General features: G+C 37.1%; 1 protein-coding gene across 1 annotated transcript; it reads right to left on the bottom strand.

Annotated features, from left to right (window-relative positions):
* Positions 1-9,124: 9,124 nt before the first annotated feature.
* Positions 9,125-55,086, bottom strand: LOC107854085 (ATP-dependent DNA helicase RecQ). Its single transcript, XM_047396432.1, has 20 exons — positions 54,835-55,086; positions 54,517-54,629; positions 54,351-54,426; positions 54,128-54,270; positions 53,493-53,579; positions 44,899-44,982; positions 43,838-44,045; positions 42,979-43,064; positions 42,569-42,800; positions 42,350-42,473; positions 38,072-38,208; positions 37,151-37,259; positions 18,665-18,707; positions 18,342-18,513; positions 11,404-11,474; positions 11,146-11,239; positions 10,465-10,674; positions 10,193-10,399; positions 9,647-10,054; positions 9,125-9,560 (listed from the first exon to the last, which is right to left on the bottom strand). Exons 1-20 carry the CDS (start codon positions 54,862-54,864, stop codon positions 9,435-9,437), a joined length of 2,760 nt encoding a protein of 919 aa, XP_047252388.1. The 5' UTR covers positions 54,865-55,086; the 3' UTR covers positions 9,125-9,434.
* Positions 55,087-58,356: the final 3,270 nt, after the last annotated feature.

Raw genomic sequence — 58,356 nt, 5'->3', positions numbered from 1 at the left:
CGTTTTGCCGATTTATACCTCAAATATTCTTAACCAATTTTTCATGCTCATTTGCCTCTCAACTTTTTCTTTTTTTTTTCATTTTGTATTTTTTATTTTAATTTTTTTTCAATTTTTTCAACTTTTATTTTTCTCTTTTTTTTCAATCTTTACTTTTTTTCTTTTTCTCCTCTCAGCTTCTATTCTCTTTGCCTCTTTTTAATTTTTTTTTCTTTCTTTTCTCAACCTTTATTTTTCTTTAATTTTTTTCCTTCATCTTTTTCTTAATCTTAATTTTGTCGTTTATTTTTTTCCTTTACCTCTCAACTCTTATTTTTTTTATTCTATTTTTTTCAACCTTTATTTTTATTTTAGTTTTTCTTTATTTTATCTTTTTTGTCAACCATTATTTTTTTTATTTTTTACTTCTCTTTGATTCTATCCAAACAACAAGTTACACCGCATGAGCAAGAGTTGACACTACTTCATTATGTCTTGATTTATGAGATGATCTACAGATATTGCCTCTTAGCCCAAGGACTTTCAAATAAGTTATACCCTATGGACAAGAGTTGACACTACCACATTGTGTTTTCATTTATGTGATGTTCTATAACTCTTTTCTTAAAGGCAAGACTTAGCCCAAGGACTTTCAAACAACAAGTTATGTCCCATGGGCAAGAGTTTACATTACCACATTGTCTTGATTTATGAGATGTTCTATAACTCTTGCCTTAGAGGCAAGACTTAGCCTGCCAAAGAAAAAAGTCATGCCCCACGAGCAAGACTTGAGACTATGATACGGGTCAAATGGTCGCCTTAGATTTTGATGACATCATTCAAAGTCAGTACGTGGGGCATCAAGCTTTGGTCGCATTGAGGACACGGGATCCTACATGGAGGGGCCAATTTGAGTACACCAAAAAGCAATCCCGTCTGTGGAAGATTGCTTGGAGTATTGAAGATTGAGGACTCACGGTTTTGGACCCTTCATTAAGGGCATTTTGTTCACTTTGCCTTGTCCAAGTAACACTACATGGCTGCCCCACCTCGTTAAGGGTATTGGAGTCATTTTGTCTTTCATTAGGTAATAAGGCTATATATAGTCTCTTTTAGGTCTTTTCTCTTTAGTTTTTGAATGATGAATATGTGAAAGACTTCTTCTCTCTTTGAGAGTGTAACACCCTTAGTGTAAGGCTTGAAAAATCCATTAGTGTAGGGCTTGTAAAAGCCATTATTGATCTTTGCTTAAAAACGGTGGTTGTAAGGTGGAGTTGATTCCCTTAGCGATCACCATAAGAAGATTGGTGTTTGTTATTGCGAGTTTAAGGGTCTTATCGTTTAATACACGGTTTGATTCTTCTTTCTTCTTAACTTCTTATGTCATCTTATCTATCCCTTTATCTTATTGCATTTGTGTGTTTGTGTCTTATCTTCTTATTCTTAGATTCTTTGTGTTGTTGTCCGTACTTGTTTTGTATCTTATTCTTGGTTTTCTCTTGTCGTTCTTGGTTGTTTTATGTTTAGTGTCGTGTCCCTTATCATTTGGTATCAGAGAAAGTATTGATTTCATTCCTACAGAATCAATCTTGGGCTTGTTAACTCGAAAATCACAAAAAGAAAGTGTTGAAAAAACAAAAATCGAAAAAGAAACATTCTATCCCATTTTTTTATGTCTAGACCAAAATTTGTATCTTAGATTTAGGAGATTTTTATTTGTTTTGGTTGTTTCTAGTGTTAGCCTCTTCTTCACTAACACTAAAAGAGTCAAGATTCGAATTTTGAGCCATTTTCGAGTTATTCTTGAACTTTGATGATTCTTTTTTTTTTAGAACTGGTGGCTTAAAAGTGTGTTATTGAGGATGTGGGGTTGCAACGTGTTATTGTTGTTGTGGAGTTCAACGTGAGCTAAAGGAAATAAAAATCATTCAATTTGGAGCTCATTTGGGTTGGTTTTCATTCTCGAATGTTCTTGTTGTTCTTATGTATTGTTGAGCAAGAACATTCAAAAGGGAGTGGTTTGGTATAAAAGGGTGAAGAAAGGAGTGTGGTTTTGTGTTTGTCTTGAAAGACACAATCCCAAGACATCCAAAAAGGCAAGGGGACAAAAGGGCTTTCAAAAATCTTGTTCACCAAAAAGGAGTAAGAGCTTATTCCAAGACTAACAAAAGAGGAAAGAGCCAATAACCTTTCAAAAAGGTGTTTTGCCAAAAGGGTGCAAGAAAGTCAAACATTTTTGAAATTAAAAAAAAAAAAAAGCTCCAAGTTTTGTTGTTTCCATCCCAAAGCTGATTTTCACCATTCCAAATTAAAATTTGACCAAACCAAATTGCAAACTGCAACATCACCAAATTGCCACATCACCAAACTACCACATCATCAAAGTGCCACATCATCACCCTCTAAAAACAACCTTAGGCTCAAAATTTCAAATTTCTAAGTTTCTTTTCTTTGTTTCCTTAGTTTCATTTCTTGAGTCTAGTACTAATTAGCAATTAGTAATCACCTATTAGATTGTGAATTAATTGTTTGAGTTTTTTTTTTTTTTTTTTCGTGTTTTCGTTCTTTGTATGCTTTTTTCATTTTGATTCGTTGAACTTCTTTGTTTCAAGTTCGTAAGTAAAATTTTTTATTTTGTGTCTTGAGTTGATCAAACAAGAATTTATTCTGGCCGCTAAGTAGTGATTGACACCTTATTGACTACTGAAGTATAAACAATTTTCAATATTCGCCGCTCCCATTGTGAGAATCACAGAGGTGAGTGTATACGAGTGTTGGAGAAGAGCTTTAACTACTAATCTTGTTTGTTCTTTTTGTAGGTTTAAAAGGTAATATAAGGAGAACATGTCTTCGATAGACAGGGATTATTGTGACTACAACATGGGAGACTATGATTGTAGTGAGGGGTTTTGATGGATACGAAGTTGAGAGAGATTGTGGGGGCTATGAAAATAGCCATGATCAAAACTTGGGCAGATTTGAGGGTCACAGTTTTGGGGGAGAAAATAAGGAGAATGAAGTGCCTAGTGCTTGTGGGGAATATAGAGATAATGTAGGACCTCGTGATAGTTCTTGTGATGAAGTTGGGGAATGTGAGGAGTCTTACACTTCCTACTCTGAACCTAGATTTGGTGTTCGGTATAACCCTTTCATTCGCAAAGTTTACGAGAGCTATGATGAGAGTATATTTGAGGAGTGTGAAAATTCATTTTATTCACCTTGTAGTACTTCTTATCAAGATCGACATGGTGTAAATGGTTATCCTAGCTATAATAGAGGTTGTCCCACGAGAAGAAGACGATATGCATCTCCAAAACCAATGAGTAATCATGTGCCTTACAATGTTGATCCGAGAAGAAGTGTACACGCCGGAAAGGGGACCATTTGTGGGATACTGGGCGGCCTTGCTGTGTTAAATAATAGGTACTATAGAAACTACATCCTTCCATCCATGGTTAACTACTTGGGGTTGTTTCGAGAGCCTTTACTTGTTCCATACTTCTTGGATGGGTTTAAGGTTACCGAGAGGGTAAAAGTTGTCTTCTCCCAATTTGATTACCATGAGGAGGTATGGTGCGATCTTTTTCCTATAACCTGCAGTCATGTGAGCTTGGGTATTGATTGGTTTGCATAACATAAAGTCCCAAATGTGCAAAATTGGCCTAATGCTGTAAGAGACCGATGGGGAAATCACCTTGTGACGTACATTCTGCCCGGGCTGCAAAGGTAAGTGCTCACCTACTACAATCCAAGTGATGATAAGAGATAAAAAATTGAGAGGAGTAAGGGTGTGCAAGGTGGTAATTCGAGAGTGAAAAAAAAGAGGTTGTGTGGAGTAAAGTGAGGGAATTGCCACCAAACCGAGCTAATATTTTTTGTCCTTCTATTTCTAAGGACATTTGTGTAGGTACCGACATGAAAAGTGAAGAAGAGCAATGCCGAAGTGAAGTTGCTGTCCAAGCTTGTGGAGGACCTTCACAGCACAGCAAAGGAGAGTCTACTCAAGAACTTCAAGGTAAAATAGCTAACTCTTACACTTTTGTGCATGTGAATGATAATTGTGTGGCTAGTAGCCCATTGAGTGTGAGTAGTAGCTTACTTACTTGTGAGTCTAATGATTTTTTGCCTCTTGTTGATGATGTACATGTTGTGAGTGTGGATACACTAGTTTATCCTATTGATGACCAAATTGACTCTTCTTGTAAGATCAATTTATGTCCACCTAGTGTTGAAGCCTATATGTTGAACGAAAGTACATCGTCTTGTGTAATTGGTGTTGATCAACTTATTTGTGAAAATTGTCCACCACTTGAGTATGTGTGTGATGTGATTAATAGAACTCAAGTGAGTGAAGTACTTGAAAATATTGGTCAACAAAATGGGAGTGAACCCGAGAGCTATTCTTGGGATGATCTTGTACTTAAAACCTCTTTGAAACTTGATATTGATCTTTTAGAGAGTGAAGAACTTTCTTGTTCCAAATCTGCCCGTGAGATGGATCATGTTCTCTTTAGGTATAATGTCTTGTTTGAAGATGATATACACACTCCTAAGGAACCTAGTGGAGAAAATGATTGTATAGATTGTCTTAAAGTCTATAGCCGATATGCTAATCCACTATGGTGTGACAACATTCCTCCTAAAATTGGAAATCTCTTTTTGAAAGATAAGAGTACTCTTAAGGGTAAGGAATGTGTAGTCCTTCTTGAAAACCCAAGGGAAAAGGTGTCATTGACTCCTTGGGGTAATGTTTCTAAATGTGCATCCTTGCTTGACATACATGTGTTTGAGTTACGTGAATATCAACTTGTGGATACCGAGTTGTTTATTTGTTTGCAATAAGGAAAGTGTATGTGCTTAATTGGTTTTTCTTCATCCGTGTATGTGCTTGAAGAGGAGCCTTGGAGTAACTGGTAAAGTTGCTGCCATGTGATCAGGAGGTCACGGGTTCAAGCCTTGGAACCAGCCTCTGGCAGAAATGCAAGGTAAGGCTGCGTACAATACACCCTTGTGGTGGGGCCCTTCCCCGGATACCGCGCATAACGGTAGCTTTAGTGCACCGGGATGCCCTTCGTGTATGTCTCTACACTTGATTCCTTCCTATACTACCTCTTTGCCTATGATGACGTCCATACTAGTTTTGGATTTATTTTATGTAGAGGTAGGAAATTTGTTGGTAAGTCCACTTGTGTGAGTAATAGTGCTATATGGATCTCGTGGACTTTAGAACTAATTGAATCACCACCCTTGGTGTGGTCTCTTGAAGAGATAAAAAGGCAATTGTGTCTTGCGGCTCATAAGATCCTAATTCCACCTTTTGGACCGAGTGATGCCATTAAGACCCTTGTAGCTTCTTTATCTCTTGGTGATTTTCGTAACCAAATCCTTTGTGCATTTTTCATTGAGCATTTAATATTTAGTTCAAAGGATCCTTGGTTATATTTTAAATATGTGCAACCTTGGCATGTTGAGATGATTTGTTGTACTAACCCTAACCCTCATGCCATGAGGAGTTTGTATTTATTTGTCCTTTCTTCAGTTTTGCAATGTTTGGATTCGAAGTCGAATTCTTTTCAAAAAGGGGAGGATGATACGGGTCAAATGGTCGCCTTAGCTTTCGATGACATCATTCGAAGTCAGTACGTGGGGCATCAAGCTTTGGTCGCATTGAGGACACGGGATCCTACATGGAGGGGCCGATTTGAGTACACCAAAGAGCAATCCCGCGTGTGGAAGATTACTTGGAGTATTGAAGATTGAGGACTCACGGTTTTGGGCCCTTCATTAAGGGCATTTTGTTCACTTAACCTCGTCCAAGTAACACTCCATGGCTACCCCACCTCGTTAAGCGTATTGGAGTCATTTTATCTTCCATTATGTAATAAGGCTATATATAGTCTCTTTTGGGTCTTTTCTCTTTAGTTTTGAATGATGAATATGTGAAAAACTTCTTCTCTCTTTGAGAATGCAACACCCTTAGTGTAGGACTTGGAAAAGTCATTAGTCTAGGGCTTGGAAAAGCGATTATTGATCTTTGTTTAAAAACGGTGGTTGTAAGGTGAAGTTGATTGCCTTAGCAGTCACTGTAAGAAGATAGGTGTTTGTTGTTGCGAGTTTAAGGGCCTTATCGTTTAATACACAATTTGGTTCTTCTTTCTTCGTATCTTCTTACGTAATCTTATTTATCCCTTTATCTTATTGCATTTGTGTGTTTGTGTCTTATCTTCTTATTCTCAGATTCTTTGTGTTGTTGTCCATGCTTGTTTTGTATCTTGTTCTTGGTTTTCTCTTGTTGTTCTTGGCTGGTTTGTGTTTAGTATCGTGTTCCTTATCAGACTACCACATTGTGTCCTGATTTATTGGATGTTCTACAGCTCTTGCCTTAGAGGCAAGACTTAATACAAAGACTTACAAACAACATGTTACACCAAATGGGCAAAAGTTGACACTATCACATTGTGTTTTGATTTATGAGATGTTCTATAACTCTTGTCTTGGAGGAAACACTTAGCCCAATAAGTTTAAAACAAGAAGTTAAGCTCCATGGGCAAGAGTTGACACTACCACATTGTGTTTTGATTTATGAGATGTTCTATAACTCTTGTCTTAGAGGCAAAACTTAGACCAAGAACTTTCAAACAACACGTTATGCTCCCTGGGCAAGAGTTGAGACTACTACATTGTATGTAGATTTATAAGATGTTCTATAACTCTTGTCTTAGAGGCAAGAGTTAACCCAAGAACTTTCAAACAAAGACTTAAGAATTTTCAAACAACTTACGTCCTTAAGTTTACTTTGATGTCAAAAAAAGAATATTCTCTTTGTAAATTATTCATTTTTGTTCATCGGCAAAAAATAGCAGGAGTCGAGAAACGATAAAAAGAGAAGAAAAGAAAGAGAAACAAAAAAAATAAAAATTGAGAAAAAAAATAAAGGTTAGGGAAATATTTTTAAAAAAATGATAGAATGAGAAAAAAAGGTTGATACAAATGAATTTAAAAAGGGAGAGAAATGAAAAATAAATAATATTTGAGAAAAAAAAAAGAAGAAAAAATTAAAAAAAAAAACTAAAGGTTGAGAAAAATAAATTAAAATAAAAAAGTTAAAATTAAAATTAAAATAAGAAGAAAAAAAGAGAAGAAAAAATTAAAGTAAAGAAAAAAATAAAAAAGAAGAAGAGAAAACTTGAAGTTGAGAGACAAATAATTATGGAAAGTATAGAAATATTTGAGGTGTAGATGGCAAAAAAATATTTGTACTATACAAAAAAAATTAAAGAAAAACTAATCTTTAAAGATTTTTCCTACGAGAGACGAAAAAGCAAAGTCACCCACCAAGGGGTCATTCCATATATTTTCCTGAAAAAGAAAACTAATTTAAATTTTTATCCTTCTTTTACATAACTAATACTTCCTACGTTCGCGTTTACTTGTCACTTTGACATAGCACACCCATTAAGAAAATAATTATTAATATAATTGTTACCATACTATTTCTGTTAATTAATATTTAGAGTAATATATTTTAAATATGGTTTGAAGAATAGGCAATTAATGTTAAGAATAAAATTTTAAAAAAAAATTTAATATATCAAAAGTCACAAGTAAAAAGTTTTATCCCGAGATTATTATTTTATCCCAGAATTATTTGCAAACCAAACGGCCCCTTAGAGAGAAATTTTAATTACCCTTGAACTTGTAAGGTTTTGTTAGTGCACACCTAAACTATTGGCTGTCTAAACCTCACCCCCTCCCCCCTCCCCCCCCCCTCCAAACTTGTTATTTTAATAAGTCGAGTCCCTCCTCATGGTCCACCTGGCACAAAATTTGAGTACAAACTCAAAGGCGCGTGAGGACAAAAATATTTGTCACATCATCTTATTCCAACGATAAAAGACTGAAAATCACCATTTTTCTTTATTTTTTTCATAGTTTCAAAGCCCTCATCTCTCTTCTCTTTCTATTTATTCTCCCTTCTCCTCTATCACTTTTAAAATTTCTCAAAATAATTTTCTTTTAATTTGATTTCTATGCTTTAAATCAAATCCCTAATCGAAAAGTAATTAAAATCTAATATGAAACACTAACCGAAAAAACCACCTCATATTTCAACACAAAGAAAACAAACAAAAAACATACTTTTTTAGAAAATAGCTTACTTGATCAAAGAAAATTCAACCTGAAATTAAATATTCACTCAAAACTTCGACTTATCTCTATTTTGGAGTAGAGAAAAACTCAAAAATATCATCTTCTTCACTAGCTTACGCAAAAGCTTTTAGGGAATGCAAGTGAATGACTTTCAATATAGAGTAAATATGAAAAAGGATCAGATATTATTTATCCACGGGGATATACACATAGGCCATTATTCCACTGTGTACGCGCATGTTTTACACGAATGTGATCTTTGAACCACAAAGGGATACTTGATGTATTGAAATAACAAGTTCCAAAAGATTTTTAAAATAATCAGTAGTATAGGTGCTCACTAAATAAAACCTTACAAGTTCACGGAATTTTTAAAAACTTCTCTCTAATACTTATAATACATTTGTTTTAAAAATGTTTTAGTTATATATACTCACCAAAACATATTAAAAATATATCTTTAATACATATAATATATTGAATTCAAAATGTACTAAAATTATTTAATTATTCTCTTATTAATGTTGTTAAAACTGTGTTGAAAAATATAGTATATATTTATTTAACTATTTTTGTTTTTAAACAAAAAAGTTAAGCTATTAGTGGTAAGAATAAAAACGCACTACAACTGATAAATAACGTTATAAATTTAGTATACATGAACCAACTTTTATCGGAACACACCCAACATGCAACGATCAGATCACGATAAATCCAGCATTGTCACAGTGCACATATAAAATTAATTTCAAACAGTTGAAAGTAAACAGCTAATTAGGATTGGCTTACTCCAAATGGGCAAAGACAATTTGACAGAGTTGAAATTTCAAATACCCAGTAACTCTTCAAAGTTATAACCCAGCACCAAGAAAGCATCATGCACATGAAACTCTGAGCACAAACCATTGGAGAAATTTCAGATCAAGAGCATCATTCAGCATTTACACATCCCAATAGAACCAAGTTTTAATCACTAGTAATGCAGAGACTGATGTAAGTTGCAACAATCACACGTCTGCAATAGACAACTTGTTAATCAAACAATAACAAGTTAACAGGGTGGCTATGCTAGTGAATTCAATCATCCAGCCACTATATTGAAGTTAGTTGCTGCAAGATTCTCGCCGATTTACTAGGTGATGAAGAAACTATTCCACTGACGCTTGCTCCCAATTTAACAAACTCAAAGCTTTTGTGAGGATCATTGATCCTTACTATTTGAAGAAAATAACAGAGTAGAAATGGGTGGCAAATAACAGCGAAATTGATATGGATCCACTAAGTTCACAAATTACACAGAAAGATTACATAAGCTTGTATAGGTTGCTCTTCCTATATATCAAAAACTCACCTTCAAGACAACAAAGCAGATTGACTAAAGATTTCTCGTTGGACCCATTGAAGTGCTCCAAAAGATCAGAAAGGGTAACCTGCATATTTATACATTGTCCTCCCATCAACAAGGAATATGAAAACTTTAAAAAGATATGTGTGACTACAAAGGACAAGTACTTACCCCATCATCAAAGTTCTTGAGCCAGCTCAATATGGATTCTTCTGTGGCATCCAGAGTCCTAAAAATTTCTCCTTCTGCTGCTTCGACCCTCTGGCGTTTTGTAGGAATGAGCAAATCACCTTCACTGGATGCAGCTTCTTTCCTACTCCTCTCAGTCAGGAGATGAGATTCTGCTCCTTCAGTTTTCCCTGGAGAAGAAGCACCATTTATACCAGTGATGAGAGGTGCTTCAACTATGCCATCATCTCTTTGCACATCAGATGGAATAATAGAGTTCTGTACTATTTCTGATATTTCAGTCAAACATTCATCTCCATTGCAACTTTGCTCGGATGTGGATGAAAACAATTCAGCTGATACTCCTGCCTCTTGCATCGTCAAGTATGCCTTTATCTGACCATAACTTATCTGCTTGTTAAGAAGACTTATTTAGCTTTTAAAAATATAATTGGCATGCAACCCCACGTACGCCAGCTATAAAGAATGCACTACAATCACAAACAACTGAACAATCTATCATATGAGCGATTTCAACATAGACCGCACCTCTTCTGGTAACTCAGTTTTTATGGGCTTCAATTTTTCTGTACCAACTTTTGAGATGGCATTCTGGATGCTCAAGAATGTCTCTCTTGTCAACCCAGTCTCCTCACAAAACCTGGTCCAATTCATTTTGCATCCCTCTCGTGCAGCTTCGAGTATATACTCTAGCACAGTTTGTTCCTTTATTGCTGCTGCTCTACCAGGAAAATTCTACATGAAAAAGAATATGTAAGAATTGTAACAGGCAAGCTGGAGTAAATCCTAATATGACTCACAGCGATTTCTTTGAACGTAAGACCATCCTCATGCCACATCTTCCATGCTTCAAATTTTGCTGGTGTCAACTTTTTATTGCTTCGAACTGTGAGTGTCTTACTGGGAACAGAGGTTTGACTGGTTGGATTCCCATCCAAAGAGAGATTGCAAGCTTCTGATATTTGTTTAACACTTCGAAGAAAATTATCACCATACAGTTTAATGAAATGCTGCAACAGAATTGAGAAATTAACTCCAACAACACCAAAAGTTCGATAAAATAATGTGCACTACAAGAAACAGATGTAGAATCCGCTAAACATTCAGGAATCAAAGTAGAACCATGGTTTTTTCAGCAATAAAGATGGCAACAAAAGTAAAACAGAAAGGTGATTCATGGATGAACCTCCTGATAGGAGCAAAGGGGGAAGACAGCAAACAGGCATCTGAGCATTGAAAATAAAGATGCATGAAGACATCAAATTATAGAAAGGAGTTTACTCAGAGCTTGACAAGAGAATAAAATGAAAATGACAAGGTACATTCAACTTAAGGTGATTAAATTACCAGGGCTATCTCACACTTTGCAACGCTTCCCATTACACTGAGAATGCATGAGCCCTTAGAGTTTCTGATATGTGTCAACTAGTCGTGCAAGAGTTACAAGTATTTAGCTACCAGTATCCAACTACTAAGTATACCTGGTTTACACCATCTATATTTGCTAGTCTTGCTTTTGTAGAAGGCCTGGTCAAGCTTATCCTTTTCAATGTTTGGTCACCACAGACTGCATATCTGGAAGTGACAACTAGACATAAATTTGTATCTCACTTTTAGGCATCAAGGGAAAATACTGTCATAACATGCATGTAGCATCCCTTGTAATTCAAATATTATATGGATAGTTTATCAAACCAAAGTTCCACAAGAATGAGCTGAGTATTGTATTATGTACTTACGGAGCAGTTCCAGTAGCTCTGGCAAGCTTAATTCTCTCTTCTATAAGCATTTTGTACAGTTGAGTTTCAGCCTGAATAATCCATAAGGAAAAGAGACATATTAGTGTGGGCACCACTAAATTCAACCATAACGAAGACAAATAACGGAAGTTGAAATGTCTAAGCCAAACACTTGAGTAGCTAGTGAAATTACGGAAATGCATTTTTTATGTCAGATTACATTGTTTCAAGTTCTAGCACACATCTGATTTAAAGGAGTTCCAGACATTACGAAAGACTGCTAGCAGCTGAGATGTACATGAGGCATATCAGAACATCACAGCAACTACGGCTAGCTGAGGATGTCTGATACATGAGTTCTGCAATTTTGCATAAGCAAGAGAACTGAGGCAGAGAAGTTAGATTTATAGGGGTTTATTAAGGTCTTTGCTGCATACAGCAACATATGTAGGATTAAATAACCAGGTTCAGCCCAGTGTAAACAGAATAACAGTGCTAACTAGCAATGAGGGCGACGCAGACTTGAAAGGCAGAACAGCCCACAACTCTATTTTTTGGTTCATAGTGAGAGGCCACAATTCTTCTTAAATAATTGGACAAGACAATCTCATTTTGTGTCAACTTTTATTTTTAAAAAAAAAAAAAAAAAAAAAAAAAAAACAAACGGAGTACAAAATTAGAACGATTAAATTTTAAATCGAATTACTGATTTTGTCTCTTCAACGAAGCAAAGGCTTTGATTGATTGACTCTTTTTTCCAAGTTCAGTGCACTTCGAGAGTTCAAAACTTAATTTTGAAAGCTCGAACAATATTCTAAGAGAAATATTTCTTCAATAAGTTTTAAAAGTGAATACAAACTAAAATTCTAATAGGACAAACTCTAAATACAAAAATAATTAACAACGAATTCACTAACTTGACGAAAGATTTACTTAATAACTTAGCTATTTAATTTAAACCAAATTTACTGTAACATGTTACTTAAAAAACTTAGCATTTCATTGAATCGTAACGGATTTTACTTAAACCAAAAAAGGAAAAACTGTTTAGTCTATCTATTACTTATTTATACTCTTATGGTTCTATTTATTTACTAAACTCTAGCAAACTAAATAAACTTGAATACTTTTACCTTGTGTGAAAAAAAAACTTATTGTATTAAGACGGTCTTAAAAGAAATGAGACAAAAATCTATGTTTAATCACTTAGTCTAAAAGGATTACTCATTTAACTATCATGCCTTTACATTGGCAAAAATATTAGCATGCCTTTAGAAACTAATTAGAAATCCATCACACTGTTATCAAAGGTGAAAAGCGCAAAAAACTCTAAAAGCTCCATTGGGGCTTTAAGGGCAAATAAAAGGTGGGCTTTACATAAAAGGCAAAAATGGAGAAAAATTACAACTATGTTAGTCCAAGACAAATAATTATAATAAAAAATTAACAAATATATGGACAAAGAAATTGAAAATTAAATTATGATAAAGTGAAATGTCTTTTTTTTAGTGTTGCCTCTTCAGGATACACTCATTGGCAAGGAAAAATGTGAGATTGGTATCAAAAGTGTACATTTTATTCATCTGAGAGCTACAAATTTATAGTATAGGAAAGGAAACACATACAGAATCAGATCGCTTGATTCTAGCAGATATGAGAATCAAGATATGATCTTATTTGATCTAATTACCTAACATATCTATAGTAAATCAAATCTTATTTTATCAAATCAATTAAGATCCTACAAAATCAAATCTTAAATATTCACAAATCAACACTCCCCATCAAGTTGGCATGCAAATATCTGTAATGACTAACTTGCTTACAAGAATTTCAAATTTTGGTTTAAACAAGCCTTTTGTGAAAATATCTATAATTTGCTGATTGGTTGAAACGAGAGGCATACACACACTTCCTTCTTCAATCTTCTCTTTTATGAAGTGTCTATCCACTTCAACATGTTTTGTTTTATCAAGTTAAACTGGATTGTGAGTAATACTTACGGCCGCTTTATTGCCGCAGTTCAATTTCATTGGAAAATCAAACGGTTTTTTGAGTTCTTCCATCATCTTCTTGAGCCAAATCATTTCATAAATCCCATGGGCCATAGATCGATTTTCAGCTTCAGCACTACTGCGGACTAAAACATTATGCTTTTTACTCCGCCAGATCACAAGATTTCCCCAGATAAATGTACGATATCCAGATGTAGAGCTCCTGTCAGTAGTAGAACCTGCCCAGTCTACATCTGTAAAGCTTTCAATGCCCCTATGTTGGGTTAATTCTGAAAAACAATCCTTTCCCCAGAGAACTTTTAAGATATCTTAGGATCCTGTAGACCGTTTCTTGGTGCTCTTCCTTTGGAGAGTGCATAAATTCACTGACTAAGCTTATAGCAAAAGCTATATCAAGTCGAGTATGTGACAAGTAGATCAATTTCCCCACTAGTCTTTGATATTGACTGTAGTCAACTGAATTTCCTTCTTTATTTCCGAATTTTATATTCGGTAAATAGGTGTTTCAGCTGGACGACAACCACTCATCCCTTTCTCTTTTAGAAGATCTAGTACATACTTCCTTTGTGACACTATAATGTCTTCTTTTGATCTCGCTACTTCCATGTCTAGAAAATATTCAACTGGACCAAATCTTTAATCTCAAACTTCAAGGCCAACTATTTTTTAAAATTCTTCATTTCGGACAAGTCATCTCCTATAAGTATAATATCATCAGCATACACTATCAGAATAGTTGTCATTCCTTCAAGAGAATGTCGAACGAACATGGTATCATCTGCTTGCCCTTAAGTATGCCCTTATTTTTTCACAAACTGAGTAAACCTCTCAAACCCAGTTCTTGGAGATTGTTTAAGCCCATAGAGAGATTTTTTTAGCTTGCACGCTCTAGTTCCATACCTTTCTTCAAAACCTGGAGGAGGGTCCATGTAGACTTCTTCGAATTTTCCATTCAAGAATGCATTCTTCACGTCTAATTGTTGGAAGGACCAATCAAGGTTGGCATCAATGGTCAGAAGAACCCTTATTGAATTCAACTTGGCAACTAGAGCAAATGTTTCAAATAGTCAATCTGATAAGTCTGAGTGAATCCTTTTACTACCAAACGTGCCTTATACCTCTTTAGGGACCCATTTGCTTTAAATTTGATGGTGAACACCCACTTGCAGCCCATTGTTTTCTTTTCACGTGGTAGTTCCACTATTTTCCAAGTTTGATTTCTCTCCTGAGAGTTCATCTTCTCAAGAATTGCCTTCTTCCACTCGAGAACGTTCAAAGCATCCTGCACATTTCTCGATATCTCCATTTCAGATAATTGAGAAGAAAAGCTATATAGGAAGGGGACAAGTTTCCATATGACACAAAATTTGATATGGGTGGTTGGTGACTTTTATTAGCCCTATACATTTGGTAGTTGGAAGATCAAGGTCTAAACTAACAAGGGGTAAATCGGAAGTAGGTTCTAGAGAATTACCTTGTGTATCAGTGAGATCTTGCGGGGCGGACATTTGGTTCTGAAGAGAGTCCTTGATCTCTTTTTCTTGGTTCCAATTTCTTCTCATGTAAACCTGCAATTCCTTTGTTTGATCCCTGTTCTTCTCATTACTTGTATCATGAAAATGCTCTATTGTCTCAGTGTCCTTTTTCTCATTATTTAAGTAAACAAATAGACTACACCCAAAAACTCTCAAAGATAGATCAGTTGTCAATCTAGAAGTAGAGAAGTATGTCTTGAACATACTGAAAAGGGTTTTAAAACCTAGAACAAAGGAAAGTATCCTATTAATAAGATCGGTGGATGTCAAAAGAGCTTCTCCCCAAAGAAATTTAGGGACTCAATATTAAGGCTTTAGTTACTTCCATAAGATGTCTATTTTTTCCCTCCGCTACTCCATTTTATTGGGGTGTATCAGGATATGAACTTTGGTGCACTATTCTCTTAGAAGTGAAAAAATTGCTTAGTTGGTCATTAAAAAACTCAATCTCATTATCACTCAGAAATACTTGAATCTTCTCATGACATTGTGTCTCAACCATAACATAAATGGCCTCAAATATTTGTTTTACTTCCCCTTTGTCTTTCAATAGGTAAACCCAAGTTAGTTCAGTGTGATCATCTATGAAACTCACAAACCACCTTTTTCCATTTACAGGTGCTATCCTCGAAGGTCCCCAAACATCATAGGATCAGAGGATATTCATCAGGAAGATTACTTGGGTAAAACCAAGGAACATTGAAAGTATTTTAACGAGTTGGATCAGAGTGGAAATACTAATGAAAATGAGGGGAGATGGAAAATGTCCCAGTATGTATATGGTGGACAATATGGAAAGAAAGAAATCAAAGGTGTTTTGAGGGCAAACAGGACCAATTTATAGAATTTTAAGATGAATTGTTTAGCTCTTTATTATTTTTGGTGTGAATCGAAAGTGTAAAAGGGTTTTGTGGCATGGTAACTCTGCAATGAAAAAGATGAACGTATGTGTTTAGCCATTTCACAAAATTCACATTGAAAAAAGGATATAGTTTTATTCATAAACTTTGGTAACAAGCGTTTCAAATAATGACAACTAGGATGACCAAGTCCATAGTGCCATAACATTACTTTATTATTAGCTAGAACAGAGTTCAAACGAGTTGAACTAAAATTTATTGAATTGTCGCCATCTTCAAGAAAATAAAGACCTTCAGACTCTCAAGCATTGCCAATCATCCTCCCCGTGACCTTGTCCAGAAATACACATGAAATATTGTCAAAGATAGCACGACACTTAAGGTTTTGAGTCAATTTGCTGATGCACAAAAGATTATGAGACAATTTAGAACATGAAGGACAAAAAAATAGTCAAAAAAGGGGTTAGTTTGACTGTCCCTTTCCCAGCAATTGCTGAGAAGGAACCATCAGCAACTTTGACATTTTTATTTCCTGCTAAAGGAGTATAGGTCGAGAAAAAATGAGAGTTCCATGTCATGTGATCACTAACCCCTGAATCTATGATCCAAGAGCTTATACTAGTTGAATCTGTACTAAAAAATACATGGTACATTACCTATTTGGGTAAAAGAACAAGTAGGAGTAGAAGGATTAGGTTTAGTGGATTGGAGAAGTTAGTGCAATAGCTCTAGCTGTTCCTTGGTGAATGGTGGCATTTCTGAAGAAGATTTCAGCTCCGGTTCTTCATTGGTACACTGAAAGGCCTGGTTGCCATGGTTTTCTGCCATTTTTTTTGTTCCAGTTGGGCGGTTTTCCATGGATTTTCCAACAAGTCTCACGAGTGTGCAAGTATGTTTTGCAAAAATCACACCATGGCTTCTTCTTCTTCTTGTCATTCTCATTTTTTGCAGCAACTAACGTAGATGACTATATTTTTTGCTTCCAGATTGGAATCTATTTTTAGCATAACATTTCTCTTTGTTTCTTCACGCCAGATTTCAGAAAATGTTTCCCTCAAAGATACAAGTGGATTTTTTCCAAGAAGTTGAGAACAAAGTTCAACCCTGCCAAAAAATAGATATACTCTCCCACTTACTTCCTTTTCATTTTTTTTACGCTATCTTTCGAACACTCTCACTCATCACTATAGCATTATTCTAATTTTTGCTGCCACAGGGAAACCATCTCCTTATAGTAAAGAGTAATACTTCTCTCCCTTGCCTCGCTTTCCACAGTTTATTTTTTAATTCAAAAATGTGAGAGGCATTTTCTACATCAGAATAAGTCTCTCTAACAGCCTTCCAGACATCCGTAGCAGTGGGAAGAAATAAATATGGTTTACCTATGGCAGGTTCCATGGAGTTTAGTAGCCAAGCAATTACCATCGAGTTCTCTAAACTCCGAGTGTTTATTTTCGGGTCTCCTAGTTCAGGCTTTCTCGTTTCTCCAATCAAGTGCCCAAGTTTTCCGAGACCATCAATTGCCAAACGAACAGATTATGCTCATTCCAAATAATTCTTTCCATTCATCTTGTGATAAGTAAGATGAAACGAAAAATGAGAAGAATCGTCGTCTTGGTTCATTGTTGTCTCGATCGGAACTTTGTTAACAAAATCAGCTTCTGTTAATGCCGTTGGGTGACGTAGCCCAGTAAATGTTGTTTTAGTCATCAGCAACACAAGAATAAAGCTGCTCTGATGCCATGTGAGATGGGTACCAAAAGTGTACATTTTATTCATTTGAGAGCCTACAAATTTATAGTACAGGAAAGCAAGCACATACAAAATCATATCACTTGATTCTAGCAGAGATGATCTTATTTGATCTAATTACTTAACCTATCGATAGCAAATCAAATCTGATTTTATCAGATCAATTAAGATCCTACAAAGTCAAATCTTAAATATTCACAAATCAACAAAAAAATATGTCTTATACCCTTGATGACGACACTGAAACGCTCATGAAGAGAGGCAAAACTCACAAGATTTTTTGATAACACAAGCTCACCATCACTATTGTTTTACCCAGTTAAATCATTTTCATCTTTGATCAGCAAAAGCTCTTCAAAAGCTTTTAATCCAAACAAATTTACATTATATGAGATAGAGTAAGGAGGGTAAATTCATCATCTATTTCTAAATTGGCCTTAAAAGGAAAATTGGGGAATCTAGACTCTAACTCCTATCTCTCCTAGAGAATGAATCCCCTTAATCAGTAAGCCAGGTTCAGTTTATCCAACAAAAGTGCAAATTTGTCTTTACACCTATACACTCATTATGGCAAGGCAGGTTTGGATGAATCCTAACCCTCTTGCATCAAGGAGGTTCTGCCCCATATTGCACATTGGATAGAACTAGAATATAAGGCTTTCCAGGATGTGGAAGAAACTAATATGAAGAAAGGAAATAGTTATGATGCAACAATAAGGATAATATAAATCACACAACTGATGTTTGAAGATAAGGGAAATAGATAGACTACATACTTGTGAAAATCCTTCAAATTCCTTAGAAGTCAAACCATCGATCTCACTCGTTTCACTGGGTGTATCTTTGTTTTTCTCATCAAGATCCATTTCAGGAGTTTCCGTCAAAAACAGTGGAGGTTGATGATCAGGGCTACTGGATCTAAGAAACTGCAATCCCATTTCACTGATGCTGATGCATGAATTTTAACATTGTCATTCAATAGTAGGTATACAATAAGATGTCAAGAAGGATATAAAGAGAAGATCCATGGTTGACAGTCACATATATGGAAATGGTAAGCAAATCCTAGAAGAAGTAAAGACATTGGAGAAGTATCTACCTCACAGTTTTGTACATATCTTTGAAGGTTTCTGCCAAATAATCTGCAACAAGGCAAATTTTCTGTTTAAAAATCCTTGTAATTCGAAGTTGATGAAAAAACAGAAGGCCTTACACTTATACTCAAAATTATCTCACAAGGAGTACTCAGCATTATCTCATAAGGAAAAGGTGCAACTGCTTGAGAGGATATACCTACTGAAACTTATGACCCCCCATCCAGTATAGATAAGAGTGACCTTCACGTAGCTAAACTTCGACTGAGATTTGTTGATTTCAAAGACAATCGGTTTGCTTTATAAAGAACTTCTTAAAAGAAGGTTTAAGAAGTTGAAATTTGTCGCATAAATGGAAATACTAAAATTAAAATGTAATACGGAAGTGTAAATGCAAGTCTTCCGCATCGGACCAACGTAAGAATCTACAACTTAATGTGAGCCTATAAAATGATTCAGAATTGTCTGATGCATTCTCTCTTATTTCTCACATAGTGCCAGATCAAAGGTAGAAATAACCCTTATAATCATTGTGCAGTCACCAGCAACATCTGATACAGAATAAGAACATTACCGTGCAATTTTTTTGACAATCTCTGAATTCACCAAATGTCGATTTGCTTACCAGTGTTCTCAACATACCATTACCAATATATGGACTGGAAAACTAATGGAAAGGGAGAGAAGCAGCGTAATGTAATCCCTGGAGTTCCATCTAAACCAGGAAGATTTGACACCATGTGCATAGTACGCTGCCAGCACATGCAGCCTTCTCCAGTGAGCTTCACTTTCTCTTTGCGGCAACTTGGTTATCAACTTAAAATTCCAATCCGAACCATCCAAGACCCATAAGATTTACCGGAGCCCTAGTCTGACTACTCGATTCTTTCACTCCAAAATTTCTCAGGATAAGGGAGTCTTTGGTTGGTCTTTTCTTTCACTTTGGGAGTCAACCGAGCTTCTCTGCTTGCATAATTCTCTATCTGATTTCCAAAACTTTATGGCAAGGATTTAGCAGTTTTTCAGCAAATTAGTCATTTCCAGTCAACCAATCACTTTTCTGACCACTTAGTGGCGTACTGGTACCATTTACAATTTTGTTACAAAATGAATATAGACAACATTTAGTGTTATGCACGTAGTGTAGGAAATATGTAAACATTTTAGAATGTTTTTTTCTTTAATAAGAACCTAGTGTATATGTATATATACCTTTTGCATCATGTATATATGAAGAGTCCCACATTGATGCTTTAACCAATGGATGGTTCCTCACCTCTTGAACTAGCTTTTGGGGTTGAGTTACACCTCCTTACCTCAAAGAAGAATCATGGTAACACAACAGGACTCATCCCAATTATCGTTCCCCCATGTAGGGTCCGCACATTAAAATTTTCCTCACTTCAAGTGTACAATCCTGGGCGTGGAGTTGGGGTGGGGGTTGAAGAGCCTCAATTTGTACTTCAAGGGATGGATAATCTCTTTAACATGGCTTGGGCAACCCTCACCTCTTGAGCTAGCTTTAGGGGTTGAGTTAGGCCAAGATCCATTTCTTTATAATAAATAAGAAAATTCCTTCACATTCTTGTTACCTACATGGTATCAGGTTGGATCATTTGCTTTGCCGGAAGTGAGACTTAGTTTGGGACCAAATCTGGTACTTCAGAAGGTGATTGGGAATTGAAATTTTGATCTCACCAATTTAGGGTAGGTTGCCTACCCTCAATTTACAGAACCACAAAATCCAGCAGCCGACGGAGACGAGCATGAGGCTCACATGCTGATGAAAGATTTTCCAACTGTCTAAAGGGGCACTACATGCAGGAGTGTGTCACCCGAAATTGCATCTGTTTACCGTTTTGGCATCACCTTGACGTCTCTGAATGGAATCTGGTGGTAGCTTGTGTGAAATATTTCGATTGGAGAGTGTTTTGACAAGTCCAAGTTGTATCATTCTCAATTTGTTATCTTTAGTACTCCTATTTGATTTTCTATGGCTGAAAATTTGATTTTCTGTTGTTGGGAATTAGTTTGTAGCATTTGTTCCCATTTATTGTGTGAGAGCTGTGTAAGGACCTTAACTGAAATTTGAATAAAAGAAACAGAGAAGGGGTTTAAGGTAATTTCCAGAAGAATGGAGGGCTGAGATTAGATGGAGATTAATGAGGCTTAACGATTGAGATTGAAGCTGCTGTGAATAAGAGACACGTGCAGAGGAGAGAGGAAGGCATCGAAATTGAATGGTATTCCTAACAAACTTCTCGACTGATTCTTCTTCTATCCCTTCCAATTTCTTCTATTCCTTTCTAATCTCCTTCGTATCTTCCATTTTCAGCTCTAGATGTAAAGCTTTATCAATGGCGACCCATTGTATTTAGTTTATTTTCATTTCAAGCCTTCAGTTAGCTGTAATTGCATTTTCAATTCCATTAATACAAAATTATTCCAAAATTCACTGTGTCGTGTATTTCGTTTTCTTTTTTTGCCTGTTCCATTGATAAATTGAATGGGGTTCATAACAATTGGTATCAGAGCTTACTGATTGTGCAACTTGATCCAACACGGAGATGGCAGAAGGAACAAGAAGGAAACTCATGGATGAAAAACTAGCTCAGCATGATGAAATTCTGGGTGAATGACATGGTGGACAGCAAGCTTTGGGTAGCTGCTATCCAGACTGGCATCCAAGGAGCACTAGAGTAACTGTTAGATCAACTCACGCCCATGGAGAGAAGAGACAATAGAGGTTAGGACTAGGCACCAGAATGGGGAGATGGTATCCTTCCCATTCCTTCTCAGGATTGTCGCCTAGCCAGACCACATCAAGAACTCTTCCAACTCCTGAGAGGGAACTTCTGAGCTTTGAAGGCTCTAATCCTAAGGCATGGGTGCGAAAATGTGATAGATACTTCAATCTAAATCGGATTCCTGAGAATCAAAAAGTAGAAGGGTTGCCCTTTACTTGAATGGGGATGCTGAGACCTGGTACAACTCTCTGATCTTAAGTAGAGAACCGGTGTCATGGTGAGTTGAAGGAGGAGATCTGTGATAGATTTGGTGATATCATGATGGAGGATATCGTGGAAGAGTTCAACAATCTCAAACAGATTGGTGATATGGAAGAATTCCTGAGGAAATTCAAAGATCTTAAGGCTCAAATGATTGTAAGAAACCCAGTTTTGAATTAGTCCCATTTTTTGCCTAGTTTTGTTGGAGCTTAGAGTGAGGAGATCAAGAATGCTGTGAAGATGTTTACACCTACTACACTCAATCTGGCCATCCAGCAGGCTAGGTTACAGGAGAAGGCAATAGAGGCTGCTATGAAGAAGTCTAAGGTGACGGCTAAACCTTCTAGTTGAAGTGGGGGATCAGGAAATTACGGGGGTGCCAGGCCTAGTGCAGCTCCTAATTCCACGCCTAATTCACTCAGATTAAGTTCTGAAGTGTATGAATATAGAAGGCCAATCATCTATGTTTTTGATGTGGTGAGTAGCATGGTGTGGGCCATAATGCAAGGTGAGAGAGTTGCAGTGCATGACTGGTTCACCTAAGGAAGTAATTGTCAGCCAAGAAGAACCTCCTGAGATTGAAGTAGAAATTGAGAATGAGATGAGCTTGGAAATTCAGGAAGGAGTGTCTCTCAGTGCTCTTTCAGGCAATGCAAATGGGGTAAATATCATCTTGGTTTATGGTATTGTGAAGAAGAGGGCTCTATCAATTTTGGTGGACTCAGGAAGCACCAATAGCTTTATTAATGAAGTCACAGTAAAGGAGACAGGTTACCAGTCTATTTAGACTCAGCTATCAGAGTGACTGTAGTAGATGGTAATTATGTATACTGCAACTCTAGTTGCCCTCAGTTTACTTGGAAGATGAGGGGGAAGACTTTTGTAGAGGATCCCAGACTGCTTAAACTAGGAGAATGTGACATAGTATTGGGCAATGACTGGATGAAGAAGCATTATTCCACCAAATTTGATCATGAGAAGCAATGTGACTATTGGGAGAAAGGGCAACAAGGTGGTGTTACATGCAATTCCTGAAAGGGCCAAATTAGCATGATCAATGGCAGTACAATGGGAAGCTACTGAGGAAAGGACAGACCCTCATGGCACACTTATTTCTCATACAGGCTGTAACTACACAGGATGCACAAGTAGACAGTTCAATCCTGACTGTTGTCCACGCATGCAGAGGTGTTTGCTGAGTCTAAGGCTTTATCATTTGCAAGGAATTTAGACCACTGTTCCACTCAAGCCAGGGACTACACCAGTCAGCCTCAGACCACAGAGATATAACCACTACCATAAGTAGGGTTGGAGAAACAAGTAGCAGAAATGCTCACCAATGGTATTATTCAGCACAGTCAATCCCCTTTCTCATCACCTGCCCTGCTTGTCAAGAAAAATGATGGAACATGGAGATTTTGTGTTGACTATAGGGGGTTGAATGAGATAACTATCAAGGAGAAGTATCCTATTCTATAGTTGATGACCTGTTAGATGAGTTACACGGGTCAGTGATATTTTCCAAGGTGGATCTGAGGGCTGGTTACAATCAGATCAGAATGAAGCCTGAGGATGTATTTAAGACTCTGTTTAAGACTCATATGGGCCATTAAGAGTTCGAGGTAATGTCCTTCGGCTCACCAATGCACTTACCACATTTCAAGCACGCATGAATCAGGCTTTCCACTCCTTGGTTATGAAATTTGTTTTGGTGTGTTTTGATGATATCCTCGTCTGTAGAAAATCCTTGGAAGAACATGTAAGACACTTAACAGCTGTCTTTACGTTTGGAGGTTTTCAGACACAAAAAGGGGGTGACTGGTCTGAAAACTTTGATGTTGTACCAACAATATTAATAATGGGATTGCAGAAGGGCTATTTTCGGTCACAGTGTGAAGTTCTTCATGCTTTTCAGTTGTATTGTGAGAGTGCAATTTTGTGTCACTCGAACTCTTCAAAAATATTGCCCAGTGCATGTTGGATCCTTGAAAAGTAGTGCAATTTTGGAGGTTCCGACACGAGTGTTGTAACATCATAGAGAGTCCGAGCAGTATAGGTGCAATTTTGTTATCAAATTATTTAATTAGTCATCTATCCTCCATTGAAATCCAAGATTAAATTACATAATTTTCATTCGCCATACTTTCTCTATATTTTATTCCTCCAAGTATCTTCAGTGGTACTTCCTCTGTTTCTGTAAGATTGGTACCAAAAGTGTACATGATTCATCTGAGAGCTACAAATTTATAATATAGGAAAGCAAACATGTAGATGTTTACAAAGGAAAAACAAACAACAAATGAAGAGGAAAAGAGAGATGTATTATTATGCTGCAAAGAAGTTGCTTAAATACAGAAAACCCTAACAAACTGCATTGACTAATGCAGTAACTCAAAAAAACTGAACTACCTAATAAATAGGAACTAAGTCCACCAACAGCTATATGCCTAAAGACTAGGAAAATCATAACTGAAAAACTAATACAGAAAAACTCTATCTTCTGGAAACAGAAAAAACACATCGGCAACCATGTAATCATGCCAATCCAGCATTAGTTAACAGCTCATGAGGCAGATTTCAACAAACATAACAGAATCAAATCGCTTGATTCTACCAAATATGACAATCAAGATTTGATCTAATTACCTAAACTATCTACAACAAATCAGATATGATATATGATTTTATTAGATCAATTAAGATCCTACAAAATCAAATCTTAAATATTCACAAATCAACACTCCCCCTCAAGTTGGCATGTAAATATCTGTCATGCCTAACTTGCTTACAAGAATTTCAAATTTTGATTTAAACAAGCCTTTTGTGAAAATATCTGCACTTTGTTAATTTGTTGGGACGAAAGGCATACACACACTTCCTTCTTCAATCTTCTCTTTTATGAAGTGCCTATCCACTTCAACATGTTTTGTTCTATCATGTTGAACTGGATTGAGAGCAATACTTATGGCAGCTTTATTGTCACTGTACAACTTCATTGGTAAACCAAACGATTTTTTGAGTTCTTTCATCATCTTCTTGAGCCAAATCATTTCACATATCCAATGGGCCATAGATTGGTTTTCAGCTTCAGCACTGCTATGGGCCACAACATTCTGCTCTTTACTCCTCCAGGACACAAGATTTCCCCAGATAAATGTACAATATCCAGATGTAGACCTCCAGATGAAGTAGAACCTGCCCAGTCTGCATCTGTAAAGCTTTCAATGCCCTTGTGTTGACTTTTTCTGAAAAACAACCCTTTCCCTGGAGAACTTTTAAGATATCTTAGGATCCTGTAGACCGCTTCTTGGTGCTCTTTCTTTGAAGAGTGCATAAACTGACTAACTAAGCTTACAGGAAAAGCTATATCAGGTCGAGTATGTGACAAGTAGATCAACTTACCCATAAGTCTTTGATATTGACTGTGGTCAACTGAATTTCCTTCTTTATTTCCGAATTATATATTCGGATCAATGGGTGTTTCAGCTGGACGACAACCACTCATTCCCCTCTCTTAGAAGATCTAGTACATAGATGATACAAGCATGAGGAGCACAGGGATTACAAGTTTTTGTTGAAGGTCTAAGTTTCAGATTTGCAAAGTGAATTGAAGACCTTTTTCAAAGCCTTGTCCAAGCTCGGGAACTACAAAGACTACAAGGCGCGTTTATGAAAATGAACGCGTTTGAACTTGTTGTGAATGCGCCCAAGGGAGTGTACGCCTTGACATGTGAGAGTTGGCCTTAGGTGCTCAAAAATACACCCAAGGCTGCCCCAAATACACTCCACACCCGCCACTCTCATTAAGGGCAAAGGAGTCCTTTTGCAACACCTTTTGTAATAGACTATTTAAACATTTTCCTTAGTCTTGTTCCTTAGTTAGCTCATTCTTGAAATCACTTGTAATATTGAACATCAATTTCCTCTCAAGAAGAGAGTAAACCACCACTTTGACATCACAAGAAATGGTTTCTTCTTGTGTTGTATGTATCGGCTAGAAACGAGAGTGCTTGAGTGAACCGAGTTCCTCTTGTGTTCCATAAGAGCGTGGTGCTTGTTAACTTGTTTTGTGGAGGTTTTAGAGTATTAATACACTCTTTAGTTGCTGCATTATGAGTTCTCATTGTGTCAAGTTACATATCTTCTTTATCGTTTAAGTTTGAGTTTGTTGTTTCCGTTTAGTGTCTTGTTCGTGTGGACTGTTTGTGAGTTTGCGGACTGTTTTGTGCTCATTTAGATACCGTTTGGTATCACCGCTTCTTGGTGCTCTTTCTTTGGAGAGTGCATAAACTGACTGACTAAGCTTACAGGAAAAGCTATATCAAGTAGATCAACTTCCCCACAAGTCTTTGATATTGACTATGGTCAACTGAATTTCCTTTCTTTATTTCCAAATTATATATTCGGATCAATGGGTGTTTCAGCTGGACGACAACTACTCATTCCTCTCTCTTAGAAGATCTAGTACATACTTCCTTTGTGACACCATAATGCCTTCTTTTGATCTCGCTACTTCCATGCCAAGAAAATATTTCAACTGGCCCAAATCTTTAATATCAAACTCTGAGGCCAACAGTTTCTTTAAATTCTCCATTTCGGATAAGTCATCTCCTGTAAGTATAATATCATCAACATACACTATCAGAATAGTTGTCATTCCCTCAAGAGAATGTCGAATGAACATGGTATGATCTGCTTGCAACACAAACTGAGTAAACCTCTCAAACCAAGCTCTTGGAGATTGTTTGAGCCCGTAGAGTGATTTCTTTAGCTTGCACACTCTAGTTCCATAACTTTCTTCAAAACCTGGAGGAGGGTCTATGTAGACTTCTTCGAGTTTTCCATTCAAGACTGCATTCTTCACATCTAGTTGTTGGAGGGGCCAATCAAGGTTGGCCGCAATGGTCAGAAGAACCCTTATTGAATTCAATTTGGCAACTGGAGCAAATGTCTCAAGATAGTCAATCCCGTAAGTCTGAGTGAATCTTTTTGCTACCAAACACGCCTTATACCTCTCTAAGGACCTATCTGATTTAAATTTGATGAACACCCACTTGCAGCTCGTTGTTTTCTTTCCACGAAGTAGTTCCACCATTTTCCAGGTTTCATTTCTCTTCAGAGTGTTCATCTCCTCAAGAATTGCCTCCTTCCACTCGGGAACGTTCAAAGCATCCTGCACATTTCTCGGTATCTCCATTAGAAAAGCTATAAAGGAAAGGGATAAGTTTCTATATGACAAAATTTGACATGGGATAGTTGGTGACCTTTCTTACCCCTTTACGTTTGGCAATTGGAAAATCAAGGTCTAAACTAACAAGGGGTAAATCAGAGTTAGGTTCTAGAGAATTACCTTGTGTATCAGTAAGATCTTGTGGGGCGAACATTTTGTTTTGATGAGAGTCCTTGATCTCTTTTTCTTGATTTCGATTTCTTCTCATGTAAACCTGTAATTCTTTTGTTTGTTCCCTGTTCTTGTCATTAATTGTATCAAGAAAATGCTCTATTGCCTCAATATCCTTATTGTCATTATTTAAGTTTGGATCTCTTACCTTATCTAGGTTGTTATTACTAAAAAACTATTTCCTGTATCTATCATAAAACTTGGATCCTTTTGTTCCTCACATGTGAGGTCAAGAAGATTTTTATCATCCCTCAAATTTTCACTATGTTTCTCCCCTTGAAGATGAGCTTCAAATAACAGTTGTGATTATAAAAAGGTGACATCCATTGTGACAATAACCTTTCTAATAATTTGGTCATAACACTTGTAACCCTTTTGACTAGGGGCATAGCCAACAAAACACATTTTTTAGCACATGGACCAAGTTTACTCCTATTATGATCATGAATATGCACAAATACACTACACCAAAAAACTCTCAAAGATAGATCAGTTGTCAATCTAGAAGTAAGGAAGTATGTCTTGAACATATTGAAAGGGGTTTTAAAACTTAGAACACGAGAAGACATCCTATTAATAAGATAGGTGGATATCAGAAGAGCTTCTCCCCAAAGAAATTTAGGAACTCCGCTTGTGAACATTAAGGCTCTAGTTACTTCCATAAGGTGCCAATTTTCTCTCCGCTACTCCATTTTGTTGGGGTGTATCGGGACATGAACTTTGGTGCACTATTCCCTTGGAAGTGAAAAAATTGCTTAGGTGGTCATTAAAAAACTCTCTCCCATTATCACTCTGAAATATTTGAATCTTCTCATGAATTGTGTCTCAACCATAACATTAAAAGCCTCAAATATATGTTTTACTTCTCCCTTGACTTTCAGTAGGTACACCTAAGTTAGTCTAGTGTGATCATCTATGAAACATAAAAACAACCTTTTTCCATTTACGGTTGCTATCCTAGAAGGTCCCCAAACATCACTATGGATTAACTTAAAGGGTTTTGTGGCATGGTAACTTTGGGATGAAAAACATGAATGTCTGTGTTTAGCCATTTCACAAAATTCACATTGAAAAAATAATGTAGTTTTATTCATAAACAACTATGGTAACAAGAGTTTCAAATAATGAAAATTAGGATGACCAACGCGATAGTGCCATAACATGACTTTATTAACTAGAACAGAGTTCAAACAAGCTGAACTAAAATATATTGAATTGCCACCATCTTTAAGAAAATAGAGACCTTCAGACTCCTTAGCATTGCTAATCATCCTCCCCGAGACCTTGTCCTGAAATACACATGAAATATCGTCAAAGATAGCACGACAATTAAGGTTTTGAATCAAATTGTTGACGGACAAAAGATTATGAGACAATTTTGGAACATGAAGGACATCAAAAAGAGTTATAAAAGGTGTTAGTTTGACTGTCCCTTTCCCAGCAATTGCTGAGAAGGAACCATCAGCAACTTTGACATTTTTATTTCCTGCTAAAGGAGTATAAGTCGAGTTCTGAAGAAGATTTCAGCCCCAGTTCTTCATTGGTACACTGAAAGGCTTGATTGTCATGGTTTTCTTCCCTGATTTTTTTCCAGATAGGCAATTTACCATGGATCTTCCAGCAAGTCTCACGAGTGTGCCAGCATTTTTTGCAAAAATCACACCACGGCTTCTTTTTCGTATCATTCTCATTTTTCGTAGCAACTAAAGCAGATGACTATATTTTTTTATTCCAGATTGAAATCTTTTTTTAGCATAACATTCCTCCTTGTTTCTTTACGCCTAATTTCAGAAAATGTTTCCCTCAAAGTGGGCAGCGGATTTTTCCAAGTAGTCGAGAACGAAGTTCGTCAAAATCTTGGTTCGACCCTGCTAAAAATAGATAATACCCTCTCACTTTCTTCCTTTTTCATTGCTTTTACGCTATCCTTCGAACATTCCCATTCATCATTATAGCATTGATCTAATTTTTGCCACAGGGAAACCATCTCATTATAAGAAAGAGTAACATTTCTCTCTCCTTGCCTCGCTTTCCATAGTTTAAATTTTAATTCAAAAATCTGAGAGACATTTTCTACATCAGAATAAGTTTCTTTAATCGCCTCCCAGACATCCCTCGCAGTGGGAAGAAATAAATATGGTTTACCTATAGTAGGTTCCATGGAGTTTAGTAGCCAAGCAATTACCATCGAGTTTTCTGAGCTCCAGGTGTTTATTTCCGGGTCTCCTGGTTCGGGCTTTCTCATTTCTCCAGTCAAGTGTCCAAGTTTTCCTCAACCATCAATTGCCAAATGGACAGATTGTGCCCATTTCAAATAATTTTTTCCATTCAGCTTGTGAGAAGTAAGCTGAAAGGAAAAATGAGAAGAATTGTCGCCTTGATTCATTGTTGTCTCGGTCGGAACTTTGTTAATAGAACTCTCGGCTTCTGTTAATGCCGCTGGGTGACGCAGCCCAGTAAATGTTGATTTAGTCATCAACAACACAAGAATAATGTTGCTCTGATACTATGTAAGATTGGTACCAAAAGTGTACATTTTATTCATCTGAGAGCTACAAATTTATAGTACAGGAAAGCAAACATAACAGAATCAAATCGCTTGATTCTAGCAGATATGACAATCAAGATGTGATCTTTTTTATCTAACTGCCTAAACTATCTGCAACAAATCAGATATGATTTTATCAGATCAATTAAGATCCTACAAAATCAAATCTTAAATATTCACAAATCAACAGTTTCAATTTAAGTGTACCAATTTCCTTATTAATGTGTTTCAAAAACATTGCTTCTTTCTACATTCAATAACTATTTAATTAGAAAATCTTGCATGGCATGTGTTTTAGATCATGAAGGGAATTTTGGTACATAACGAACATTTTTAGTTTACAATCCCAAATTGAAATCAAATCTTGTGCTCAACAAACTAAGACACTCGAATTGAAATGAAAGGAATACTTGTTTTCTTCACAATTGTTCTTGCAAAAATGAACTAACTCTCTGTGGTCTCAAGTTTGTGTCCCTTCATTGCTATCATGTTAAAAAGGGCATTATTGCTACTAACTAGAACCTTCTTCTAACCATCTTGAAATTTATGTGGTTGTACCAGTAGAACCACTTAGGATTTTGTGCTACTTCTCCCACATCTCTCCAATAACACGGTTGCTCTTGACTTATCATTGTCGTGGTCATTCTATCCTGGGTTGATGATTCACGCCTTGCATCAATCCTTTTTTGTTGTAGACCTATCTCCTCCACATAATTGTTCAATGGTAGTTCGAAGAAGTATTTCCTCAACTCGTAATCCTCCTTAAATCTACATCTTTTTTGGTTATCATCGATTATTGACTTCACATTATACCTTTGAGGCATCCTTGTTGTTTTTATTTCCTAAGATTGCAAGTTATATTTTCTCACCTAAGTTGTTGACAAACTATGACTAAAGAGATGCCCACGAAGAAGTAAATTTGTTGTTAATTGCAATGTTATCAAAAGCAAAAAACGAAAAAGCTTAATGATTTGTTGGGGCTTTAAGCGCAAAATGAAAATAAAACATAGGCTTTAATTTAAAAAAGGCACAAAGGGAGAAAAAACACAAATATATATATTTAGTCCAAGACAAATAATTGTAAGTGTGAATGACAAATATAAGAACAAAGAAATATAAAGGTTACGATAAAGTGATATAATTATGTAGTGTCCCCTCTTCAGAAGAGGCAGGTATGCCTTGGAACCTTGATGATGACAACGAAGCGCACATTAAGCAGGACGACACGCTCATCTTGTTTTGAGCCTTGCTTCAGAGCTTAAGCATACTTAAAGCATGCCTTTGACAATACTGGTTGATTGTTGATAGGTGTGGTCAGTGAAGCAGTGTTGTTAAAGACTCGCTTGAGGCAAAATTAAGCCTTACAACTCATATTGAGTTTTGCCTCGCTTAATTAGAGCTTTGGTAGAGTCATCAAGATGCTATGGCATGTGCACCTTTAATGATAGATTATGTCTTTAGTGGCACAACATCCTAAATGTAGCTTAATCATATTTATCCTTTCTTTTGTGCAATTAGTTATTGTTTATGTGTATAGTTACATTTTGAGCATTTCATTTCTATTTTTGATCTTTTTTCGTTGGTGTTTTTGTTCGCTAAAACCCATGTCATGGTTGTGCTTTGCTCTTGCCCTTAAAGCTCCAATAGCCTTTTGCAATGAAGATTCATCTAGTCAGTCAGATTGATTGACAAAAGGGATGTTAGTAAAAAAGGTTATCAACAAATATATTGACTATAATAATATATCCTCTTGTGGGCAAGGCCTTATTTGTTTGCATTATCTGAATTTGAATGGTTCAGACCTTAAGCCATTAAGTGCATTTGTTTATATAAAGATGTAAGCAATTATTTGGTCTGAATAGGCATTGATAATTCAGGAATTAAACAAAGTCTTAATATCATTAAGAGGTATTTCAGTGTGGATAATTTTCACTACCACTATATCCAAATTCTCCGGCCACCACCATTAACCACATTGGCTATCACAATCACCATCACCATTGTCAACCAGCATTATTGTCACCACCATCAACAATTACCACTGCCATCACAACCACCACTATAGACAGTCGCTACCATTCCTACCATCTCCGCCATTATAATAATATCAACAGCCACTACCACAGCAATCACCACGAGCTACCACCTCCACCACCGCTATCAGCCACTGCCATCGTTGCGGCGAATCTCTACAACCAATCACCTCCACCATTACAATTAGAACTGTCACCAACTACCACAAACGCATCATCAACCTATATATTCTTCAGACATCACCATTATCAACCGACACCATCATACCAATCACTACAACACCAACTACCTCCATCATCACAACTATCACCACCACTATTCCTAGCCACTAACACCAACCATATCCGACACTGCCACTACAAACCATCTCTACCATCACTAGTGAACATAAATGTTTCATTTGTTTAATCAAACTATGATTTTATTTATTGAATATATATATTTTAAATATGCTTTTTAGTTGAATTGTTTATTTAGTGTTCACAAATAAATAAATCATGAACATTCAGATATATAAAAACAATTAGTCTTAATCATTTCGTGTTTAGATCTAGAGACAATATCTTAATCATTCAAATAAAAAGGCACCCCGCTGCTGCAAAGCTCTCTCTATGCGTGGGTTCGAGGAAGGGCCGAACCACAAAGGTTTATTGTATAAAGCCTCACCTTACATTTCTGTTAGAGGATGTTTTCATGGCTTGAACCCGTGACCTCCTGGTCACATGGCAACAACATTACTTGTTACTCCATGGCTTTCTTATATCTTAATCATTCAAATGTGCATTCAAATTCAGACGTATTAATATTAATGAAAACAAATTAGGCCTAAGGTCGTTTGTGTTTATCTCAATCTATATATGGTTCTAGCGGTATTATTTTGTAGACTCCTTATATGATTTGATAAGATTCCTCACACTAGTTTAGCAAGTTTAACACAAGTATACTGGAATTTGGCATGACTCATACTGAAATTTGTCACTCGTTATTCTATTTGCACTATGCCTCGGTGGTCTATGTTGATTACACAATTAATACAGGCAGTGATCAAGAGGCATGACTAACTTCAAATAACATCTCTTTTAACATTTTCAAAGCAAGACTTATATAAGTTGTGGTATTTGCTCAAAATTGAGGTAACTCAATACAAGTCAGGCATTATCTTTTCATAGCAAAGTATTCCTTCAACATTATAGAATAATAGCATATTGTAGACCCATTTAAGTCTCTGATAGTTTCTTATGTTAAGCTCCTAGTAGGTTAAGAAGGCCTCATACTAATCCCAACAGGTATAAGAGTTCAACTAACAAGTTGAACTGTCGGCTAATACGAGTCCACCACAAGTCAAGAGACCAGGTCCCTTGACAGTGAAATACAATGACTTAACGAAACAATGAAGTTCGATGCAAGAATGGTAAATAACACGCAATGTTTACGTGGAAACCTCCTTGCTCAAAGGAGGAAAACCACAACATACCACGTAGTATTTAAGATTTGATTTTGTAGGATCTTAATTGATCTGATAAAATCAATCAGATCCGATTTGCTATAGATAGGTTAGGTAATTAGATCAAATAAGATCACATCTTGATTCTCACATCTGCTAGAATCAAACGATTTGATTCTGTGTATGTTTGTTTTCCTATACTATAAATTTGTAGCTCTCAGATGAATAAAATGTACATTTTTGGTACCAATCTCATATGGTATCAGAGCAGCTTTATTCTTGTGTTAATGATGACTAAAACAACATTTACTGGGCTACGTCACCCAACGACATTAACAGAAGCCAAGAGTTCTGTTAACAAAGTTCCGACCAAGAGAACAATGAACCAAGGCGGCGATTCTTCTCATTTTTCCTTTCAGCTTATTTCTCACAAGCTGAATGGAAAGAATTATTTGGAATAGGCACAATCTATCCATTTAGCAATTGATGGTCGAGGAAAACTTGGGCACTTGACTAAAGAAAAGAGAAATCCTGAACCAGGAGACCCGAAAATGAACGCTTGGAGTTCAGAATGCTCGATGGTAATTGCTTGGCTACTAAACTCCAAGGAACTTGCCATAGGTAAACCATATTTATTTCTTCCCACTGCTAGGGATGTCTGGGAGGTTGTTATAGAGACTTATTTTGATGTAGAAAATGCCTCCCAGATTTTTGAATAAAAAAGTAAACTGTGGAAAGCGACGACGGGAGAGAGAAGTGTTACTCTTTACTAAAATGAGATGGTTTCCCTGTGGCAAGAATTAGATCAATGTTATAATGATGAATGGTAGTATTCGAAGGACAGCGTAAAAGCAATTTAAAAGGAGGAAAATGAGAGGGTATACCTCTTTTTTTGCAAGGTTGAACTAAGATTTTGACGAACTTCGTTCTCGACTTCTTGGAAAAAATCCACTGCCCACTTTGAGCGAAACATTTCTGAAATTAAGCATAGAGAAACAAGGAGGAATGTTATGCTAAAAATAGATTCCAATCTGAAGCAAAAGATATAGAGCCATCTGCTTTAGTTATGGAAAATGAGAACGACAAGAAAAAGCCGTGGTGTGATTTTTGCAAAAAAATACTGGCACACTTTTGAGACTTGCTAGAAAATCCATGGAGAACCACCCAATTGGAACAAAAAAAAGGGCAAAAAAACATGGCAGCTAGGCCTTTAAGTGTACTAGCGAAGAACCGGGGCTGAAATCTTCTTCAGAAATGCCACCATTCACCAAGGAACATCTAGAGCTACTGCACAAACTTCTCCAATCCAGTAAACCTAATCCTTCTACTCTCACTTATTCTTTTACTCAAACGGGTAATGTACCATGTGGTTTTTTAGTACAAATTCTACTAGTATAAGCTCTTGAATCATAGATTCAGGGGCTAGTGATCACATGACATAGAACTCCCATTTTTTCTAGACTTATACTCCTTTAGCAGGAAATAAAAAAGACAAAGTTATTGATGGTTCCTTCTCAACAATTGCAGGGAAAGGGACAGCTTAACTAACCCCTTTTTTTACTCTTTTTGATGTCCTTCATATTCCAAAATTATCTCATAATCTTTTGTCCATTGGAAATTGACTCAAAACCTTAATTGTCATACTATCTTTGATGATATTTCATGTGTATTTCAGGACAAGGCTCGGGGAGGATGATTGGCAATGCTAGAAAGTATGAAGGTCTCTATTTCTCTATTTTCTTGAAGATGGCGACAATTGAGTAAATTTTAGTTCAGCTTGTTTGAACTCTGTTCTAGTTGATAATAAAGTCATGTTATGGCACTACAGACTTGGTCATCCTAGTTTTCATTATTTGAAACTCTTGTTACCACAGTTGTTTATGAACAAAACTACATTTTCTTTTCAATGTGAATTTTGTGAAATAGCTAAACACAGACGTTCAGCTTTTTCATCCCAGAGTTACCATGCCACAAAACCCTTTAACACTTTCCATTCACACCAAAAATAATAAAAAGCTAAACAATTCATCTTAAAATTCTGAAAATTGGTTCTGTTTGTCCTCAAAACATCTTTGACTTCTTTCTTTCCATATTGTCCACCATATACATGTTGGGACAATCTTCCATCTCTCCTTCTTTTCTATAGTATTTCCCACTCTGATCCAACACGTTAAAACACTTTCAGTGTTCCTTGGTTTTACCCTAGTAATCTTCCTGATGAATATCCTCCAAAGCTGATCTGCCCAATTACAATTTAAAAAGAGATAATTAACTGTCTCTGCTTATTCCCCACATAAATTGCATCTAGAACATAGTTGGAAACCCCTTTTCTTCATATTTTCTTGTGTTAGCACTGTTACCTTAGCCAACAATCAGGAGAAACAGTTGACTTTGTAAGGGATTTTGACCCTCCATATCATCTTCCATGGTCAGAGTTCTCCTGTTTGTGAGATAATGTGATCTTTGTATGCAGAGTTTACACTGAAAACCCCTTTACTGTCAATCTTCCATACTGCTATGTCTTCTTCCCCCATTCGATTGTTAAACGGTTCCATAGTATTGTAGAAACCACCTATCCTCTCCATCTCCCAATCATTTAAATTTCTTCTAAGCTGCAAATTCCATTCCTGTCCAAGCCACATTTCAGATACAGTGGCCTGTTGCTGTAGGCTTAGGATGTGAATGTCTGGGTAAAGTTGTTTCAGGGGCATCTGATCTATCCATTTGTCCTCCAAAAATGATACTTTCAGACCATTCCCTACTTTGAAACTAATCCTGGATAAGACTAGTGGCCAAAGATACCTAATGGATCTCCAAACGAGGAAGGAACAAAATCTAGTGCAATGCAGAATATCTTGTTAAGGCAGAGTAACTTGTAAATTATGGGGAAAAAATTTGAGATTAATTAAAAAAGGACAACCTGGTGCACTAAAGCTCCCGTTATAAGCAGGGTCCGGGAAAGAGCCCCACCACAATTTGAGATTAATCCGATGAAAAATATAATTTAGTTGAACTTCATACTGAATCGAGTTTCGTATTTCATAAGTGGACCAAAGAACATTAAAACTGACCGAAAAAATATGATACACAGATATTGTAATGAAGCTTGTAAAGTCAAATAATAAGCTTGAGAATGCATTCACAAGTTCACAAACTAATTACCTATGTAGAGAGCTTGTTACATATGACATGTATGAACCACTTTAGGGGAGAGTATAAGATAGTTAAATAGAGATAGTTACATATTAATACAACAACAACAAACCTATTGTATTCCCACATAGTGGGGTCTGGGGGGTAAGATGTACGCAGTCCATACCACTACTTCAGGAGAAGTAGAAAGGCTGTTTCCGATAGACCCCCGACTCAAGACAATAGAGATAGTTACATATTAATACAATATAATATTCTATATGAAAGTGATACACATCGGACAAATGTAAGTACACACATCATAAAGAGCACCAATAAAAGCCCCAAGATTTTGGTCTATTGGTAAACGCGCAGGTGTGAGTTAGACGCATATCATCGGTTGAAACATTATCACAAGCAAAAGCCCAAGTGAAGAAGGGTAGAAGCGCGGGCTCATTATCCATTGCGGGACCTGGGGGATTTTCGGTTATCAAAGAGAGAACCCATAAGAAAATTCAGGTGTAAGGCATGTCTTCCGCATTCTCGCAAATGTCTCTTTTCTTCTTGATAACCGAGAAATCCCTGAGGATAAACTGGTGTATGGTCAGAACTCGATAGATAATGGATCCGCCTCTACCATTCTCTACTTATACCACCCTTTTGCCTGCAACAAGATTCGAACTCATCACGTGAGTCTTACTAACATAAGCATCAGTTGCGCTCTTACCACTAGACCAAAGCCCTGGGGGTTCGCAAATTTCTCTTTTTTCTAACAAATTTATCCCATGTGTCGGGTAACGCTATGGATTTTGTTGATTCCAGATGCTTTATCCTCTTTCTTCTCTACAGTTCAGATATCTGAGATAAGGAAACTATGAAGGTATATCAATTATATAAAAGCATGACTGTGTTGCTCTTACATACCATGTGAAATCAATTGGTAAGCCAGTCCCTTCCACCAATTTGCAGATAACTCTTTCCCAAGACCATGAAATGGAAGCTTGTCAAACTGAGCATCAACAATTTTCTTGGACTGTCATCAGAAGGGGTTAGTACAAGGAGCTTAACTAAGGATGAACCGATAATTCTACAGACAACTGTCAAACTTCCAACAATGTGTAATAAGGATTTATATTTGTCAAAATGAACATGCTGACACAAGTTCAGTACCTGACCTTTAACAAAGGGGTACCGAGCTTCCTTACACACCTTAAAACAAAAAGTCCAACTCATCTTAATTTAGCCTACACAGATATCAACCGGAAACATTTACACTAAAAGGAAAATTACTCCTTTTGTGAGTTGGTATTATTTGAAATTAGAAGATTCAAAAACTTGGAAGCAAATCTCCACATAAAGATAATGACATTGCATCCCATTTTGTCCGGCTTACTTTCCATTTTAACTGTGTCAGCTCTAAATTAAATGGACCCCTTTTGTTTAACTACTTTTTTTGGCCGGTGTGGGAGAGCAGAGTGAGGATACACTGCAGTTAAAGGATGCAAGCTATCTTCTCTACCGGGGGCTTTCAATTAATTCTCCAGTTTACAAGAATTCAAATCAATGTTGTTAATACTTGATTAATATGTCACTGATTTGGCATCATTATTCTTTTTTAATGGAAAAAACATTTTCTGTAAATGTTTTTTAAATCTCAACTTTACAAATGCCAATACAATTACAATTTTTTTGACATTATAACCAAATATAAGATCCATTAATGTCTTCCACTCAAAAATAGGTCTTACAATTGGGAAGACAGTATTCAAGAATTCAGCTCCTAATTAAACAATTAAGTCGAATTTCAATTATATTCTCTATTTAAGGATTTCAATGAGAGCTTACTCGAGATCCACGAAGAATGCCTATGGGTAGATTCAAGCCCCAACGGCCTCCACATGACTGAATACAGGACATTAGAAGAAATGCTTCTCTGGACAAGTCCTTTTCCTTCATTGAGCTAGTGCAAATATCACAGTTTCCTGGAAACAAGAAACAATATTTAGATTCATATCACTCTCTTTAAGCAATTGTTCGTACCTCATACCCAAGTTTAGAAACCCAGAATGTTTACAACCAGTATATTCAAAAAGTTCATAGCACTACCCACCAGAACATTTCAAAACACATCCTATTGTATCATCCATTTCTTGTTCTTCTCTAAAGTGGGTCGGGGATTATACAATGTAGTAGACGCAAACACCAATGTCATGCAACAATGCTCTGTTCCTCAAAAATGTGAATTCAGACAAATAAAATCTGTTTCCTAGAAGCTTTGCAGTCTAAGGTGACACGAACATTGAACTCTTTTATAAGATCCCAATAACATACATAGGACATCCTCCTCCTTTTCTCTGAGGTAATAATTTTTATTAATGTTAAGCAAAAACATGCTTGTATACAAGTATATCAAAAGAAACTATGAAAAGGGATAGTTTTCTAAAAAAAATGACACTCAATCTTCTATACATAAAGTCTTGTGGCTGCACCAAAACGATATAAGTAATAAGATATTACTTCCTAAGAAAACAAAGTTCATCTTTATACCACCAAAACTTTTCCTATTTCGTTCCCTCCACACCACCCACATAAGAACTAGTGGCACAAACTTCCATGACCTACTTTTTCTCCAACTACCATAGCTCCAAACTGGCTATTACCTCTTTCACTGTGCCTGGCATCATCCAAAATATACCAAACCATAAGAGAATTTTCCACCATAGTCTCGATGTAACTGAACAATAAATGAGTACAAGGTCGCCATTTTCACCAGAACCCTTGCAAATATAGAACCTGACATAAGTAACTCTCTCTTCCTCAAATTCTCAGCTTTCACGATCATCTATCTAACTGCTAATCAAGTAAAAAAAAACAAAACCTTTTCGGTAGCTTCAGAATTCAAATCTACTTATATGGATAGTCCACCTCGTCCCTATACAAACAACAACAACAGCAACAAACCCAGTGTATTCCCACCAAGTGGGGTCTGGGGAGGGTAAAATGTACGCAGTCCATACCGCTACCTCCGAGGAAGTAGAGAGGTTGTTTCCGATAGACCCCCGGCTCAAGAAAAAGAATAGTTAGCAAGGTCAAAGTAATGCATGAAAACAGGATTGGTGGCATAACCGAAATGAGAAATAAGGACTAACAAAAATAGAAATACGAGAGACATGAAAATAAGAGTAATATGAAAATAAGAAATAAGAAAGGACACCCACCTAGTAATAGTATACACTAGTAGCTCCTACCCTAACTACAAGATACAACCCACCCCGCACTAGCCTTCTACCCTTATCCGCGACATCCACACCTTCCTATCTAGGGTCACGTCCTTAGTAAGCTATAACAGCTCCATGTCATGTCTAATCACCTCACTCCAGTATTTCTTCGGCCTACCTCTACTCCTCCTGAAACCATCCTCGAAAAGTACCATTGACCTAGTATTGAGCTCGTGAGATGATTTTAAGCTAGGAGATAGCCTTTTCATTAAATCTTCACCCGTTGCTAGCACTGAAACAAAAGATTTGCATTGATTGGTCATGGCTTAAATGGCCCCTTTGTTCAAACCTGTTCATGGTCAGTCTTTCATTATTTAACCTTACCAAACAAAGTGGATTAGTGAAATCGTCTATATTCCTCCTTCAAACCATTCCACTAACCCAAGGGCATATAGGTCCTTTCCTCTCCTCCCTTCTCTTTCTAGTTGTGAGAAATATAGGAGAAAAATATTATTAAATTGTTGTCACTACATTATTACATTGAGGCACTATTTATAAACACTACATTTCAATCCTTTTCCTAATAGGACACTACATTACAATCTTTTTCCAAGAGAATTTTATATGTTATTCCTATTCCTACTCATATTTTAACACTCCTCCTCAAGCTGGTGCATAAAAGACATATGTACCAAGCTTGTTATGGATGTAATTAATACGAGGATCGGCAAGGAACTTGGTGAATATATCTGCAAGAAAACTGATAAGGACTGCTCTTGACGTATAGGAGACCTCAATTAAAAAGGATCAAATTGAAAAAGTGATCCAAAAAGTAATAAACATCACCGGAAAGTCGTCGCTGGAAAATTGCCAAAAATTAGTATAAAATATATAGGTCATCTCAAAATCAAGAGACGAGTAGAGCTTGAACAAGAAAGTCACCGAAGAACTGGCTGGAACATGCTCACACGCTGGATTATTAGAATTGGTGGCTGAAAAGTGGTCACAATGTGAGAAAAAATTATATGGGTAAGGCAGAATGATGGCACGACCCTATTGAGAAAGAGAATTATATGGGTACGGTCAAAATGATGGCACGCCCCTACTGAGAAATAGAAATTATATGGGTAGGGTTGGAATGACAGCACGCCCCTACTGAGAAATAAAAATTATATGGATAGGGTCGGAATGACAGCACGACCCTAGTGAAAAAGAGAAATTATATGGGAATGGTCAAAATGAAGGCACGACCCTAGTGAAAAAGAAGAATGATATGGGTAAGGTCAGAATGATAGCACGACCCTACGCAAATTAGATCTGAGGAGTCACCGTAAAGAAGCATGGAACAACAGAAATCAGATCTGAGAAGTCATCAGAAAGACACACGGTGCTATGCAACTCAGATATGAGATAGTCCAAAAAGATGCATACAGTACTACGCAAATTAAATATGAGTAGTCCGGAGAGATGCATGGCGCTATGCAAATCTGATATGAGAAAATAGTCACCAGAAAGATACACGGTGACCCAACTTTTGCTAACATAATAGTAGGCCAGACGGGCATCATATATGGATTATAGCCACCTGCCGGCAGCGGAAACTCTTTGATTCTTTACCAAGTTCGTGGAAGCTTTGATACCATGTGAGAAATATATCATTGAATTATTGTCACTACATTATTACATTGAGGCGCTATTTATAGACACTATATTCCAATCTTTTTCCTAATAGGACACTACATCACAATCCTTTTCCAAATAAAATTCTATATGTTATTCCTATTCCTACTCATATTCTAACACTACTCTTGAACAAATTTGAACCCCTCCACATCCAACATGTTGATTTTAGCCATTTACGGCCACTTCACCATTTTTCTCAACTGGAAACTTTTGTCCCCAAACACCTAGGTCTTTTTACCTCCTCCCCACTCTCTTTTCTCCTCTCACTCCTTTTACACTCTCCTACGCCAGAATTGCAACATAATTATAGTGTTACCCAGATCTTTAAATTAAAATCTACCCTTTCCATGACCAAACACTAGAATCTTCTCTCCACCCCCCATCCCCCCACCCTCTTTCTAACATACACCTTTACTCTACCATTATCCACTAGATTACAGTAAATATCAATGAAACCTCCACATATATTCCCAACCTTTTGAACAACTCATAACAGTAATCTCACACATGTCGGAATTCCGACAACATTTATGACCATGATATCTTTATCTCCATCTTTCCAATTAGATAGTTATCTCACATCCATCACACTCACCCAGAACACGCATAACTTCCGCCTCACAAGCAAATTTAAACAAAAATATGTCGCCCCCCATAGCCGACACTTTCAACCCTGATGACCCTTTGCAACAATAAAGATGAAGAGAGATGAAGAGAAAACCAATTTGGGAATTAGGGATTTTGAATAATTAAATTGGGGAAAGTAAAGGATAAGGCGGTGAGTAGAAAAAAGAAAGAGTAGTGGATTCCACGTGGCGACAATTCGGTGGATGATCTCGTCTTCTTCTCAAAAGTCCCAATCAAACAGGTCCAAAGATACTCCGTCCTTGCCAGTAATTCCTTGATAGTTTGAAAATAGGTTCAAACTCATTGTCCACTCTCCTGCATTCCCCCCTCTAAAGACAGTCATCTTATCTAGAGTTTCTTTGTATGAATGAATGTTTAGTCTTCCTCCCTCTAGAGAGAACTAGGAGTCTCTCTCGAGCCATTTTTTCGCTTCTCTCGAACTTTCATGTACAAGACAAATGTCACAAACGGATAACTACTCTAGATCTTTTGTTGGTAACCAATAATAATGGCACTAAATTTAAATCAAACAGAAACATCTTGGAAAGATAAGACAGACAATCCCAGGACAAAAGAGATTCGATAGAGATCATACCACAATCATCATGGGCATACTCATCTGCAAAGTAATCCAACAAATATTTTCTTCTACAAGTTGATAGCATGCAGTAATGTTGTGCAGCAGAAAATGCTTCTATAATAGCTTTTCTTTGAGATGCCTGGCCATAAGTCATAAGTATATCAAGATGTATAATAGAAGTAATGACATATGCAAGATATGGTCCATTTTGAACCAGGATTAAGAGTAACGTACTGAACGAGCTTCTGCAGAGTAGAAATCAGCTTTTGCAAAGTCACTTCTCGTGTAGTAAAGCCAGCAAGCTGAAGGAACACCATCTCTGCCGCATCGTCCACTTTCCTGGTAGTAAGACTCTAGACTCTTTGGGCAGCCATAGTGTATCACATACCTTATGTTAGGTTTATCTATACCCATGCCAAAAGCAACAGTTGCAACCATCACATAGAATTCATCTCTGATAAACGACCTGCAATAAGAAATGTAGCCTATACTTCAACCATGACCAAATGCTAACGACTCCAGAAAAACAAATAAGAATAGATAAAGAAGGCAGATAAATTGGTTTCTGCGATAGACTTGGGAAGGCCAATTAATCGCTCATACTAGCTTCAAAAGCAAAAGAGCCGAATGAAGAATGCTGAAACCTGTGCGCCTCCTCACGTGCTTTATTAGCCATTTGACCATGGTAGATTCCAGCTTTGATTCCTGCCTCAAGAAGTGATTTGAAGATCTACAAAAACCATGATAATGGTATCATAAGACAAGTCATTAGGTCATACCAGCATTGAGTCACTAGTAAAGCATCATGCGCTGTTATGATATCATGAGAACAGCAACACATCCATCGACATGACACTATTATGCAACAAGAAGGATCAAGAGTCTGTTGAAATCATGAACTCTATCAGAACCCAGCAGACTAACACATCGAGAAACAGAACAAAGAAAAGAGGGAACTACTAGGAGGAGAAAAAAGTTCAGTGTTTTCTCAACTGACACAAACTGTAAGTGCCGAGTAAGCGAAACTTCATGCATCTAACCGCAGACCTTGGAAAAGGAAGATAATGAAGTAGAAGGCACAAAGACTAATACTTTTGTTGAGAACATAATTAATAAAAGTGTGCTCTCTAACACCTTAAGCTTTTAGATGAGATGGTCACACACTTCAACATGGTATCAGAGCAGGCAGAGCTCCTGGGATCAAATCTCACCGCTACCCATTATTAAGAAAAAAAATTTCCACGTGCTTGACCCATGGGAAAAAAATCAGACCCGCGCATGAGGGAGCGTGTTGAGAATATAATTAATAAAAGTGTGCTCTCTCTAACAGCTTAAACTTTTACATGAGATGGTCACACACTTCAACAACTTTCAACATTTCTACTCATTAAAAGGTGTAATCAAAGAACATCCACTGGTAACATATCATACTAGAATGCTAAGAATGTCCCAAGTTGGAAAAACAGAAATCATCGTTCTATCATGGCGGAGATGAAATGTGACCTCTTCAGTGTCTCTAACAGTTGTACAATATACTATTGTTGAATTTGCATTATCTACATATTTGGAGATCTCCTCCACCAGCTGATCAACAAATAGAGAACTACGACTAAAAGATTTGACTCCGTAGAAAAGATTTTTGCGATCAAATGAGCCAATAGCAACATGATGGTTTTTCATCAGCAAGGAGTTCATAATGTCACTCCGAACCCTGAAAATTAAGAAAAGAAATGATTATTCATCCAAAGCTTCTAACATCTATATAAAGAGAAGAAAAACCAAGACATACAAATTGGTGTGTCAGCTTATATATACAGGTCCAACAAAGCTATAGTGCAAGTTCAATTTTTTTATTACCCAGTAAATGACTTCTCATGCTATGAGAGACGCGAATAATTCTTGACAGGGATTAGAAGTTGCGAGTAGATTAGCCAAAAGCATAGATAGCATAAACCTGACCCAACTTAACTCACAACAGAAGCCCACTACAACAAGAATGCTTGTAATTAGGACTATTAGTTAAGAGACAGCAAAGGTTAAGACAATACTATAGACTGTTAGATACAAGAGAAAGGAGGTAAAGTGATATGATTAAGGCTGATATCTCGGATTAAATCTAGCTGACAGTTGAGCTTGGATAAAAATGTTCCTTCTATTACTGGGAAACAACCAATTCATTTTAATAAGCTTCCCTAGAGTACAGTTGTAGATAACATGGAATACTGGAGACTCAATCAAACAGTAAAAAAGGGCAGTCTGGTGCACTAAAGCTCCCACTATGCGCAGGGTCTGGGGAAGGGCCCCACCAAAAGGGTGATTAAAATATAAAATAGTGTTTGGTAGAAGTCGACTGAGTGGCCAGATACTAACAAGCAGCAAGGAAACAAAATTATGAGATGGAATAAGATTTCAAGGAAAGAAACTACATCCAGTAAGATCCTGTGCACCATGTTTTTGAAGCAGAACATGGCCCCAAAATTAAAAGAAAAGAAGAAATTGGAGAAGCTAAGGCGAAGAAAAGTAAAAGAAAAACAGTTACAGAAAAGAACTTGAAAAGTATTTACTTTTCTGTAGCAGTTGCTGTCAAGCCAACAAATGGAACATTGAAAAGAACATTACGCAGCTTGTCCAACTGTTTATACTCAACCCTGCAAAGGAGAAAAGTAAGTTTGTTGAAACAATAGGTAAAATCGTAAAAGGGCAAAGAAATATTACTTAAGGTAGAAGTAGGTTAATACTGAAAGAGAGAACTAAAATGTCCAAGCTATATAGAATTCGAAGAACAAAGACACAATGAAGAACCATTCCCTATAAGGCAGAAGTAGACTCGCACTATAAGAAAGAACAAAAATATCTTGATGGAAAAATGTTACAGATTCACTATCAATAACATCTTTAGTTTTCATGCTGTAATAAATAATATTTATCTGAAGAAACCCAAGCTAGAGCTCCATGAACCAAAGATGAAATATGTTACACTTCTAAATCTACTTCAATGCACTTCAAGGAATTTAGGTCCACTGATCAGTGCAAAGTTATAACCTTAACCACAATGAATGTTGCTTGCACCCTCAGACAGTTGTGTCGTTTCAAGTTTCCGATCTTATACAACCACATATCCGTCTTAACATTCATTTTCGCGATATTCAAAATGTGGACGTGCTGGGTCTTAAAAGGTTCAACATTTACCACCACATACATTGTTGGTCTCAAAACTATTTTATACCGGGTGTTCAAAGGTTCAACGTTTACTGCCACATAACATTGTTGGTCTCAAAACCATTCTATAGGACTTGTCTTGCAGTAAGGTATCTTTTTCAAACAGTAAAGAGAATTTCATTAAGCAACAGCACTAGGATGTGAAAAACAAAAGTGACATTCTACCTAACAGTGAAAGGAACCAATAAAATCTATCAGTCTTCAGCTTACTCCTTCATACAACATAAAAATATAGCTAGCCCTGATCTTCAGCATGGAGTTAGCACTTCTTTCAAAACACCTCCGGTTTCGTTTTCCCCCCATTGTCCATCAAAAATCATAGACAGATGGTGCTCCATATTATCTTTCCAAGCTTTACCCCAGCCTTTTTAGCCTTGGAAATCTATCAGTTCTCTTTCTCAAAAGAAAAGCTATTTGTTTGTTCTGGTGTTGTTCCAAGGCATTGTCCAAGTCATCCCCAGTATGTTCAGGAAAAAGAACCACAATCGTCTTGCTGTACTTCTTCAGTCTCCTCCACATAGATGCCGTCAATTTTGCAGTTGGACTCCTCTCTTCTGGAGGTTCTCTTGAGACAAGCAAGGCCTGATGTGACACCATCCAAGAGAAACAAGTCGCTTTCCAAAGGCATTTCGGATTTCCAAGTCGTTTCAAGTTTCTGGGCAGCCTTGAGTCTATCCCGAATCACCTTCACCTTTTCCATAACTTGACGAACCAAATCCGGACCAAACAAATCAGCATCACTGAGCTCAAACCAACTAATAGGAGATCTAGACCTCCTACCATACGCCTCAAAAAAAGCCATACCAATACTCTTATGATAGCTATTGTTGTAAGCAAACTCTACCAAAGGTAGATGCTCCACCCAACTGCCACCATAATCAATCACACAGGCTAGAAGCATATCTTCCAATGTCTGAATAGTTCTTTCCGCCCGCCCATCCGACTGCGGTTGGAAAGCCGTACTCAAACTCACCTTAGTCCCCAACCCTTTTTGGGAAGACTGCCAGAAGTGGGACGTAAACTGCGTAACGCGATCGGAAATAATCGAAACAGGCACCCCATGCAGTTTCACAATCTCTAGAAGATAAAGTTTCGCATAATCCTCCGCCAAAAATCTAGTCCGCATAGGCAAGAAACGCGCAGACTTCATCATCCTATCCACGATGACCCAAATCGAATCAAATTAGTTCCGAGACCGAGGAAGACCGGTAACGAAATCCATATTGATCTCCTCCTATTTCCATTCAGGCAACTTAATTTCTTGATACAACCCACCAGGCCTCATGTGCTCAAACTTAACTTGTTGACACACCATGCACTTGGACACAAAATCAACCACGTCCCGCTTCATGCTATTCCACCAATAGATCTCCTTGAGATCATGGTACATCTTAGTAAAACCAGGATGGACAACATAGCGTGACTCGTGCGCCTCAGCCAAGATCCTTTGCCGCAAACTGTCTACATCAAGAACACACAAACTCTCTTGGTACCGCAAAGTACCATCGCCACTAATCTCAAAATCCGTCACCTTTTGCCCACCAACACTACCTTTGATTTTCATCAAGGCAGGATCCAACACTTGCTTCTCCTTAATCTCCACACCAAGAGACGATCTAACCACTTCTTGCACCATCATACCACCATCCTTGGAGTCTAAGAGACGAACCCCAAGATTTGCCAAGCGGTGAATATCCTTCACCAACTCTCACTTTCCTTTTTCCACATGAGCCAAACTACCTATGGACAACCTGCTAAGAGCATCAGCAACCACGTTAGCTTTACCTGGGTGGTAGTGAAGACTCATATCATAGTCCTTGAGAAGCCCAAGCCATCTTCGCTGCCTGAGATTAAGATCTTTTTGTGCGAACACATACTACAAACTCTTGTGATCAGAAAAGATATCCACATGGACCCCATACAAATAATGCCGCCATATCTTCAAAGCAAACATAACGGTCAACAACTCCAAATCATGAGTAGGATAGTTCCTCTCATGCACCTTCAACTGCTTAGAAACATAGGCTATCACCTTCCCATGTTGCATCAACACGGAACCAAGACCAACCCGAGATGCATCACAATAAACCACGAACCCATCATTGCCTTCCGGCAAAGTCAAAACTGGAGCCGAAGTCAACTTATCCTTCAACGTCTCAAAACTTCCCTCACACGCATCCGACCGAGAAAACTTAACCTTCTTTTGAGTTAACTTAGTCAAAAGAGCAGCAATCGACGAGAAACTCTCCACAAACCGCCTATAATACCCGGCTAAACCCAAGAAGCTCCGAATATCAGATGGAGTTGTAGGTCTAGGCCCCTTCTTCACCACAGCCACTCTCTGCAGATCCACCATGATCCCTTCACAATGATATGACCCAAGAAAGTCACAGCATTCAACCAAAACTCACACTTAGAGAACCTAGCAAACAACTGTTGTTCCCTTAAGGTCTGAAACACCACACAGAAATGATTAGCATAATCCACCTCACTCTTCGAATACACCAGGATATCATCAATAAACACAATGACGAAGAGATCCAAATACTGCCGAAACACCCTATTCATCAGTTCCATAAACGCTGCCGGGGCATTTTTCAATCCAAATGACATCACCAAAAACTCATAATGCCCATACCGAGTGCGAAAAGCCGTCTTAGGGATATCTTCCTCCCTAATCTTCAACTGATGGTACCCAGACCGAAGATCTATCTTAGAGAAGAACTTCGTACCTTGCAATTGGTCAAACAGATCATCTATCTGTGGGAGAGAATATTAGTTCTTGACTGTTACCTTATTCAACTGCCTGTAGTCGATGCACATACGAAGAGAACCATCCTTCTTGCGCACGAACAACACTAGTGCACCCCATAGGGAAACACTAGGACGAATAAACCCTTTGTCTAGAAGATCCTTAATTTGCTCCTTGAGTTCCCTTAACTCAGCCAGAGCCATTCTATACGGAGGAATAGAAATTGGACAAGTGTCCAAAAGTAAATCAATACCAAACTCTATTTCCCTATCTGGAGGAACACCAGGAAGATCATCCGGAAAAACCTCTGGAAACTCATTAACCATAGGGACCGAAGACAAAGAAGGACTTTTCGAATTAGAATCTTTAACCAGGACCAAGTGACAAAGACAGCCCTTAGAGATTAACCTCCGAGCTCTAAGATAAGAAATAAACTTCCCCCTAGGCGCTAAGGAACAACCTTCCCATTCTATTTCCGGCTCACCAGGGAACCTAAAAATGACACGACGGGTTCGACAATCCAAATTTGCATAACAAGAATGCAACCTATCCATGCCCAAGATTACATCGAAATCTACCAGACCCAACTCAAACAGATCCGCCAAAGTCTGTCTCCCACTCATAGATACCACACACCCCCTATAGACCCGTTCAGCAAAGACCAGATCTCCTACCGGGGTAGAAACAGAAAACGGATCCGAAATAATCTCCGAATCGAAACCAAAAGACATAGTTACATAAGGAGTCACGTAGTAAAAGGTAGAACCTGGATCAAGCAAACAATATACGTCAAAAGAGAAAAGTTGTAACGTACTAGTAACAACATCAGGCGATGCCTCGAATTCTTGACGGAACGCCAAAGCATACAACCTGTTCCGGCCAACACTGGAACAAAGAGCAGTAACAGAAGCAGATGGCACACCACCGGGTGTACGAACAGAAGATGAAGCCATCGGAATCTTATTTGCCCCCGTATCAATCTTGTTAGACGAACAATCCCTGAGCCGATGGCCTACTTGGCCACACTTGAAGCACTTATCCCTGCCTTTCTCATAGAATCCCCGATGAGGACGACTGCAAAACCGATAAGGAGGACAACGAAGAAACAGTCTGACCTCCGCTTACCTGAGACTAGGCTCCCTGTGCCCGAGAACTGTCACCACCATGATGATGCCTGTTGCCGGACTGCTTGGGGTAAGGAGCACTGCCAGTAGAGAAGGAACCAAAACTCCCCCACTTTTATCTCTATCACCTTGAGATTAGACACCTCCCTGATCAGAAAACCTGCCCCATTACCCTGCCTGTCTCCAATTCTGCCTGCCTTCTTTTCTCATCCTCAACTTGCTACATATGAACAGTCAGCCTCAACATGTCCATATCCCTCAAGAGCAAAGCAATTTTGCTCTCCAAAATCAGATCTTTGGTCAACCTAGAAGCGAACTTCCTCATTCTCGACCTCATATCAGCCATCAAATCAAGAGAATACCTCGACAACTGATGGAACTTCAAAGCATACTCTTTCACAGACATTCTCCTTTGCCTAAGGTTCACAAACTCCTCTATCTTATCTTCCCTCAACTCTTGAGGAAAGAACCGATCCATGAAGGCATCAGAAAAGGCCTCCCACAAACCATCCTCTTCTACTTCGCCCTTATCTTTGTCCCGCTCCTCATACCACAGATAAGCAACCTCTTTGAGCTGATAAGCTGCAAAGTTTACTCATTCCACATTAATAGCCCTCATTACCCGATAAATCTTTTTCATCTCATCAAGAAAGCCCTGTGGGTCTTCCTCCACCTTCACTCCCGTAAAAGTCGGAGGACCCATCTTCATAAACTTTCCAAGCCTAGCGGCCTAGCAGATACAACGCTAGTCGTACCCCGCTCGGCTTGAGCAACAACCAGTTAGCCAATAGCATACATAGACTAACGAAACTCCGCATTCGTCACATTGCCCTGAGGGACCTAAGGAGCAGTAGGAGGAATAAAAGAAACTCCGGTACAATCAGGAATAGGACCATGAGATCGAAGATGCACTCCAAACGTAGGAGGTACCCCTTCAGCATTATCCCCACATGGGACAGAAGAATTTCCTTGTGTTCCAGATCTAGGAGGCATGATCTGAAAGATGAACAAACAAGGATTAGAGGAGATTCTAGGACTGAGAAGTCAGGCTTGAAAAAAGAATACCAAGAAAGTGAAACATTCCTAAATGTCTTGCAGCCTCTCCCTTATGAGTGTGGCGTGCTTCACACCCCTAAAAGAGACTCTACTCGACACAACTTGGTAAACTCACAATTGACCATGAACCTATGCTCTGATACCAATTTGACGCAGCCCGGACTGGGTCCTTGTCATAATGGGCATCCCAAGTCCACCTACGACAGGGGACCACCCCCTTAACCCAACCCAACCACCTTATACAGCTTTAGATAAGCTAAATTTCGAGCATATAACAAGATTGCGCAATGCTCTCATGAAGACTCTGGGATAGGGTCACAACCATGACCGACCCAACCAAGTCTAACCACACCAAACCAACCATCCATACCATACCAACCAAAGAGAATATCAAACATAATAGTATAATCAAACCCAAAATGTAATACGACGGAACAGTGAGAAATTATGTCTGACAATGCCAGCCTCCCAGCTTATTCCAATGCCAAGGTCAACACCAATATCGATCCCGCACATTCCAACCCCCAGAAGTACCACAAAGCCTCTATCCAAACGAATACAAATATCTAGCTAGGACATGCCCCCAACCATGGCCAAAACCAATATCCAGAAAAAAAGTAAAATGTCTAAGAATATCAAATATGAAATGATGCCTTCCGAAAGGATGGAAGCTCACCACTTCAATCCAATAAGTTGTCCCCAAATCAAGTACTATGAAGGAGGATTCGAACATCCGGTTCCTGCATAGCGTGGGTATACAGCCGCCAGTAGACGGGTTAGTGGGTAAACACTAGCATAAAACTCGAGATAAGGATAAAGTAATGTTAGTTATCAAATCCAAGTGAAAACCATTCAATGTGCACAACCATACATATATATAAGTGCTGGAAAAAGGGACCGGGTTTAGCATGCCATTTAAAATCTTAACCTAGGTTGTGTAGCTTAGCCATCTTACCACCCACGGGCCATATGGGTTCAGCTCCCCTATTGAAAGGGTCCCGGTGCGTGTAGCCGCACGACCAGGCAATAACCCTGGTATGACTAGTACATCCCTCCAATATAAATGTGACACTCGCACGTGGCCATCGAAGACCCCTCATATCGACAAATATGAGTTTCCGATTTTGATCCCCCGAGATTGCCACCTTCCATGGCTTAGCTTACACTTTCCGGCATTAATGCCTAATTAAAACCAAGTCCAAACAATTCAATTATCCATTTATTAACCAAGGCTATTCAATAAACCAATGGTATCATCATAAGCCAATCCATTAAGATTAAGGGGACTCTCGATGCCCGTTCCGTTTACCATATTAACCTCTTGGAAGACTACCATGTTCTCCACAAGCATAACCCATTAGCCTTTAACCTTTGTAAACCATTTAAAAACAATTAGGGTTCCATGCATAAGCCGAAAACAAGCGAGAGTTCCATTTAAAATAAGTCAATGCAATGAACATATTTTTATAAGCATTTAATCAAACACCTTGGGGGCATACATTACCAAAACCAAATTCCATTACCATTAAACCATTACCATGCAATTCCATTATCCAAAACCATCATTAATGCATAGAAAGCATAGTTAAAACCATAAGAAATCATAACCAAGCCTTTAACATCAAAACTCCCAAATCAATAGTTAAAAATCAAAACCATGCAATTGTAAAACCATGAAATCAACCATAGAACAATGCCTTTAATTGAAATCACAAGTAGGGAAGAGAATCTTGTCTTAAACCAAGAAGATTGATGGAAGAATTCACCAAGACAAGCCCCAAAGAAATCCTTTAGTTGAAACCCTAGCTCTTTGCCCAAAAGCTCTTGAGAGAATTATGATATGTTTAGGAAGAGATTCTAAGTGTTTAAGAATAAAATAATAGGGTAAATAACCTCCTAAGTGTATTAGAAGTCGTGGGTCCTTATTAGGGTAAGTAGGGAAATATCCAAAATACCCCCACTTAAATCCCATAAAAACCCAATACAGGGTTACGAATGACCTCCTTACGAGTCATAACCTAGCTTATGATTGATACCCACCCAATCGTAACCAAGCCTCAACCATGGATAAGACACTGTCTAGTATACGACTTATCCAACCAAGTCGTAACCTCAGAATACGATTCGTACCCATGATCCATATCCCTGGCAGAATGGAACACCAGGAGGATCAAACACTGTCCACCTTACGAGTCACCTATACGACTCATACCTTAAGTCATATCCATTCCAGTGTCCAAAACCATCCCACCAACTAACGCTGGACAGCTTACGATAGGACTTTACCATACCCCAGCTTACGGCTCGTACCATGAGTCGTAATAGGTCCGAAGAACAAGATTCCAGGAAATTTTCTAAGGGTCCAAACCTGGGATGCTTCACTTAGTCTTTAACCAGTTGTATGTAGTAACTCCCTATTTCACAAAGTGGTAAGTTTTCACTTTGTCAGGTATCTTTTCTTCGCATAGCGCTCCACCAACACTGCTGCAATTTAAGTAATCTAATTTCAATTCTGGGTATTACAACTTCATTCTTCATCTATCATTCAGTTCTCCTGTCAAACTGAGTCTACGTGTTAGCATTGTCTACATTTAAGTACTGTAATCGCATCCTATCTCACTTCAACTTCATTTCTAGGGAACTATACTTCCAGTATTAAGAATTATTTCTACTTCTCATAAAATCATTGTACTCTAGAGTGGTTCTCCATATGGAAAGAATTAAATGAACCTCTAACCAAGAAACAAAACTGGGTTTATCTACCATGTTTCCCATTTATTAGCTAGGAAAAATTGTACAGCTCAGAAAATATAATCGTCTTGAGCTTTATTTATCTTCAGCCACTGCTATTAGTATATCTGAACTAGGAATTTTTTGAAGCAGCAAAATCATACACGGGCAAGATACACAAAGAATATCGTTACTAAAATCGACGCCATTTGGACCAAAGAATCCATGAAAAATTCAAATTGCCAAAATTTTAGGCTAATGTGGTAGAGGGTCTAACCTGAAATCATGACCCCATTCTGAGATGCAGTGTGCTTCATCAACAGCCAAGAGACACATCCCTGCTTTCAACAATCTTGACCAGAAACTGCAGCACATTTTGCAAAAGGCAAGGATAGAACTTATTCATATTTAAAGACGCTAAACCCACTGGGAAAAGCATCTTAAAGATTCTTAACTTGAAAAGCATCATTATTTCTAGGTAAAAACCTCGGTAAGTGAATGACATAAAACAATAAAAGCAACAACAGCAAAATAGTTACAATAATAGTCAGTGGAAACGTAAACTAACTGTTTACTGGAAAAAGTTCCAGTGGTTTTCCACATGACCCAAATAGGGTCATCTACGACTGAAGTAAGAAACATGCAACAGGTGAACGCAAAATTGAAGGCATCCATCAAAATATTGGGGCATAAAAAGTTATACACAAAAATCCTCTTGCCCACAACTTGATATGAAAACTCACACTTGGAGTAGTAGAAAAATCATTTATGTTAATGAATTTCTTCAGCAATATATTAGCTGAACCACTGGATATTTGGCAATGCTACAGAAGTAATAAGAGTAAATAAGTATCTTCCTTAGGTATTCAAGGAGCTTTCTCACTTAGAGATACACATTTCCAGATTAATCACCTGTTAGGAAGCGCACAAGCCTTTTCTGGAGTCATATACAGAATATCATAGTGACCCAACTCAGCATTCGACTGCACCCCACGATCAGTCTGAGCACTTGAAAGATAGTCAGCTTTAATTCCCCTCTGTTTCAATGCCATCACCTACACCAGGACATAGTATTTTCAGAACATGATTTTTATGCTACGAGCAAACCACATAGCATACAAAGTTTTATTTTAACCTGATCTTGCATCAAAGAGATGAGAGGACTTATAACCACAGCAGTCTTTCCGGTTATCAGTGGGGGAACCTGATAGCTTAAACCAACAATTCAAAGAAAAAGGTTCAGCGCATGTGTGTATGTGTATAGTGTGTTTAAATATTGACAAAAAAAGGTTGAAGCTTACCACAATGATTTGCCACTGCCTGTGGCCATTATTACCAGACAGTCTTTTCCATCTAAAATCTTCTCTATGATTTCCTTCTGATAAGGTCGAAACTCAGTGTACCCAAAATATTTCTAGGAAACGAAATTCCATCAAATATCACTCCCATACAAAGAAGGTCAGAAATAGAATTTTAAAAAAAAAAAAATCTAAAAAGTAACACGTGTTGTGGGTTGAACAACAAAACTTCAAATGGAACTTTAAGCTTAAATCAGGAAATCAAAGATAGGTTAATGAAGGGAAGGGGAAAATAGACGAAAGATGAGAAATTAGAGAAACCTTGAGAGTAGACTTCATTTCTATCATCATCGGAGGGCACGGGGGAGGGAAGAGGGGGCTGAAGAGGAGCGAATCGTCGTGACTCGTGAACTCACTCTGAGTTTTTACTTTACGGCTAACTTTGAATTTTTTGGTATCTGGGATTTGGGCCCTTCTCTTTTCGCGCCATTTTTTGAGCAATTATGGGACCAATCTAGTCTTAATCCTGTGTTTGGATGGTGATTTGTGTGGTCTGCTATGGTTATTGATAGAAACGTGTTTGTTTTGATTGTTTATGATTTAATTTTATGGTTTGACAATTATGAAAATTTCATGTCATGTAATCATTAATTTGATGATATCCATAATTTGCTTATTTTTCTTAATTATGCACTTAATATTATATAATTTTATTTTACTTTATATTATTTAACTTCACCTTATTTCTGACCCCCACTCCATCAACCTTGCCCCCTCTCCCTACCTTGAGCCGACCCCACGTCCACTAAACCCTCCACCCCACCAGCCTTGCTCCCCGCCCCTACCTTAACTTGACCCCAATCCAACCAAACCCCCACCCCAATTTTCTTTAATTTATTATTTTAAAATATTTCAAAAACTTGCTCTCCCTCGACTCTCACTCCCAATCCACCACTCACCACCTACTAACCTTCCTCCTTCACCAATTTCTTTTTTATTTTTTAAAATTTTCAAAAAAAAAATCTTACACCACCTCCAGCCCCTACCCACCCCTCCCCCCCCAACCAAAAAAAGAAATAATTTTTTAAATTAATATTAAAAAAGAAATAGAATTTTTTTTTACCCCTACCCCTATCCCTTATACCGACCCCCCTACTCCACTACCCCCACCCCTAAAATATTTTTAAAAAAAATAATTATTTTTCTCACCCTGCCCTCTTTTTCATATTTGTTTTTACTATTTTGTGTTAAATATATACAAATATCTTTCTACTTGTGTTACGAACACAAAAAAAATAAGTAAGAAACAATTTCTTTTCTTGAAAAATATTTTTTTTTATTCCATACCGAACACACCTGTAGCATACACAAAAAATGCATTCAAACTTTTTGCTTGTCATTGGTGTCACGTTTTAAAACACCAAAAAGAAATAAAATTTGTTACTATAAAAAATAAATTCGGTTTATATTTATTTGATCTACTATCTCATTGACTTTGTTAAAATTTACATGAATTTAACAACTTATTAAATCTAAATGGCATAATTTATGATAAATTAGTAGGAAGAAAATTATTTTATTAATAATTATTGATAAATTTGACATTTATAATATTTAAAGGCATTTTAGTAAACTTAGCAATTACAATACAGCATCATACTGTCAAACCAAACAATAAAACTCTCATTAAACAACAGTGAATAATACAGTCTATCCAAACATTATATTGTACTATAATATATCATATCATACAGTACCGTACATTATGGAACAAAGTGTAAAGGTTATAACAAATTGATAAGTACTCCTCAATCCTTGATTAGAATCTCAAGTTCGGGCCTCGAATACGAATTCGTCTTTATCGTTTTACCCCAATATAACTTACCGACTCAAATCTTGATTAGTTGGTCCCCAAAATTTATTTACACAAAAAATTCTGCTCTCAACATATTGCACTATATAAATGATATTTGATTGTAAGTTGAAGCCCCTCACATGATTATATTTTTTTAATCCACTGATTTTTGGCCTTTAAAAATATCTGATATTTTTCTATACCATAGACAACAACAACAAATGCAGTGTATTCTCACATAGTGGGGTCTGGGTTCTATACCATAGCAACGTATTAATAATTTATATTCTATAACTATATCTGTCATACTCCTTTTTCGACGGAAGGTTTTTTCAATTAAAGTGACGATTTTGAATAGAGATTATTTTTATCATTATTTGAGACGCCACTCTAAATTAAGTTATGGTGTTCCAAATCACCTTATTGAATCCCTAATCAAAAGAAAATGACTCTTTATTGGTCTACGAAAATAGAAGATTGGGTAAGGAATTCTGTTGACCATGGGGAAGGTGTGAGATACCCTTTCGAGTCCTGTGATTCTAGCACGGTCGCTTTTATCAACTTATACTTAGCTTTAGCTATTTTGAATAATTATGTTTGGAAGTGTTAATTCGCTTATTTTTAATATCTAGTATCTGTCTATACCTCTTGTATTAAGCTAGTGAAAATTAATTTTAGGACAATCTTTGCCAAGGTGCAGTATTGCATCCTCAAATTATTTTTAAAATATCTCAGAAAGACGTGTATGCCGCATTCTTAATTGAGACCAATATATTCAGCGTGCCTAAAACTTGTCTGATGTAAAAGGTACTTGTTCGTCTCTTGTAACTCGAGACAATCTTGTCCTATCCATTTTTACTCTTTTCACCCTTTTATCTTTTAAATTTGCAACAAGTCTTGGATTAGTCCGCAACTTGCCTTACTCCCTTACAAATTGATTTTTCCTCTCTTTTCTTTTCCTTTATATGATGGGGTTTAGAATAAATTCGCATCCCACTCGCTCCCTTACATATTGTTAATTAATATGAAGCTATTAGAGACTTAAATATATATTCTAAGCCTAAAATGTTTCTGACTTAAGAATAGAGAGACCAAATTAACAAGATTAGATTATATACACCTAATTTACCTGGTGACTTAACGGATTTATTTCAAAGTATTTCACATGGACTCAAAGCAAAGAATCAAGTGAATCCAAACAACTAAAAGACCAAATAATATAGATAATACAAACCAAGACATGCTAGCATATAACAAAAATTAAACATCTATATTAATTAAAAATGTTTTGATTTTTCTATATTAATACCAAGACTAAATAATTACCAAAACAAATACAAAACAACAACTATAAGGTTACCCAATCACTTTAAGTGAACATAGAATTTGAAACAGTAGGTAACAAAATTGGAAAATAAAAGTTATTATTTGTATATTTATTTATACTTCAAAGTTTTTATGAAACAAAATTATTTAAATTTCATTTTTTTCATAATGTATGCATGCAACGCAAAGGTTAACAAAAAATAACAACAATGGACCTCCGTTGTCAAACTAAGTAGCAGGAATTTCTTATTCAGATGATCTGTATTAACCAATGATTAAATTAACATAACATAAAAGTTAAACAAAAAAAATATAGATAAAATATTCCATGTCAATAACCTAACCACACGTAGCAACAAGAAAATAAAAATAAAAATAACATCAAATTAGACAAGCATCATGTTATGATTCGAGCAATATTCATGAAAATAAATTAAGATAGAAGATGAATCTTTAGTGAAGCTTTCCAATATTGAATTCCCAGAATAAGTATAACATTTGGAATAGATCAATAAACAAAATAAAAATCTTTTAACGGTCGTTTATACTGAAAGTTTCAAAGACACTCGACGGCAACTAGCAAGACTCTTGCGAAATTTAATTTTTTAATAGCTAATGTTTAAAAGTCACGAACTTGAAACCGCGAATAAACCTCAAAGTTT

This window comes from Capsicum annuum, chromosome 9, assembly GCF_002878395.1.
Source record: "Capsicum annuum cultivar UCD-10X-F1 chromosome 9, UCD10Xv1.1, whole genome shotgun sequence".
Classification (NCBI taxonomy): domain Eukaryota; kingdom Viridiplantae; phylum Streptophyta; class Magnoliopsida; order Solanales; family Solanaceae; genus Capsicum; species Capsicum annuum.
This window is presented reverse-complemented; position numbering and strand designations above follow the sequence as displayed.

What these genes read in the sequence shown, in the direction of transcription:
- LOC107854085 (XM_047396432.1), bottom strand. Translation starts at nt 54,864, where the DNA reads ATGATGATAGAAATGAAGTCTACTCTCAAG. An exon ending in TTACCAATTGATTTCACATG is followed by an intron (nt 18,708 to 37,150) that starts GTATGTAAGAGC and finishes GCCTTGTTGCAG; the next exon opens with ATTATTTGGCAGAAACCTTC. An exon ending in AATTTGAAGGATTTTCACAA is followed by an intron (nt 11,475 to 18,341) that starts GTATGTAGTCTA and finishes TGGATTATTCAG; the next exon opens with GCTGAAACTCAACTGTACAA.